A 72,089-nucleotide genomic window follows, 5' to 3' on the forward strand; every position below is an offset into this window, starting at 1 on the left:
TTGGGTCATCGTGGTATCAGAGTATAACTGTAGTAAAGGGTCAGTACTTGATCACAATAGTTATGGGTTCCCTTGTGATACCTAGTTGAAGATCGCCCAAGATACATCTGCATAATAGAGATTGGGGGTTCGGGGACATTTACTAATACGGGGAGTGCCCAACATTAGCCCATGCGTCAGGCGAAAACATCATAACGAATAACAAGATAAGGGACATGTGTTATAACTACATTGCTAATTTGAGTGGATTTTAATGCACAAATAATTAACTAAACAAACCATCGAAAGATTAATTAAAAGTACCTAGCAAGATCCAATTGTACGAATAAATGGCAACATTTAACGTATCAAAAATCTTTATTGAAAGAAATGTTATGCAATGTTTTACACACCATATGCCCTAATTTGTTTGCTCTGCTTTTTTGGACTTAGTCCTCAACATTTCATAAGCTTTAAACATGTGTATTCACTGAAATCATCCACAAAGGTAAAAAAAATTCTAGTTCATTTGGAGGAAGTCTTAATCTATACTAGGTATACCATTGAAACGGTATACTAACATTCTGCATTTTTATTTAGTACCAAACCTCATAGTTTTGTACAAGAAAAGTAGTTGTATTTTCTCATGTGATACCAAACAACATAATTTGGTACCGTGGATTCATTTTTATTTGATTCAAAACAACGTAGTTTGGAACTCACAAGTCAAAAATAAATGTTATTTTTCGTGAGACAGACTCAATTTATTACATGAATTTACCATTTAACCCTTAATATGCCAACTAAAGTTACTATTTTACCCTTAGTATACCATTTTAATGGTATACCCAGTATAGATTCAGAAACCCTCGTTCGTTTGTTCCAACAAGTTTCAATTAGATCCAATGAATATATTCTTTTCCAATTATGTTTTATCAAGTCCAACAATTCTCAATTAGGTTCAATAAGGATTCAACAAGTGAAAACAAGTTAGATCATAAGGTTTTAGATAAGGAAAATTTGGTAATATTAATCCAACCTTTGACCGATTTTCTTTTATTAAGCCCACCTACGACATATTTTTTAATAATCCCACATTTATTACCCAACAACTTTTATTGGGCCCAACATGTCATAAAACTGTTGTAATCGGCATTATTTCTCTACATGGCAGTACTCTCTCTCGATATATTCAGTCATCATCATCAATTCATCACCATCTCGTTGACTTTTTCACCGATTACCGGCCACTTAAGCCCAATAAAAGTCGTCGGGTAGTAAAGGTGGGATTATTAAAAAATATGTCGTAGGTGGGATTAATAAAAGAAAATCGGCCAAAGGTTGGATTAATATTACCAAATTTTCCTTTAGATAAAGAAAACACACTTTTCCAATTTCTTCATTTTCAACAAATTGGTCTAGACTTTTCCTAACCTCACAATTCATACCTTCAACATTAATCTTTCTCTCTCCCCTCCCTCATTCTTGACCTGTTGCATCCCTCCTCTCTGCTCTATGTTATTACCTTCCCTCGTGGTCGTTGTACTTGTATCTCCCCCCTAGTTGCCATAATTTCTCTCTCCTCCCTAACCTTCTTCCTCACCACAGTTTATCTCTCCGCGCCTGCATTCAATTTATCCCTCCTCACTTGCGTTCAATTCTCTCTCTCCTCCCCTCCCCAGGTCTTTGTGGTTTCATTATAACTACATAATAACTTCGTAAACTAAAGTATTTGAAAGGCAATTAATATGGTTGCAAGTTACTTGGCCTTGTACTGAATTCATAATGGTATCAGTAAAAGTTGCTGACCAATTGACCATACATCTAACTTGTAAAAACGTACCAAGGGAAAAAAAAAATTATGATCAACCACAATTATACATCTTATTAGGAGGAAGATACAAAATAAATAAAACAATGGGTTTTCTGATGCATGTTGATACACGTTTGGGTTCCTATACGGCTATATGCACCTAATAATGCTACTGTGAACTAAATATTACAATTTCTTCCACTATAGAGGTCTTCTATTCTATAATGCGTATCATCTTGTTGTCCATTCTCTATGATTATGCCACATCACCTACAGGCTAAAGTAACCAATCAATAACATTAAATACCTGGGTTTAAGTTAGTGATGATGTTCCGAAACATAATCAGGACACGACACGAGACTTTAGTTGACAGTCGAGACTTGAGACATGATCTAAAACCATTCCGAGCTAGGTTGTGAACCCCTCAAATGAAGAAGAAAGAATTTTGAAGAGTCCGTCTGGGTTATCAGTATGTACCTATCAAAAATGATCCAGCGAACATGGGATTAGAGCACAAAGAAGTAAAATTACTAAATCAGAACAAGAAATTATTATATCAAAGATTTAAAATCTTCACAATAAAACATCAATGATGCTAGTAAATAACATCTTCAAAAGACACTGTTTAGCGAATAGTAGTAGCTTGCAAGGTATACAATTTACGTAGGTTTAGTCCTCAAATTGAATTTTAGGACAAAAGAAAAGATTAAGTCTTCAACTAGATGTCTGAAAAAAATTCAGGAACGAGAATAAAGCAAAGGACTGCTAGTAAGTAGAGTTACTAACTTACTAAAATTAGTCGACCAACCGACTGTCTATATGAATATGTTTAAAACTAGAGCTTGTGATATGTAGAACCTACCAAAATGGAGGTTGTTTTAAGCCTCACATAGATACTTCCTTTTGCATTAAAGAGTTCAGAACGACAAAGTTACATAATCTACTCGCAGGTCATTTGTGAAGGTGCTGCTAACTGGGGATAGTTTCAGCTCTAAAAGCTGAAAATCACTTAAAGGGTAAGGCATTGTCCTAAATAATCTGTAACCATCTTTGGTCACCACAGGTAAGATCACATACTAAAACAAAAAAAGCCAATTGACCACCACACAGTTTCCACTTTCAAAAAGTCTTTTTAACAAAATCTCTATACGGGTTATGCTACAAAATAAACATTTGTGTAGCAAGTTCCAGAAACTATCAAAACAGAAGCAACCCCCACTGTCCTATAATCAAAAGGCTAGTTGCCTCGTCTCCTCATCTTCGGATCAAACATTTGCCCTGCAGAGCAGATCAATCAAGCATTGAGGCTTTTGTAAAATGCAACTCTTAACTGACTCGGACATTTATATGACCTATATATCACCAGCACCACTCAGCTTAATGGAAGCTTGCAATTGTATGTAGCATAATAGTGTTGCAGAAGCTGCTATTGGTGTTATGGCAGTGAGAATCTGACTCTAGTGTAGAGTCACTAAGGTAAATGGGCACTGCTTCAATACTTCAATGTACTTGTACTTGAATAAAATTAGTCCAACATCCCATCAATATATGCACAAATCTAGCATAAACAGAAAACTGAATAATACCCAAGTTCCAATGACTTAATTGAATACATGAGTAAATCAAATTACTTCCTCCGTCCTAAATAATGCGGAATAGTGGTATTTTAAAATATTGAACTACCTTATGTATCCTTCTTTAGTAAGTTTTAACATCTTCACTATGTTGCAAGTAGTCTTCATTTTAGTTTCTTGTCAAAGGCATCATTAAGGATAGGTAACACGAGTAGGTTAAAAATTTAACTTACTAATGTCAAATTACGAAAAGTGACCAATTATTTTGGGATGACGTGTGACCTATTTATTTGGGAGAAAATATTAATTCACAGGTTATCCATTCAGTGACATGGTAATTTATGTAGCTGAATGACCTGTCGATGAAGAACCTCCACTATTCCTCTAACAGCAAGCTTCAACTGGATAAACATCCACTTTCCTGGAATAGAATTCGCAGAAAATAGATTGATGGGCAGCTTCACCCGACCAGAGTATGGAACTCAACAGAAGTTCAACCGTACTGAAGATAATTGTCTCCATACAACAGCGGACAAAATAAAGGGCACCTAGACAGAAAAATACCTAAAAGCTTTAGCAGTCACTATACACGTGATTTACGACTTACCTTCAGAGCAAAATATGAGATGTCCAGACTACTTCAAATTTACGTTACCTCAAAACTTTTATTAGCTAAAACGTACACTATCAAACTATATGATAATTTGATACATTATCCATGCTAGACCAGAACTGAGATTTTACTAGCAAAACTCTAGTTGGTCATTCCTAGACTGAAAGTCTGATCCTACAGATTCAGGATGTCAAATCACTAAATTAGTATCGAACTAACATTTTTAAGAAATTATCCTAAAATGCTGACTACTATCAGCCTTACAGCCAAAGCCCAACCAAAAGTCTACGTAGCACAGCAAGATAGACACTTAGATATCTGAAACACTCAACAGTTTGCAGGCAACCAAGTTCCACAATATTGACATAAAAAACTCACCCAATGTCCTGCATCTTCAAGGACATGCATTTGCACACCACCTCCCTCATCAACAGCAACCTCCTCAGCAGCATGAATTCGTCGAATATCCTCAAGAGCCCATCTATGCAAGCTCCTCTCTGCTTTTAAAAAATTTACATGCACACCTCGAGGAACATCCTCAACAATTTTCCTGTGTGAGGACCAGATCAATGAGCAAAATAAGTTATACTTATTAACATCCGACAGAAATTGAACTGAAAATAATGCATTGGTAGGCAAGTAGGTGCAATTCAGTGCTTGGGTTATATCATTAATGATCCAGAATCAGAAGGTTCTTATTCACTGTCAGTCAGTATGCAAATATTTGAGAAACGTTGCATGGGCAAAATGAAAAAGTGGAACTAGTAAGTAACCTCTACATATAAGAATATTTTGAAAAAAGGTTTCATTACCATAAGTTTGTTTCTTCAAAAGAGTGATACATTTCAGCAATTCCCTCAAGATCAAAAACCCATGAGAAGGATGATCCTGAGCTGAGTGACCCACTACGCCGGAGATTACTTGCAACCCACTAGACATAAACACAATTACAACATTAAAAAAATCTACTACGTACTTCACATTCTTCAAAAAACAAATATGATAAACGAAAACCTCCCAGCTAGGAAATGATTAAATAATATTCCTCTATCTCAATTTAATTGTCACGCCTAGGTTTTCAAGGAATTTTATGCGATAGGTTGTTATATGGTTATTTATTATATTTTAGTAGAAAGGTATAAGTGATGGGAGATAGTGGAGTACTTTTTTAATTAAATGTGAGAGGTGTGAGGTCATTATTTTTCTTAGTGCAAAGAGAGAGGTAATATAATATTACTGGGTCCATGCCACAAAAGGAAGTGTGGTAACTAAATTGGGACGGACATAAACAAAAACCATGGCGATTAAATTGAGATGGAGGGATGTAATGAACCCACCTAACCTGCCACGTGTTCCCTTGGTTTACAACAGGAGGCAACAGAAAAACACAACACACAACAACAGCATCAGTCAGTAAGCAAGAAACAGCAAGAGAGCTGTTGCCACCACTCGAGAACAAAAAGGAGCAGCAGGGGAATTTATCTGTACTTGCAGCAGCTCCAGCCAATAAGTAGTAGAGAGAGAGAGAGAGAGAGAGAGAGAGAAATCAGTAAGTAATTTGTGAGTCTTTGGAGAATAGTAACCTAAAGTTAATAGGAGATTATTGGCCTAAAGCTACTGAACTTGTAACTTCCACCCATTTTGGTGTTGTACGGTTGTGAACGAAAAGCCTCCTTCCTATTGTGTTTTGTATCTCTGATTGTTTGGCTAGAATAGCAAGGGCATTGCAAATGGTATCAGAGAAGCCACGAAGCTGAGAAAGAAGTGGTACTTTCTAATTCGCAGAGATAGAAGCCCGAAAGGGGACACACAGACGGAGGGGGCTGCGGATGAATTCTTTGGAGGAAAAAAAGCAGCAGCTATTGTCTGAAAGTATGGCAGCGTTACAAAAGAACCTTGCTGAGAATTTTGTGGCCAAAAGTGTCACCTTGACTCATGGTCATGGCAGAGTGGTTGACGATGGAGGCGACGCCACTAGAAGGTCCGGCAACCAGAAACAGGAGACACGTTTGGTGGTGCTGGAAGATAGAAGGGATGTGAAAATGAAAGAGGGTCAAACAATCATTACTGATTTTCAATCTTCATGTGAGAAAGAAACCGAGCGGGAGGAGCTTGAAGAGGAATACAATGAAGCGGTGGATGAAGCGGAGGAATCAAATATGAAGAAAAATGAAGGTTTCTTATGAGATGATTTTGGAGGAGGGGGTTCGAATGGTAGAAAATCTGGTTAATGTGGTGGTCTTGTTGATGATAATCTCTACTTCATGGGATGGAGCGTTGAAAAAGAACCACCGGGAGAAAGATTTGAGAAAGGTGGTGCCGGTGGTTGCGGATCAGGTGGTGGTCCAGGTTTTATTTATGGAGGTCAGTTGGGTTTCTTGTCTTACTGGTGGCCGAAGAGGGTCGGGTGAGTTGGCCAAAAGTCTTTTCAATGGTGGTAGAGGATATTTAACCGATAGATCTTGTGGAGCATCTGAGAGCACGTGTTGATGGTCAACCTTCACATTGAACCGGCGGTGAAAGAGAATGAAGATTCAGAGAAAAAGACGGATGATACTAATTTCGTGGTCTTTGGTGATTACAGTGGAGTATTCTATGGTGGTGCACTAGTGCTATAAATTTGAGTGTCGAAGATTGAGAAATGATACAGTCAATGTTCTCAATGAACCACCAAGAGGAATGTTTGAGAAAGGTGGTGTTAATGGCAGTGAATCCGGTGGTGGGCCAGAAAATGTAACAGGGATGAAGTAGGGGAGCAGTTTGCTGCTTGGGAGGAGATTCTAGAAGGTAATGACGGTAAGGTTAAAGTGGTAAATGAGCCCACTTTTAACCAAAACAAATTAAATAAGGACAAGGGAGTTGATGGTGGGACCATGCTTGCTCACCACTCATTGTTAGGGAAGCCTCCAGAGACCATGACTCCCTTTAAGGTGGTCTATGATCGTGACCCACCAAAGTTATTGCACATTAGCTTGGGCCAAACCCTAGAGGAAATGTTACAAGAACGGGACTGCATCCTAGATGAGTTCAGGTTTTATATGTTTAAAGCCCAACAAAACATGAAAAAGAATGTTGATTCCAAGATAAGGGATGAGAGTTTTTAGATAGGTGAAGGAGTTTTTCTGAAATTACAATCATATAAGCAGCGTTCATTGGCTAAGAAACCATACGAGAAGCTAGATGCTCGTTTCTATGGGCCTTATGAGATTACATAGAAAAATTGGGGAAGTAGCGTACAAGCTTAAATTGCCACACATGAAAATACACCCCGTTTTTCATGTGTCACAACTGAAAAGAGCTGAACTCGTGGTTGAGCCAGAGGAGCTGCTTGATGTGCGCACTACAAGGGGAGAACAAGGTGACTGAGGTGTTGATCAAATGGTGTGGGCTGCCACTTTTTGTAGCTACTTGGGAGGAAGTCTCCCTGGTCCAAGATCGATTCCCGGACTTCTACTTGAGGACAAGGTGATTCTTTGGGGGTGGGATAATGTAATGAACCCACCGAACCTGCCACGTGTTCCCTTGGTTTAAAGAAGGAGGCACAAACAGAAAAACACAACACAAAATACAACAACCGCAATCAGTACGCAAGAAATAGCAAGAGAGTCGTTGCCACCACTAGAGAACACAAAGGAGTAGCAGGGTCATTTAATGAAGTGTACTTGCAGCCTAGGTTGCACAGAAACGTGGACGGGGACAGAAAACGGCAAAATTAAAATTGCAAAAAACGGGTACGGCGTGGATTCGGCAAAAAAAAAAAAAATAAAAAAAAAAAAAATAAAAAATAAAAAAAACATCCATCATAAATAGTACTCCCTCCGTTTCTTTTTGTTGTATCCGTTTCCTTTTTAGTCGTTTCATAATGTTGTATCCACTTAGAATCTTTTCTATTTTTGGACATATATTTTTTCCTAAAATACCCTTACATTTCAATTTAATTACCATAATACCTAAAGATTCTACCCATATTCCCACCTAATTTTCCCCACCCATAATATTTAATCAATTTATTTTCCCAAAAATAATTATTTAATTCATATTACCTTCCCATCACTTTCACTCTCTCTCCTCCCTCATATTTTCACTCTCTCTCTCCCTCCTGATTTCACGTCCCTCCCTCCCCTCCCTCTTCTGATTTCATTTTCTCTCTCCTCCCTCAATCTCCGATTCTCCTCCCTCAATCTCCTCCCTCAATTTTTTCACTCTCTCTCCTACCTCAATCTCCTCCCTCAATTTTTTCACTATCTCTCCTCCCGAAACCTCTCCGCCTTCACCACCACCACCACACCTCCGCCGCCTTTGTGCCTCCACCACCATCTCCGGAAAAAAAAACTCTATATTAAAGCTTTAGATGGTGAAATTCGACCATAAAAATTCTAGATCTAGAGTTTTCATGGTCGAATTTGACCTCTAAATCTTCAAAATCTTGGATTCATGGTAAAATTGTTGATTTTTATTTTATTTTGTTGATTTTTTAGGTTCGAATTTGGGTTTGAGTTTTGGGTTTTTTGGGTTTGAATTTCTGGGTTTGAATTTCTGGGTTCGCGTTCTTGTTTTTTGGGTTCGAATTCTCGAATTTCTATGATCGAATTGTTGATTTTTTTTGTTCGATTTAGATTGGGTTTTTGTTGTTGATTTTCCGGGTTGATTTTTCGAATTTTCTGGGTTGAGTTTTCGAATTTTTCTGGGTTTTTGTTCTTGTATTTTCGATTTTTTCTGGTTTTTTGTTCTTGAGGTTTTGAATTTTCTGGGTTTTTGATATTTTGTTGATATTTATGTTCGAATTATTTCTGGGTTTTTGTTCTTGAGTTTTCGAATTTTCTGGGTTTTTGTTCTTGAGTTTTTGATTTTTTGTTGATATTTTTGTTCGAATTTCTGGGTTGAGTTATGTTGATTTTTCTGGATTGATTTTTCTTGATTTTCTGGGTTGATTTTTCTTGATTTTTGTTCGAATTGATTTTCTGGGTTGATTTTTCTTGATTTTCTGGGTTGATTTTTTGTTCATATTTTTTTGTTGTTGATTTTTGTTCGAAATTTCTTGATTTTTTTTTGTTGATTTTTGTTCGAAATTTCTGGGTCGATTTTTTGTTCATATTTTAGTTCGAATTTTCCGGTATATAAATCCTTTGAGTAAATCTGATTTGTTTTAGTAATAATAATAAATATCTCCATTGTTTTCTCTCTCCTTCTTTTATTCCAATCACTTACACACAATCATTTCTCTTACACCCAATCATTACACTTATATCCATACAAACCAAGATTCTATTTTTCTTAAAAACCCCCCAAGATTCCAAATGGATACAACATTTAGAAATGGAGGGAGTATAAAGTAAAAAAACAAAAAAAAAATTCTAAATAATACTTATCCCACGTTTCACGTACTTCAGGTAAATAAAAAGAAAACAACAATTGTACATGAATAAAGAAAATAAATAAAGAAATATAATATTTTGGATAAAGAAAATAAAAAGAAAACAACATGAATAAAAAATAATTATGAATAAAGAAAATAAATAAAGAAATATAATATTTTGAATAAGGACAAACCAATAGTACATTAAACAGCTGTACATAAAAGAATACAAAAGCACTCTACATAAACTCAAGAAAAGACAGCTGTACACCCAACACAATTAAAAAAAAAAGAAAAAAAAATTAAAGTCAATAAAAGAGAAAGCCTCAAAATCTCCGTCCTTCTTCATCCCCTTCTCAGTTCTCAGTTTCTCACCGCCATTATTAAAAAAAAAAGTCTTCTACTCTGCTGGTTCTTCGTCTTCTCCTCAATCCCACCGCCACTATTAAAAAAAACAACGTCTTCCTCCATCAGGTGAGACGACCGGTGGCGAGGGGCGAGAGAATTTGCCCCAATTTGGGGACTTTGAAAAATAAACCATAATTTATGAATTTGGGCTAACATAATACTCTGGGTACGTGATTTCAAGCCCGAATACGTACCCACCCGTCCCCAAAAACGAATCCAACCGTACCCATTTCCCACCCGCGTACCCACTATTTAGATTCGGCCCGGGGACGTATTGGGGGCGTACCCGTCCCGTACCCGTACCGTACCCGGTACAGGATTCGGCAACCGGGCAACGTACCCGTGCTTCATAGCTTGCAACAGCTCTAGCCTATAAGTAGTAGAGAGGAAGAGAGATAAAGCAGTGTGTAATTTGTGAGTTATGGAGAATAGTAACCTTAAGTTACTTACTAGGAGATTAGTGACCTAAAGCTACAGAACATGAAACTTAACTTCCACCAATTTTGGTGTTATGAATGAAAAGCTTCTTTCTTCCTATTCTGTTTTGTATCTCTGGTTGTTTGGTTGTGACAAGAATAGCAAGAGCATAGGAAAAATAAAGTTTCATAACCAACTTTTTCAATCATGTCATACATGGGTCCACATACTTGCAATTTCCTAGAAGGCATGGCCTCATCAGACTATCGGATTGTTGTCTATATAGCATAGCAATGCCATGTATTACCTTAGTGCGTTACACTTGTCATTTTTGGTTGAGTAGCCAATCAGATATAGTGTTTGCGACATAACAAAACCTAAAGCTACATATATCAAATTCTCTGACTTTACTCTAGAGAAAACCTTATTCACTAGGTTATAATTGTTGCTCAATAATCAGGAAGTAAGGCCTTGTCGGACTATCAGAGTGTTGTTTATATAGCACAGAAATAACTGCATGATGTCACATCAACAACAACCAAGCCTTATTCCAAAAATGATTGAAGATACATATATCCAAAAAAAATTAATTTATGCACTTTAGTCTATGTTAGTATTCATGTGTAGAGAGGAGCAAATTCAAGTGGAAGCTTGGAGTGCTAGCATTAGCATAGAGCTTTTAATGGGAGTGATTCCGCACCCGTGTAAGAAGGCAGCCGTGCCTGCACTACATTGAAGAGCATAATCTTGGAGCTTTAAGTTCCACACTCTTATGTTTTTAATTTATGAAAAACTTTTATGAAAGATAAGTTGAAAATATGGAATAAAGAGATATTTGGAGATGTGTGGCAAAAAAAAAGGGTTCTCTTTTACGAGAGATTGCTTCGATCGATTAACGACTTTGCAATGGAGAGACAAAGTAAACACGCAAGAGTGTGGAACTTACCACTAGAGGAGGTAATTTTGCGCGAAAAACAAAGACAATTTCAGAAGATGACGGTGAAGTGGGCAAGAAAAAGGGATGCGCGTTCAAGGATTTTCTTCAAAGTAAAGAATGGGAAAAGGATGAAGAATATCATAAAGGAGATAGAGAGTGACGGAGAAGTTTTCCAAATATTACAAAATATTGGGAGCGAAGACCGAAAATTAAGGATTTAGACACGGACCCCCTTCCTTCTCAAGTGGGATTTTGGCTAGAAAGACCTTTTGAAGTGGATGAGGTTAAAAAAGCGGTGTTTGCAATAGAGAGGGATAAGGCGGACAACATGGCTTCACAACGGCGTTTTTCGGATGTGGTCAAGGATTACCTACTTGCTTTTCTGCGGAGATTCAAGATTCTGGAATCAACGGAAAGAGTATATATTCCAATTTTGTTGCCCTAGTACGTAATAAACACCGGTCGGTCAAAGTAAGAATTTTCGTCCAATTAGTCTCCTTAACAGTGTTTACAAGATTGTGACAAAGGTGTTGGAAAAAGGGAGAGGTATTGTCTTACACCGTCTCCCAATCTAAATGTGCTTTTATGGAGGAAAGGAATATTTTATACACGGGGCTAATGAACCGATAACGAGGCTCCTTGAAGTTTAGTTAAAAGGGTTGTTTCTAAGTTGGATTTTGGGAAGGTATAGGGTGAGTTGGGATTTTCTTGATTTTGTTCTTTAAAACAAACGGTTTGATGATCAATGGAGGCGTTGGATTCGCGGATGTTTTACTAACGAACATTTTTCAGTTAGGGTAAACGGCAAACGGTGCCCTCAAGGAGTGGTTGATATTCTTGGGAGAATGTTGGAGAGCGGGTGGTAAAGGGTGAGATTGAAGGTTTAAGGTGGTTAGAGAGGTGTTGCAAGTCTAATATGTACAATGAGAGATGACTTAGAAAATATCAAGAAGATTCTAACTCTCCTATAGATTTTATGAAGTGGTTTCACGCTTGAAAATCGACCTTTCTAATTGTTATTTGGCAGGAAATAATCTTGATTCTTCTCCTTAATTGTGCAACTATGGTAGGGTGTCCCAAGTTGAGAAAGGTAGCCACTCCTTTCGTTCTCTTCTTTCTCTCTCTTCTCTTTCATCTTCTAGGGTTTTAATTTTCATGGTCGTTTAGGCTAAAAATAGTGTAATTTTCTTTGTTTTCTTTCAAATTTTGGGTTTTTTCGTTGGTTTTTTTCTCAATTTTTTTCTTGTTCTTTCCTACACATTTCTAGGTTGTTAATTCTTATCCATGGATGAGAGTTTGATTTTTAGGATTTTAATATTAGTAGGTAGTCTGGATTCTTATGAGAGTTTAGGGTTTGTTATCAACTCGTCGACAGTGTTCGCGACCGGACCGGAAAGGAGGGGGACAGCGAACCTCCTGCCAAGAGGCAAAGGAACTCTTGTTGATTCAGAACTTTGTTCGCGAAGGAACCGGACTTTTGACGGGCCAGTTCTTTTTTACGCGCCGCTTTACCCTGAAAGGAAAATGAGCTTTGCTCTTCTGGGCGCTAGGCGCTCTCGTGGTTCGCGGGAAGGAAAAAGGACTCATCCTTTGTTGCATCTGGCACGAGATGATAAAGAGAGAGCTTCGTCTATCGATGAACAGCGGATTGACGGAGCTCTTGGCATTGCTTTCTTTTTCTTTCCTTTAGCAACTTGTGCGCAGACTTAGAAAGGCTCTCCTTGGAAAGATGCAAAAACATCAAAAATCAATGTTTGGGTCAAGGCATCATGCTAGAAGGGTGGAGTACGAGCTATGCTTTAGGAGGTAGAATTGTAATTCTTTTAGTGGTAAGAGTTATGTATTTTCTCTAAATATGTGGTATATAAATTTTTTTTATCAATGTAGATGTTCTACTTTTCTCTAGGTGGGAGGATTACTTTGATCAAATCATGTTTGTCTAATATCCCTCTCTAGTATCTCTCCCTCGTAAGAGAATGACGAGGAGCATTTTGTGGTCAGGGTCTAGCAATGTGAGGAAAGATGATTTTTCGGCCAAAGGAAAAAGAGGGATCTATGTTTTGGGAAAGCGGCGTCATAGAATATTGCTTTGCACGTGGTTGTGGCATTTTCTTCATAATTCCAAATCTTTGTGGCATCGATTCATAAAAAGAAAATATTGCTCGCAAACAAATGGGTGGGATGCTCAAAGTGTTGTTAGATACATGATTGTCCTTTGAAGTTCATCTCCCAGATTTTCAATGTTTTCTTTCGTTTAGTGATGTTCAAGGTAGGAAATGGTTGTTGTGCTGGGTTCTCATGTTCATTTCGGGAAGATGTTTGGAGCCATGATAGTGTGATACCTTGAACATGGTACGTTGCCTCAAACCTCGAACCCAGTTCGTTTGTTCCCGGTTCATTGTGGTAAGTGACCTATCCGGAGGCGACGAACCCGAATTGAAAACCCTAGACCTGCGATTGAAGCACTTCCATATAGTTATGAAGCTCAAAAGCTAAATTAGTATTATACTCCATATGACAAAACTCTTTCACTTAATCTAGTACTCATTATTGTATTAGACTCTATATGACAAAACTCTTTTTCTTAATTAACACTAGTGAGATGCTCCAAACGCTAGTGAGCCATGTTCACATGTTTTCTTGCATTGTGAAATGGCTGGATACCTTTGGAAGAGAATGTTTGCACTCCATGAGGAAACTTGGGTTTTCCCTTGAAAGATATTAGTTTGGTTGCAAATTTTCTTTAGGGGGTGTAGTAAGGGTAGGGAGAAGAAATTGTTACCTTAGCGCAAAGCGTTCATGACAATTTTGTGGTGTTTGGTTCGAGAGAAACTGAAACATATTTCGACAAGTTTCATTACCTTGTGAGTTATTGTGGAACAAATTCGCATTTTAAGCATCTTTATGGGCCAAGGCAGGGGCCTTCAAGAGATAAGTAAAGAGAAACTGGGGCAATCTGTAATTTTGATTTCTAAATCAGAGGACATCTTGTTTTCTCCGTTTACTCTTTATTTTTTCTTACTGATAATATGATATAATCTTTTTTCTTCTAAAAAATGTTAGAGCTCTTGCACCGTGCCCACTGTGGCTCATACGCACGCGGTGGCTTGTATACCGCGTTTTTCGCAGCTTGAAACCCTGAGTAACACAGCGCAAGCGGTAGGTGGGTTTGACAACCTTGGTTCTTCATTGTATGTGATGTGTTTTTCAGCCTTGTTTCATTGAGAAGCTTAGACTGTTTGATTAGCTTGACTCATAAACGATATATACTCTGTAGGGGTGAGAAAAAAGTCAGGGTACCTGAATCGGAACCGAAATCTGTTGAAATAAGGTTCCCGTTCCGGGTAACAAAATTAGAACCTGTTGAAACGGGTTCCGATTCCAGTTCTCAATTTTTTGGAACAGGTACACGTTCCTGTACACACCAATCCTAATAATGCTTCATATGCCCAAAATATAAAACAATTCAAGCTAATTTTTGAAAAATATAATGTAAGATTACAATTTAAGCAAAAACTATAAAGTTAATCTTTTTCTATAAATTAGCAATAATTTATTTAAATTTTTAAAATGACAGCGTTCCCATTTTAAGAACTTGTTGCAACAGCATCCGGTTCCGGTTCCCATTTTCCAGAACCTGTAGCAACAACATCCGGTTCCGGTTCCCACTGAAACTTTGGCGGGTACCCTTTTATGCTCACCCCAAATACTATGTATTCTCCTCTATGAGAGGGTATTTACAAAATCGAACACTTAGAGCTAGGGTTCTTGAGTGAGTTTGGTTTGAGCATTGAATTCTAAGCAATATGCTATTGTAATCTTCATTCATCATTAATACTACTCTATAGTGCATAGGGTGAGGTTAACATCGTATATTTGTCCTTTTTTAAGTCGTCCTATTTAGTTGTTTTCTTTGTTCTTGCTTGCTTCGTTGATTGCAAATAGATTTCTTACTAAATCGTATCCCTCGGTAATCGGTAGCTTTGCATACTAATGGGTCAAAGGAACAAATTGAGAGATCGAAAAGAACGGTTTTCAAGATGATGTCAACGATAAACATAATAAACAAATGGAACATAAAAGGTGCAAATAACTGCAATAAGTTAGTACATAATAATAAAATTATACCTGTGCTACATCCTTAGAGAACCCTTCTTGCACAAGAGCATCCATGACATATTGCTTTGATGGAACCTACCTCGGCAAAAGAGTAACGTTCACATAATAATAATGTTGCTTAACACACCATTAAGATATAAATAACTCATAATATGTTTAAAAAACCAATTAAGACAGAAGTACATGCATATAACGGATACAAGAGCACTAAGGAAACTTTATGGGTCATTTGAACTCAAGCCTTCTCTGTGTAATGAATTAAATGATATGTTGGTCCTTTTCCCTTTGATTCGTACTTTGGCTCATTTACCTAGGCAGCACGTAGTACTATTTTAGTCATGTCTACTTACAAGCAGCAAAAAAGTAGAAGTCACAAGGGAATTGAACCAGCTCTTTGTTTTTAGCCTTTAAGTGGATTTTGTTAGTGTACTGGACCAGCAGCTAGGTGTCTCAATATTGCAAGGTTGCTTCATAATAAATTTTAGATGTCCTAGTTTTAATTTAGACGACAATTACACTCCCTCCGTTCCTTAATTTTCTACTCACTTAATTGTAGACTCTTGGTTTTAGGAAAATTTGAAAAAGGTGGGCGGGTGTAAAAAGGTGGATAAAGTAAGAGATATGGACTACCTCTGTTTTTAAATAGTTACACCATTTTGAGTTTCAAACACTATTCACTCATCTTACTTTGAGCATAATTTCCTACTAATAAGCAAAAACAAATGTTCTTATACAAAATGTTATTGGTTTGTCCCTCCGTTCTTGAAAGTTAGTCTCATTTCCTTATTGAGTTGTTCTTTTATATTAGTCCCTTTTATAATCTTTTCTTATTTGTTTAACAATTATCCCATTTATACCCCTATAAGTATCCAAAAGGGCCGCTTGTTTACTCTCACGTAACATTTTATCCCCACTAAACCCCTCAATTATTTCTCTCTCCTACCCACATGGGTTATATTCGATTGAAATTAATGTGACAATTGTACTTTTGTTGGATGACTTAGATTCTAAAAGGGACTAATATTCAAGTACGAGGGAATACATAATTATAAATATTAATTGTCAAAGTTATGCGTTAGCAAACATAAAAGTCAAAATGGTGCAACTATTTCGAAACAAGTGGAGTAATAAAAAGGTGGGTGGTGGGTGTAAGAAAAATGTGGATAAAGTAAGAGAAAACGTGAAGAAAGGTGTAAATATGGTGAGAAAAGGGGCGTTAAGATGGTAAAAAGTGTGTCAAAAGTAGAAGTGAGTAGAACATTATGTAACCTTAGTTTAAAAAAGCGCGCCCAAGGCGCGCCTAGGCGCAAGGCTCAGTCAGGCGCAACCCTCAACGCCTAGAGCAGCCAAGGCACAGCGCGGTCCACCAGGCGCGCGCCTAACTGTTAGAGCTTCTAGTCAGAAGGCGCCATCAGGGTTTAAATGCCCTGTTGTTGTTTTTTTAAATGAAAAACCTTGGCCCACGTGACATCCAACGGTCAGATTTCTACCCAAGGAGAGAGTTTGAGACTTACTCACCTACTCAAGGAGAGAGAAAACAAATCTCCAAAGAGACGTTGTTCCTCTCCTCTGTTCCTCTCTTTGTTCTCCTTTGTCCTCTCTTCGTTCTTCTCGGCAGTCGGCCTCCTCCACTTCCACCGCTCCTCCGACACCGGCTTCTCCTCCACCGCCTGCGAGTCTGCGACACCTTCGTCTCCTCCACAACTCTGCTCCACAGCTCCAGGTATGTCTTCTGTCCTCTTCTTCTTTTTTTTATTTTTCTTCTTCTTTCTTCTTTCTTCTTTCTTCCTTTTTTTGAATTTATTTTTGTTCTTCCTTCTTTCTTCTTTCGATTTTTTTGAATTTATTTTTGTTCTTCCTTCCTTCTTTTCGTGTTTATCTTCTCCTCTTCCTTTTTGGTATTTTCCTGTTAATTTGAGGGGATTTATTTTTGAAATTTTTGAATTTATTTTTTTATTGTTTTTCCGTTTTTCTCTTCTTCTCTGTTTTTTTCTGCGTGTCAGTGTCTTTGTTTGTTCCTGTTTTAATTTTCTTTTTTCTGTTTTAAACTTTTAATATTAATTTCTGTTTTAATTATTAGTTTTAATTATTTTTTGTAGTTGCATAGTCATGGAATGAGTCAGGAAGTTTTTTTTGGGTAGCTTAGAGTAGGCAGTAGCATAATATAAGCTTATTTTCCTATTTTCAGCTTGTTAATTTACTATGGAAGGTTCTAATACCGGCACTCCATCAACGGGATCATCCGGTGTTCAAGAACCGGCCAAAAATATGGAAAACCGGATACTAATAATAAGAATAATTGGACATGTATCTTTTGTGGTAAAGTAACAAAAGGAGGGGTCTATCGCTTAAAACAACACTTGGTTGGAGGATTTAGAAATGCATTGAAATGTCCTAGTTGTCCCGAACATGTAAGGCACAAGATAAGGCAAATAGTCAAATGATGCCAAACATACCTCAATTTGATGATGGTGTTGATGATGATGATGGGGAAGGGGAAGAGGAAGATTGTGAGATAGTGGGCACTAGTAGCGGTAAAAGAAGTGGAAAGACTAGCAATCTTCCTAAAAAACCAAGGCACGTAGGCCCCTTGGACATGTTTATCACTTCTACTCCCAAAGAAAGGAAAGGAAAGGTATTTTTTTGGAGTTTGTGACAAAGAGTTAAGGGAAAAGACTTGTAGGCATATTGCTAGGTGGTTTTATGATGCGGGAATTGCTTTCAATGCGGTTAATTATGAGAGCTTTGGAGTGATGATTGAAGCAATTGGACAATATGGTCCCGGCTTGAAGCCACCAAGTATGTATGAGCTTAGAGTTCCTTTGCTTAAGAAAGAAGTGGAGGACACTAACAAGCAAATGGAGGAGCATAAGAAAGAGTGGGCAACAAAAGGGTCCTCTATTTTATCCGATGGATGGCGTGATTCGGTTGCACAAAAAGATATTGTGAACTTTCTTGTTAAGTCTCCAAGGGGTTCCGTTATCATAAAATCCATGGATGTTTCGGAAGTAGTGAAAGATGCAACTTTGTTGTTTCAAATGCTAGATGACATGGTTGAAGAAGTTGGAGAGGTAAATGTTATTCAAGTGGTGACGGATAACACATCTAACTATGTTAAGGCCGGTAAGAAATAATCATTCTCCCTTTACTTTTTAGTTGAATTTAAGTCCTAGATTTACTTTGTCTCTAACTTGTCAATGGTTATATTTGGTTTTGTTATTTGTAGGTAAACTACTTATGGCACAAAGACCTCATCTTTATTGGACTCCATGTGCCGCACATTGCGTTGATTTAATGTTGGAAGACATTGGAAAACTTCCAAAGGACAAAGAATGCACTCAAGAAGTGTATGTTCATGGATGGTTATATTTATAGCCATATCCCTCTTGTGAACATGATGAGGAAGTTCACACATGAAAGAAATTTGCATAGGCCGGCGGTTACTAGATTTGCAACATCTTTCATCACTCTTGCTCAATTTCATAAACAAAAGGCCAACTTGAGGAAGATGGTTACTTCTCATGAGTGGAGTGCTTCTAAGTGGTCAAATGAATTGGGTGGAAAGAAAATAGCATCCTTTCTCTTGCAAGAAAACTTTTGGAAGAATGTTGTTCATGCTCTTAAGTTGGCAAGTCCTCTTGTGAAGATGCTTAGGAGGGTTGATGGAGAGAAAAAGCCTCCAATGGGCTACATTTATGAAGCCATGAATAGGGCCAAGGAAGCTATTTCTAACGCTTTTTCAATGAAGGTTGAACACTATCAAAAGGCTTTTTGAGTTCATTGATAAAAGGTGGGATGTTCAACGTCATCGACCTTTGCATGCGGCCGGATTTTATTTAAATCCGGAAATCCATTATGATAAACCCGATCAAGTTGCTAATGAGGAAGTTGTGAAGGGTTTGTATGATTGCATTGCAAGGATAGTTCCGGATGTGGAAACTCAAGACAAGATACTTAATGAATTGGATTCATTTAGGAATGCCACCGGACTCTTTTCCCATAACATGGCAATTAGGCAAAGGAAGACCAAATCACCAGGTAACCACTCTTACAAGTATTGATCTACATAGATTAAATATCAAGTTTTAAGTTTTATGACTTTTAACACATGTTTCTACTTCTTTACAATAGCGGATTGGTGGTCTTCGTATGGAAATTCAACTCCCAATCTCATGCATTTTGCCATAAAGGTTCTTAGCCTCACTTGTAGTGCTACCGGTTGTGAGAGGAATTGGGGTGTTTTTCAACTTGTAAGTAACTTTGTGTTAGTAAATTTACATAATAATATGCTATTATTTAATAAGATACTGTGAGCATTTACTTATAAGTTATAATCTTTATTTCTTACAGCTCCATACTAAGAAGAGGAACCAATTGGCTCAAAGTCGATTAAATGACATGGTATATGTAAAATACAATCGAACTTTGATTCGCCGGTACACGAGGAAAGACACCATTGATCTCATTCTCTTAACTGAGATTGATGAAAGTAATGAGTGGCTACTTGGGAGGATGGATGATAATGAGGAGAATGAGAATGGTGATGATTTTGTATTTGATGGTGAGGATTTGACATGGGGTGCGGTTGATAGAGCCTCCGGAGCTAATGATCCTATCTATGCCACTAGAGCATCATCATCAAGAGTTGATAAAGGAAAAGGGGTTGCTAGTAGCTCCACTCCTAGAGTTGTGTTGTTGGATGATGATGATGATGAGATGGAAGAGGACATAATTGGAGACTCGGGAGATGAGGATTATCAAGTAGAGGATGATGTGTATGACGATGATGACATAGAGTACTAGCATTTTAGGATGCTTACTATCAAGCTTGAAGAACTAATGTGTTTGCTTTTCTTTCTACTTATTTATTTTATGTTGATTGTGTGGTTTGTGTGGAACTTTAAGTTACTTTCTACTAAGTACTTTGTCGTTTAGCAGTATGTTCGCAACTAATTGTGCTTCTTTTCGTCCATTTATGCATTACTAATATGATTACCATGTTGTTTTGAGTATAAAATATGTTAGTTTTGTTCTACATTGAATTTCAAGCTTTTTTAGAATTTTTGTGCGCCTTGTATCCGAAAGGCGCGCGCCTGCGCCTTGCGCTTAGGCTCCAGGGCCCTTGTGCGCCTTACGCCTTGCGCCTTTTTAAACCAAGTATGTAACACCTAAAACGGAAAGTAAATTGAACAGTAAAAATGGGAGGGAGTATGTTGATTTGTTGACTACTCTATTCTACAAAGTTTTTGCAAGGTTAACCAACTTGGCTTTCTCGTGAAAGCGGATAGGAGTTGGATTACGAAGTCTAACTGTTAGGATTGTGTCTTTAAATGTTAGTCTAACCCACGATTTTAAGGGCCGTAAAATCCATCCTTCAATAAATTTCTTATTCAAATATTTGGTTTATGAAATTTAATAATTTACACCTAAGATTTGTAGGGGTGATATATATTTTTTGATTTGGATGAGCGAAGTGCATACCCAAACCCTTGTAGCTAAACTGAAACCTAATTCGAGTGCACTAAATCATGTTATAAAGTCTTTCAAAAAAAATCAAGTTAACTTTAGACCTCGGTGAGTGCAGCCTATAAAACCCTTAGAAAATACAATTGATATTTTTGTCATCATTATCATTACCCCGTTGCCTTCAAAGAGGCCCACGCAAGGGAGGTCGGATGTATACAACCTTACCGCAGGAGGTTGTTTCCATGTAACAGATATTTCTGTCTCTCAAATAAATTCGATTCATATCAACAAAACATATATGCACATAATTGTTTAAAGCAAGGATATAGATTATGCATCCTTTTTGGCAGGCAGGGCTTCTTCCATCGAGAAATAATATGCAAGGAACTCAAACAGACCTCTCATTAAGTTCACCTATGCACGCAAGAGAGGAAAAAATAAGCCAAATAATTAGTTAAATAATTCAAGAAGGAAGGGTACTTTTGTATTTTCTTTATTATCTGACAAGTTTGTTAGGGTTTATTATACCAGTATATTTCTTTTATAGCTTTTTGTATGAGTTTATCTATAGAAGGGGGGAAAAATGGAATAATAGAATAATCAGGCATCTAGAAATTTATAGTGAGAAGTTTATTCTCTGCAGAGCTTCCTTCCTCTCGAAAGAAGGTGAGTAGTATTGTTGATTACTCTAATCATTAATACATCATATCCGGTTAGTAATTGCCCCTTACCTTGTTATTTTCTCTGTTAATTCCACTTCATAGCAAATTGGTGTCAGAGCAATCACGATCCAGTGACGGGAAATGGCGATCCAGTGACGGGAAATGGCACCAGCAAGTACAGAGGCTTGACCTAATAGAATCGGAGCTTTTTGGGCTCGATTCCAGAATTGCGCAAGTTGTTACCCAAGCCATAGCAGCACTGGAACAACGGCTCCCAGATCAGCTCAGTCAGCTCAGTCGGGGGCTAGAACAAACCACCGAGCAGTTACGTGCTGAGATAACGAAGCGCAAGGATGGGGTGACAGAGGTGACGCCACCAAACTTTTGGTACTCCGATGACAATGAAGAAGTTGGACTTGCCGATGTTCGGAGGAGTGAATCCTGATGTTCGGGCTGAGCGGTTTTTTTCATTTTTACCGACTCGGCGATGAGGATAAGCCGGAGGCGACTATGGTGGCCTTAGATGGTGATGCACTGTTGGTGTTTCAGTGGGAGTACCGTCGTCGGCCGCTAGTGGGGTGGGAAGAACCGAAGGAGTTGCTTCTCCGATATTTTCGCCCTAATGGCTCGGGTTCACTGCAATGGCTCGCCAGTTCATCGAACTGGCAGCTCCCTTAGAAGGAGTACTAGAGGCGATCGCGAAAAGCCAATATATAAATGGCCTTAAAGATGACATCAAAGCTCTTGGGCCTGGACTCTGCGACGGAATAGTCTCGCAAGGTAGAAGAGAAATTCAGATCTGGGTTTGGTAAGAAAAATGAGCCCAAATACCCAACAAACCCTAACCCAAAAAACTCCAGGAAAATCGGTCTCGTCCGGGTTTGGACCGATGAACACCCCTACTCCCTATGTCATTTACTCTTAAGAGCCAAAGATTCATTTGTTCTTTTGGCAGTAAGATGTAATGGACTAAATCAAAATGGCTCTTAAAACCTCTTTACTTCCTTTCCATGAAGTAGAACATGGTCGTCCTGTTGTCGTCTTGTTATCGCTTTTGGGTCAATTGGAAACAACCTCTCTACAATTGCAGCGGTAAGTTTGCGTACATCCGATCCCCCTTACCCCGCTTCTTGTGGGAGCCTCTTTGAGGCAATGGGGTATTGATAATAATGATATATAGTACTCCCTCTATTTCTTTTTTACTTGCGTCATTTTCCTTTTATGGAAGTTGCATATTAGTTGCACCTTTTTCTTTTATGGTATGTTTTCATATGCTTATTGGTGTATTCACACGCTAAATATCCACTTTACCCTTACCCACATTTCACTTACCATTGTTACCTACATTTTCCCTCTCTTTTGTTGGTTATCATATGGTCAATTTTGATATTTAATCTTTGTTCCCCACCGATATGGTGAAAGTAAAAAAAAAAAAAAAAAAAAAAAGGAAGTATACACATTTTCAATCAATAAAAAAACCTAACCTAATTTCTAATACTATAATCTTGAATGATAGTTATTCCAAAATGGAGCGAGTAGTGATTTATTACTTAGGTTTCAAACCAGGCACTACTTAGAATGAGTGATGGAGATATTTAATACAACTATAATTACGGTCTTCAAAAAAGACAATTCATATAATCAATTATGAGATGTCCCTCTATGAGACAATAATATTTGGACAAATAATAGAACAATGGAAAGAAATCCTCAAAAATTCTCAAAGGATGTAAATTTCATAGGAAATATTAAATGAACAATTGAGCATCAAATTTCATCTACAATTTAACGTCTCTGAAGGCAAAAGGTGGAATAGGACCCCCCCAATCCTCTCTCCCCAAAAAGGGATGAAAAAAAGATAATTGAGAGGGAGAACGGTGAGTTGAAATAAAGGGAAACCAACTTCTATTTTGTGATATTTCCTAGGAGTCTAGGACTAGGTAATTTCAACATTTATTTCAATGGATCTAGTCCTCTAGTTAACCATAACCAAAGTAAACACATACTCCTTCAATTCCAAATTCATCTTTATACATCACATTTTGGGGTGTCTCAAAATCTTCTTAACACTTCCTTTTTTACACTTACCGGTCAAGCTTCTTCTCTCTATTTCCCGACACTTCCTCTTTATTTGTTCCTCCTACCCCCCTTTCAAATTCCGTGCCATTCTCAATTGTAAATAAGATTAGGACTTAGAAAGTATCTATCTCGCTGCCAGCACACTGGCATACATGACTCGTGGAAGAGAACAGAAACAGCAAAGCATTTCACATCAGTATATCACATAATGTAAAAACCTTTTCTGGCATTTTCCGTAGAAAAGAAATCAGTTCTGCTGGATGATCCTCCCCGTGGCCACCACATCTTACTTTTCCTGGAGTAGCGTCCAGTACCCAAACCTATGATAGAGCAAGGGAAGATAAACAATTTAAAAAGCAAAGTGAAAATCAAATTAAAAATCTAAATGATTCATGTCCTCCTGAAGTTTCAGAGTTTCCATTCAGACTCAGATTCAAAACAAATGATTCAAATTGTCTAATTTAAAACTTTCTCCCAAATGTTCACTGTCTAGAAAATTTTAGAACTAGAAAATGGGGAAAGGCCGAATTAACAGCCAAGGACAAAATATATGACATGTTTCTGAATCACAATTTTGACCAACCACAAGCAGCAAGCTTTTGGACATCCAAATAGTTCTATCCTTACCCTCACAGGTCGTGCAAGAGGTTTTGCAGCTTGCTCCACCATGCTCAAGACAACTGCATATTTCCCAGAAATATTGATCACGTACTCAGATCCAAATATTATAACATGAAACATCACTTTATCAAGATGCAGTTGAATGTATTACGTACCTTTTCCTCCAAAGCTATGACCGACTAAAACTCGAGGTATAATTCGAAGATGACCAACCTATAAAAGGAAAAATAAGGTTGGGTTTTATTTGGGATGCTGATTAAAAAAGGAAATAAAGAAAGTTAAGGAAAAAGAGGTAAAATGCATTCTTATTAAAGCTGACATGACACAAACAAATGGAAGGTGAGAAGGCTAGCAGAGTCATCAAACAATTATACTGCTGAAAAGCAATTCAGCTGAATAAAAGAATAGCGACATTTCCTTGAAACTTTAACAGGTCAACAACAACAACAACAAAGCCTTAGTCCCAAAATGATTTGGGGTCGGCTAACATGAATCGTCGTAGGAGATCGTCATTGTCACCAATCAAACCAGAAATGAGCAGGAAGTAAAAAGAAAAAAACAAGGAAGAGAAAGTGTAATTAATGAACATAAGATAAGAGAAAAATGTATATATATTATAGAAAAAATATTGTAAGAGATAATGAAGAATAAGTAAAGTTTAAAAAAAAAAATAAGTAAAATAAGTACATTTCAAAATAGCATGTAAAATTAAAAAAATTAAAAAGAATCTTAAAAATAAAATAAAAATAAATAAAAATAAAAAATAAAAAGAAACAGAAAAATGGAAGTTGTATAAGTCAAATAAAGTCATCAATGTATATTCTCTCCCTCCATTCTGTCCTATCCAACGCCATATTTTCCTCAATCCCAAGAAAGCTCATATCGTGCTCAATCACCTTCCTCCAAGTTTTCTTAGGTCTTCCCCTACCCCTTTCAATTCTATCACTTTGCCACCCTTCTATCCTCCTAACCGGGACATCACTTGATCTTCTTCTTACATGTCCAAACCAGGGTTACCTGGTTCGTGGTTCGCTTCGGTACGGGGTACAGGTTCGGGTTCGCGGTTCGCGGGTAGCTGATTTTCGGTTCGCGAGAGGGATAATATGCGATAAAAGAAATAATAATTTTAAAGTACGAGGTGTAATATGCACTACAAAATAATCATTTTATAGAGACAAGGAATTTCGTCTCTATATAGTCCAAATCCGTCTCAAAATGATGCTTAGAGACGGATTTGAGACATAAATAGGGCGTCTCTATAGAGGGCGTCTCAAAAAAATTTGAGACGGAATTTTTGCGAATCCATTACAAACTTGAGACGGAATGTTTGAAACACTATGTACAATTTCATCTCAATTTTAATTTAGAGACCAAGTTTTAGTAACTCGTCTCAAGTTAGAGACGTTTATTGTATCCGTCTCAAAATCCATCTCTAATTGATGCATAATTTTGTAGTGATGCGATAAAAGAAATAATAATGGTATTAAAGTTGATAATAATAGTATTAAAGTTGATAAAGAAATAAGCAAAAATAATGATAAGAATACTACTCCGTATTAGACTATTAGTATATACGAAGTACTCCGTAGTTGCTTGCCTGCTTACCCATTTGTTTGTTAGCAAAGTCAATGCAAAAAATAAACAAAAAGTACAATGGGGCCATATTTAATAAGATAGTGGCTCATGTACAAACAAAAAGCACAATAATAAAACAAAAAGTACAAATTAAGTAAAAAATGATTAAAAAAAAAATAAACAAACATCATCTTCATTCTTCAGCAGTTCCGTTCTTTCACCATCGAGCTTCCATGGCGTTTATTTTCAGCAAGAAGAAATAACAACAAAAACATAAATTAAGGCTCGGAATCAACACGTAAGTCCTTCTCAAACAAAAGCCCCAACATATTCTATCTTCTTTCGCCTTCCAGGACATTCAATCGTTAAAACTAGGGTTTTTGTTCGGTTCGTGAAACATCGCGATTTGGATCGCCGGCGAACCGCGAATCGGTACAGGCGAACCGGTTTGCGGTTCGCGGGGGTTAGGGGCGAACCAGGTAACACTGGTCCAAACAATGTTAAACGATTTTCCATCATCTTAAACTCAATCGGTGCAACCCCTACTTTCTTCCTAATAATCTCATTCCTCAAACAATCCTTTTTTGTATGCCCACACATCCAACGTAACATGCGCATCTCCGCCACATTCATCTTGTGCACGTGACAATGTTTCACTGCCAAACATTCCGTGCCATAAAAGCCGGTCGAATTGTCGTTCGGTAAAATTTGCCCTTCAATCTTTGGGGCATGCCTGAATCAAATAGGAACCCCGTGGCACCTTTGCACTTCAACCAACCTGCTTTTATTCTATGGGCCAGATCGCCATCCAATGCTCCATTCTTTTGGATAATAGATCCTAAATAACGGAACATTTCAGAGCCTTGGACAATTTTCCCATCTAAGGTAATCGCCCCTGTCTCTCTATCTTGGACTCCACAAAACTTAAACTCCATATATTCCGTCTTGTTTCTACTCAGCCTAAAACCCCAAGATTCCAAAGTTTGTCTCCATAACTCCAATTTACTTTCCACTCCTTTTGTTTCATCAATCAACACAATATCATCTGCAAACATCATGCAACAAACATCATGCACCAGGGTATAACATCTTAGATTGACCTCGTCAATTCGTCCATGACTATAGCAAAAAGAAACAGGCTAAGTGCGGAACCTTGATGCACTTCAATCGTAATGAAGAATTCTTCGGCCTTACCAACACTAGCTCTCACACTCGTGCTAACTCCCTCATACATGTCCTTAATGATATCAATGTACTTTCTCGGAATTCCTTTCCTACTTAATGCCCACCAAAGAATTTCCCTTGGTACCTTATCATACGCCTTCTCCAAATCAATGAAAGCCATATGTAAATCCTTCTTCCTATCCCGATAATTCCGCATTAGTTGTCTTATAAGATGAATGGCCTCCATAGTAGATCTACCAGGCATAAATCCAAACCGATTCTACGAAATTTTCACAGTTCTCCTCAATCTTTGCTCAATAATCTGCTCCTAAAGTTTTATAGTATGACTCATTAGTTTGATTTCTCGATAGTTGGCACAATCCTCGACAACACCCTTATTCTTAAACCTACGTAACAGTCGTGGCCTAAGAAATGGAACACTAATCAAAATGGATGTGCCAAAATCCACCATGCACTAAAACAAATGCAAAAAATTAATGACTGAAACAAGAAAAGTACAATAATAGACAATCAAAAAACAATAATCTCATGCTATCCAAATTTAACGTACAAGGGAAATGCACAAAGAAAACCTCAAATGCATAGTTAAGTTGGCTAATCCACTATGAGTTATGACACTGAACGACAATCGTAGATATACAAACTCACCAAGTTCAAGACATCACGACCAGCAGCAGCAACAGTATTTGGCAGTCCTTTTGTAATTGATGCTGACTCACCATGACATCTCAAATCTACAATTAGAAACTGTACCAACAAAAGAAAAGCAATTAGTATTATGAACCAGAAATGAAAACCCACAAAGTTTGTCATACAGCCTTTTAAGTCTTAATTTTGTGAGCTTAAACAACAGTTTGGTCTAGAGAACCAAAACTACCTAGCAAATTAAACATCTCTAACTTAAGGAATACAATTATGCAAATGGGCTTGCTCTTGGAGTTTTGGCCCTTAAGATGTAAATCAACACTTATTCTGTCCAAAAAGGTATTACCCTCTTAAGTCAAAGATAGAGGTTACCTGCCACATTGGGAAACTCTTAGCCAACCTGCGAGCAAAAGAACCTAATACACAAAAACAACAATGAGAAAATCAATGTATAACTGTCACCAACAAGCCTGACAACACCAATCCTCGGATTGAATATCAATATTTCCACAATTTTATTTTCTAATTTCCAAACAAGAACCAGCTAAATCAAATAAACAATAGATAAGTTACTGTTATTTCATCGAAAGGGTATGTCCTAAATTAACAATAGCTTACACCTTATTAACTACAAAGACCGAAATCACAGGATAAATACCCCAATTCTTTCGACACCCTAGAATGCCATGGATAAGAACTGCAGTTGGTGGTTCAGGTACTGTCTTATCCATAAGAGAGCTCCATTTGACCTGGGAATTAGTCATCGTAAATACTTATATCAACAATGAGCCCAGTACAAACTTCATAATTAATGAAAGAAAATGATCAGCTATTTTGGGTTATAAAAGAATGAGTATACACATCATTAGCAGTGGGGTGAGCACAACAAGGGACCTGTCAAAATTTCAGGAACCGGAACCAGAACCCGTTGCAACAGGATCTTGAATATGGGAACTGGAACCAGAACCTGTTGCAACAGGTTCCTAAAAATGAGAATCGGAACCAGAACCGGAACCTGTTGGAACAGGTTCCGATTCAGGGTACCCTGTCATTTTAAAAATATAAATAAATTATTGTTAATCTATTGAGAAAAAAAATCTACTTTATAGTTTGGGCTTTGATTGTTTTATAGCTTGGGCTTAAATTACAAGTTCATATTTATATTTTCCAAAAAGTAGCTTGGATTGTTTTATATTTTAGGCATAGGAAGCATTTTTATAAGGCTCGAACCCTTATTTTGGGTAATTCATATTAGAATTAATGTGTACAGGGTACCCAACACGGTATCCGTTCCGAAAAATTGAGAACCGGAACCTGTTTGAACAGGTTTACAATTTTGTTACCCGAAACCGGAACCTGCACAACTGGTTCCGATTCAGAAACCACAGGCTCCTAACAGGTTCCGGTTCCAATTCAGGGTACCCTAACTTTTTGCTCACCCCTATTTAGCACCAACAAGGTTGCTTACTGGAAAATAATGCAAACATTACATAGAGAATAACAAATTGTCTTAAAGCATCTTCAAAGTTTCAAGCCCCAGCACATTCTGAAAGACTCAAACTAAATATAAGAAGTACCACCAGATGGTGAGAACCACCTTTGCCAATAGGAAAATCTCTACGACTCAAGTTCAATGGTCACAAATGCAGCCGTAGACTCTACAGAAACAAGTAAAGAGCTACACAAAAGATCTAACCTGATCCGTAAAACTAGCGATAAGAAAACTTGTTAATTGTTGTTTTCAGAACAACCTAATTTTATTGCAGTCTACCACTTTTACTTGTCAATATCTTGAATAAGCTAATGCACATTACTTCAATTTCTAAATTCCAACCTTTTTCAACTATTTCTCTCCAATAGTTGGAAATATATAACTCAAGTACTCAACAAAACACTAGCAATATAGAAATGAATATAAGTTTTGGCAGCTGGTTTGTGACTGATAAGTTTTGGCAGCTGGTTTGTGACAAAATGGTCAATAATGAACCACATAATCAAATTCCCTGCAAAATGTTGTGATTCAGTATTATCTAGAAGAAAGCAGTTGAAGTCCTAGTTAGTCCAATAGTATCCATATTTCAGGAGTCCCGCCAAATCAAATTATAAGAAAGGTCTCAACACTCTCAAATAAAAGCATGACCTTATAGTAAAGAAATAGAAAAATATCTCAACAGTTGAAATCGGTGCAATGGCTGAAAATCAATGAACCTTACATCCCTGCTTATGCAAATAACACAGCCACCCCCGCCACCCCCCTCCTATCCTTGTACCTTTCCCCTCCAATACGACTATATAATAAGTAAGATGTCATAATGTCCAAGCACCTGAAAACTGCACCCCTAAGTCCTAACAGTTCAAAGCTAATTTAAAGTTTGAAACCAAACTCTCTTCTCTCATTTTTACACTCAAACCAAATACCCTCGTGTATATACTCTTATCCCTGCCTCTTAGCAACACACAGTAGTCACTGGAGAATTTGAGATATAGGGTTTTGGTGGGAGAAAACAGAACAAATGAAAACACGCTAGGTTGTCCAGAGGAATAGTGATAGAATTTTTCGTCTCAACCCATCAATATGATTTATGGTCAATAACTAATTTAACGGACACACGCTCTCAATTGTAAGAACTATGAGTACAAGAAATGCGAGAAAGCTCCCCTTAGTGTGACAAGTCATAGATACAATGAACTCTCTCTGCTAATATACTATGACTACACTGCAAGAAAAATATATCCATCTATCTCCTACAGCTAATATACGCTCCTGTGTCACACAGCGATTGTCCTAATTGTGTATTTACAATTTCTAAAGCTAAAATTAGTTAATAAGACCTAACTAATAGTGAGTTAGCACGACGGGAATGATGAAAGATGATTGACAGATTGAGTGATAAAATCCCACCAAGAAAAGCTAATATAGCTCTCTAAGCTTTAGCCCATCCAGCTTCAAATCATATCCGCAGTGTTCAACCCTCATTCCAAAACCACATCCCACCTCCTTCATCCTCTCCCTAGTTTGCTTGCAAACTTTTTTGGTCGCACAGTCACTCTTAGCACTAAACCCAAACACTAACGCTAACCATTATGATTGTTCTTTCCTCTCCTCTATTGTCTCTAGAATATCTAATTTTGAGTTAAAGGTGGGTAATCAGGGGGGAAGCATCTACAATAGTTTATTGGAAAGCCCTTTAAGCTGGTTCTACCAAAAGAATCAAACAATCCATGAAATTGACACCATCAACAATGAAGCAGTTCCAAAGATAAATCCATCAATGGCAAATTATCATATTAAAAGATTTCGTTTCTGATAAACCATCACCGACCATCGTCATATCGGTATTTTTCCTTATTTTATCATAAAGTTACAATATATACAAAAGTAGATTAGGTCCCGTGCCCGCAAGGATATTCGAAAATTATTACTTGATCATATTTTTTATAAAATACTTAACTGAAATATTTATCCCATAAAGCTAATGCATAATTAATAAATCTTGAACGTACTAATTTAATCATCTAATATGAAATTTTCTCCCTACTACGTATTATATATTTTATATGTTGTACATGATAATTTGACCACAATATTTGATATGCGTAATATATTCATTTGACCAAAATATTGACTAAATATATTGTAATTGATATGTCGATTTGACTAAAATATTGCCAAAATCATCTAATACTATAATACTCTATAATCTTTTACGAAGTATATTTTTTCCATGCTTAGATAGCTCTTTTTCCATGCTTAGATAGCTCTTTTAGGAAAGAGTTTTTTGGCGGAAAAATTTGCACCAGGAATGACGTGTCATTCCCTGGTGTCTGTTTTAGTATAATGTAATAGACTAGCCATTTGATATCAGCTGATATGCACCAGTTATTCACGTCCCAAACTGATACTATCCAAATCGCAATAGACCATTGTATATCAACAGGTAAAATTAATATAGAGCTAACACGGGACAATAAAGATCCAAACCAACAGATAAAACCAATATGAAAATCATTTCATGTCATGTGTAGTGCTTTACGCAACCCTACATAAAATTATATTCTACAAGGGCTAGTGCTCGAAATCACAATCATAATTTCATAATTTAAAATTTTGTTGTAAATAAAAAACCTTAATGGATAACTAAAGAAAATGTCTCCCACTCCTCAATTTCCAGATATAGTTAGATTCCACGTGGAGCAAAAGACTAGGGGCTTCATTATGGAATGTATTAAGGGACACAATATTCTAAACCATAAAATATTTAAATGAATAGAGATTACTAATCACTTACAAGAGCTCCCTGCACGAGATCATATGCCTGCACATACAAGAGACCTATTTTGGTCAGGAGAAGTACACACAAATAAAGAAGAAAAAAAAAAAAAATTCATGTACACAATATAATGCATCAAAATCGTAAAAGCATCAGTAAATTTCAGACATTTGTAAGGAAGTGGACATAATACCAAGGTTCCAAACTGTTTGCCCACATATACATTACGCGCAAGACTTTGATCCACTAGTGCCATACGAAGAGTCAAACCATTACCAACGCGTGTCGATGAGCATGACATGCGACGTGGTTCACTCTACACCAAAAAACAAAGCAACAAATAAGATCAAACATAACCCATCAAGAGAAAAGAAGATGTTATCTTCTAAGGGAGATATTGCTTTGTTTTCCAAATGAACACCACTACATTGTCAATATTGAGATCCTACATTTACTTTAATAATGACAAATAGGATCGATTCTCACAAATGAATCGTAGTAAAATGTTTAATAAATTTGTTACTTAATTTTGTTAAGTGCGGTCATATTTGAAACAATACTTATTGGGTTCTGTACTTTACGCTTTGTTTGGTACTACCTCCGTTCCTTCTTTATATTCCCATATTGAGTCTTGTTTGATTCGTCTCAATATGCAATTTCAAAAAATCAAATTTTTATAACTATAATACGTAAATTAGATATAAATGCAAATGGAAATGTGGTATAGGCTATAACAGAGAGCTCATATTTATGAGACCTTATGAGACCTTTCAATTACAAAGCCTATTCTACTCCGTTTTAAATGTGTTGTAACTGATGCTTAATTTATGCCCAAGACTAATCTCTCCTTAAAATCTGTTAGCTTTCATGGTATATTTTTCTATTTTGATGTTTTAATTTGACAGATTTCTCTCCTAAAATCACTCTTCAGTTACGTTTTTCCTTTTTGGCTTCAAAAGAAGACTTTTGTTGTTCCTAAAAACACACAGAAATATCATTTTTTTTCTCTCTTCTTTTCTGATTTTCCTTATGCTTCTCTGAGCATTATTATGAGTTACTAATTTCCTTTATTTAAATGCACATTGGGGGGAATTGTTGTGTTAAATCTCAGGGGCAATGCCAGTTCTGATTGCACGGGGCGAATTTGGCTTCTAAGACAATATTCCTAACACGTCAGAGCTTCACAAATACATTAAAAAATTCGGCCTACATTGTTAACCATTTCATTCATATTTTTTTTCTCATTTTACAGTGATATTTCCTACCATGTATTCCAACATATTGACAATCAAAACATGCATTGAAAATGTTGCAATAAAGGTACCTGGAAACATCTTTAAGGAACATAGATAACACAATATTAGTAAAGGAAGAGAAAGGAAAGGAATAAGAAAGGAAGATAAGGTATTGGGATTCTTCTTGCTGCAGCATTCCACATGCTTCTTCCACACTTGGTAAGGGAGTTTGCATGAGGATTTGACTTCTTTGAGCAGCATAATCCTCATCCAGTCCATTCCATTCAGGAACTGAAACAGGTGTTGTTCTTCCTGATGTTTGTTCAAGGCTTGAACAAAGGCATTGATTTCAGGGGTCATTTCAGTGATAGGAGGGTAGAGGTTTAGGCTCTCAATCTCTCCCCACAGAGTTCCAATCCGAGTGTAGTACTCAGAGATGGGTTGGCCTCTTTGTTTAATCTCATACACCTCCCTATTCAGTCTGTATTTTCTAGCTCCACTTATCCGCAGATATCTCTTCCCCAGTTGCTTCCATATCTCACTAGCAGAGTTCAAGAACATCACACATCACAGATATCTTTACTTCAGGAGTCATGGAGGCAGTCAGCCATGCTATCACCATGCTATTGCAAGTTTCCCACTGCTCTTGCTTGACATTGTCAGTGGTATCCTTCTTAGTTATAAGTGACAAACCCCAATTTTCTCTTAGAAGCCAAGATTACCTCTATGGACCTGCACCATTCCCTGTAGTTGTTGGCTCCACTGAGTTTATCGACCACAGAATGTTGGCCATCAGATGGGTGCAAGTAAAGAGGATCTTGCATATCAGATAAAGTAATCTTCGACATTCAAGTAGGAATATTCCAAGATTCAAGCTTTAGTAGATTTAAAAGAAAGAGAAGAACAGAAGGGAAAAGTGTTTGGCTTAGAAGGGTTTAATCTTGCTCACAATATTTCTCAATCAGTGCTTGATTACACGCAACCTTGCTCTGATACCATGAGGAATCAGATGATTCTAAACACTACAATCAAGCATACACTAAATAAGAGAAGTTGGTGTTTAATAGCTTGTGCGGCTGATGTTCTTGCATTAAATGAAAAATTGATTGTTACAATGATGTACAAGGTATATATACTCACTAAAACCTAGGAATTGTTACCTAGACAGGTGATATTTACAATTAGCCTTCACCACAACAAGACAAAATTAGGTGAGTGAAAGCCACCAATGTACTGTTGTACTGTTGTCCTGCTGCAGTCTTTGAGGAACTTTTCCTCCATATTTCATCAACTAGTAAGAAAATATGGTCAAAGTTAAAGTATGAATAGTCAAAAGTAACATGTTGCAAATATCTCTATTATATAAATCAAGAGCTGAGGTTATTTTAGTAAATCCACTTTTGGTGTCCCCCTTGGATTACTAAAATACCCTCCCCACTTGTATAATAGAGAATATAATGACAACCTACCCAATAGGAAAGCCCAAAGAAGCATTTTAATCAATCTTGCCCCTTAAATAAATTTTTACCATTTTAATCAATCTGTTTATATGTGTTCGGTTCTATCTAACTTATTTGTTTCTTATATTCACACGCATCGCATTTGTATTATATTTTTTACATGTTATTTTAAGTTTAAATGTAATAACATAAATTTGTTTCTTATATTTATGGAACAAGGGAATAGTCAAAAACTACCAACCAATATCAGCATGAAAGTATAAAACACTAAAACCCATACAATTCAATAGTATAAGCAATAATAGACGGACGAACTATAATCTACAATAAACACTGAAAAATGCTGAAAAATGCTACGGAGTATAAGCAGCCTATAAAACAAGCTAAAGTAGCAATATTAAGTAATCCGTGTTAAAAAAAACCTACAAAGCACGGGTATTGCATTTTAGTGAGGTATCCGTACCGGGTACCTCAAGGGTACGTACCGGATTCGTATCCATAAAATGGGTACGGTCAACGTTAACGGGTACGGTCAACAAGTTTCATGGGTACGTATCAAGTACTTTTGTGCCAAAAATAAAGGTACCCATACTAAAAAGGGGCAAAATATTAGGTCAAGCACTGATATTCTCTCTCCTCTCGACCACCTACACTCGGGCGAAACCAGCGAGCACCAGCCACCACTGCACCAGCAACCAGACTCTGCTAGCCTGCTCCACCGGTGGCTCTACTCCGGCGAGGTCGACATCAAGAATGAGTTATGGTTATTAACTTGTTACTCCGGCGATTGATTTCGGTTAATTTTATTTTTAATAAGTTATGGCTGTTGGTTTAATTGGCGACTGATTTCAATAGGAAAATGGTCTGTTTTGTTTAGTTTCTTTTAGGGATTAATTGATTTTGGAATGAGTTATGGCAAAGTGAACCCAACAGCTAGCATACTTCTATTCAATAATATTTGCATTTCTTTGACTATTCAGTAATTAATCAAAAGGCGATGTGGAATGATAATGTAGGTGCTGAGTTATGGGTCATGACTGTTGGTTTAATTGATTTTCATTTCAATTCAAGAATCCTAGCAAGCAATTTATATCATATGAAGTACTTCGTAGTAAACAACAATCAACCAAACAATTTCCTGGTTCAGTAAATTAGTACTTAAACTACTTATAACACTCTTTAAGGATTTATGCATTGACTCCTCTCTTTTAATAATTAATTTTATTTTATTTTGGAATTTTTGCCATACCTAGCCGTACCCGTTTTTTGAAATTTTGATTTTGCCGTTTCCGTCCCCATCCCGGTTTTTGTCCCCATACCCGTTCCCGTGCTACATAGAAAAAAAAACCATGAATAACACTGATCAACACGTTATCTTGTACCTATGTTACGAATTTTGAAATTAATACTATTAGAATAAATGTAATTAAATTGATGAATAAACTCTGCCACCGTAAAATAGTCCAATTCGAAAACAGAAAATTGGCAAATATTACATAGCAACAAATCCATAAAACACTGAAAATTAAGCAACAATGTCTAAAATATAGTAGAAACCGCACCTTAATTGATTTCAAAGGCAAATTTGTTCCAAAACAATTGGACCGAAGCGTTGATTGTCTCTCTTGGGAAATCGCCGACGTCGAGCCGTATCGTAACCCGGCCGAAGTGCTCGAGATTGACGACATTATGGGTAGAATAGAATAGAGAGAAACGGTGAAGAGAGAAAGGGGGGGGGAGAAGTCGGCGGTGGGCGGAGATGCCGAAGCGTTTTTCTCTCTACACCTCTCTTTCAGTGTTGCGCGGTAATATTTTGTCGGGCATCGTCGCTTTTGACGCGGTTGCACCTTGCACTCACTTGATTATTTCTTTTTTAAGTAACTTTCTTTCTTTCTTTTTTTTTTTTTTTTACATAGGATAAAATTACAAGAAATAAAACAGGTAAAAATCAACCATCAGGCCTAACGCCAAATGTTGAGACAAAATGAAGTACATCTTTCGCAGCTCTTTTCGCCAGATCATGCGCCTGTTGAACTTGACCTCGATGCACCTTATTAACCATACAACATCTAAAACTCTTACCTATGTCAAGAATAGTTGTCACTGTTCAAGTGAGATGTATATCAGGCACAACTTGTCTCTGCAAGTAAGAAACCAAGGTAGCAGCAGTATACAAAACAATGACATCCAATTAAGGAGGAATCCTTTGCCTATTGAAGAGCCCGCAGACAAGCCATTGCTTCAACATGTAGCGCCGAATGCCCTAGACCATAGTCGCAACCTCCAAAAATTTCATTTCCTTATGTAACTGGTTGTTGGAGAATCCAACCCATTCCAGCTCTTGAAGTGACCTTGTTCCACGCTCCATCTATTTGAATAATCGTACTAGGCATAGGCAAAATTTCTACCCCAATATGAGCAAATTAAGAAAAAACCCGGAGGGTAGGTGGAAGCATACCCAGGGGGATGAAGGTTAAATTTCCCTTATCTTTCCCGATGAAGGTAGTGGATTGCTCCATAGCTAGTCTGAGGTGAACATGAACTGTCTGAATACCCCCAGATTCGGAACGAAAAACTCTTGCATTCCGTGTAACCCATAAGGCCCATAATGACTTGAGGGTAAATTGTCTGAGAATAGTGAGAGATTGAGAGCCTCACAGCGTGAAATGTTGTGGGGTTTTCCCGATCAGCGGATGGTAATGAGGTATCCGATCCGACACGGCACGATCTCTGGTCCGATCTGTAAAGCAAGATTATTCCTCTCGGGATATTCTCTCTGATACCTAAGGTCATGTTCTTTAGAGCTGAAGTGAACTAAAATGAACTGAACTGAACTGAACTGAACAGAACTGAATGCTCCTAAACTGAACTTAACTTAACTTAACTTAACAGAATATTATCGAAATAAATAATAAATAATATATGATAAATAATAAATAATAAATAGTAAATAGTAAATAATAAATAAATAATAACTAGTTAGTTACAATATAATAATAAAAAAATTAATTAATAACTATATAATAAATAATAATAATTTGTAATTGATTACTAAATATATAATAAATGATAAATATTAATATTAGTAATAATAATTCATAACTAATAACTAATAACTAAATAATTAATAACTAATAATAATAAAAATAATAATAAATTATAAATAATAAATTATATTAATTAATAATAAACAATTAGTTATAAATAATAATAATAATAATAATAATAATATAAATATAAATATAAATAATAAGTAATATAATAATATAAATATAAATAATAAGTAATATAATAATATAAATATAAATAATAAGTAATATAATAATATAAATATAAATAATAAGTGTTGTGGGAGTTTTTCCTTTATATGATGACGAGGAGGTATCAGGTTCCACGTAGTGTCGAGTCCAGTCCACGTCGGCGGCGTACCTACAAAACAAGAATATTCCCGAAGGAATATTCCCTCCGATGCTTAAGACACGGGTTTTAAGGAAGATGTAATTAATAAACAGAAAGCATTAAAGTAAGTAGTAGAATGTTTCTCTATCTAGAATTGTGTGTCCATTTCTTGGGAAATGGGAATATTTATAGTCCCCCCCTTTTGGGGGAAACCCTAAGGTGAGCTCATATGATTGGTTGGTGTGTAAGATGGTGACATGTGTCACCATCATAAGACTCCCTATGGGCCATGGGCCTTAAAGTGGTTGGCATAATTAGGCCAGTCACTCATGAGCACATGGTGACTCCTAAGTGGCAGCCAAATAGGCGGCCAGCCGGTCAGGGAGTGCCACGTGTCTTGCGGCAATTGGGCCACGTAAGCGAGGGTATTTTTACCCACATCATTTGCCCCTCAAGAAGGGTATTAAGGTAAGAAGGTTGGCGTGATGCCCTTCCTTGACCCCTGATCTCCTGATTGGGCTTTTTGAACCGAGGAGAGTGCGCCACGTGGCGACCTTTCCCATTCTGCCCTCCCTATATATATGTGAAGGGGGTAAAATTTTCATTTTTCACTTTCACCTCTGTGCTTTTCTAGAGAGAGATTTTACAGAGATTCTTGGTGCTTTCTTCGATTCGACCCATTCTCTTAAGACGAAGGAAAGACCGGACAAGCCTTTCGTCTTCTTTTCGTGACGCTCACCTGTGACGCCATCATCTCCGTTATTTTTGAGGTAAGGGCCTGATTTCAATAAGTTATTTTTTGTATTTTTGTTATTTGTCAATCTTGGCGTCGTCTATTTTTCTTTTTGGAACAATGGCCTATGTTTCTCGAGCCGTTACGGTTGGAGCTCCTGGATTTGGCGGTCTGATCTACGCCGCACCAATATCCCTCATTGTTTCCTTTTAAGCCCGTCGTTAAGTTCGGCCTCCCATTGCGTCTTTATGCAGGACACGATGGCGAGGACAAAAAAGACGGCAAACATTGCTGACTTGCGGCTTAGAGGTCAGCAGATGGACCCTTCTTTCTCAGGAGGGAGATCCATCAAGGTGCCGGCGGGGGAAATAAGCTGGACTCCCCCAGGTGAGACTAGTAGTGCTCGTCAAGGAGGTACTTACTTTGACGAGTTTTGGATGGAAGAGATGGAAGCTGGTCCATCGGAACAGCCCGCCGCCTCGTTCGATGAGTCGGAGCCAGATGAGAGCGGCGACGAGGCTGTGGGTGAAGAAGCTGAAGAGGAGGTGGCTGGAGTGCCTCAGGTTGTTGCTGGGGGCGTCCAGGGTGAGAATGCTCAAATCGATGCGGGTCATATTGGGGCTGACCCGAAGTGGCTTAAATGGCTGGAGAGGCATAAAGAAAATTATGCCGCTGGTATGAATACCGGCCCGGGCTATGAAATGAGATTTCCTGAAAGTGAGGCGTCCACTATTTTTGACGTGGGCCCAGGCGAGTTCCCTGTATATGCTGGAGCCTTTAAAAGTGGATTACGCTTTCCAGTCCATCCTTTTGTGGAGGAGGTTTTGGATGGGTTCGGCATTGGCATCTGCCAATTGTCCCCCAACTCTTGGACGAACGTACTTGGGTACGTCGCCAAATGTGAGCTGTTGGGCCTGAAGCCGTCTTTCAATGCATTTCTTAGACTGGTGCGTTTTCAGAAAGTGAAGGGAGCCGAAGGTTGGTTCCAGTTGGCTAACAAAGGGGAGTATGCCACCACTTTTGACAAGCCGTCAAAACATCACTTCTGGAGAATGAGGTGGGTGGTGATGTGGACCGCCGACGAGGAGGCGGAGCTGAAGTTTAGCCGTTGGCAGCTAAATCCTCGCTTTGCAGGAGGGAACGAGGAGTTGTCGGCCTTAACGGCACAGGAATGGGATCAGATCACGGTCCATTTCCAGGCTGAGGCCGTGACGGCCCAGGCCAAGAACTTGAACATTCCCCTATCCTGGCTTCCGTCGTGCTCTCAGCTCAGGGACTCCGTGTTTCTGGCAGCGGCTGGTCTGGACCATGGGTTGGACCAAGGTATCTTGGCATTACTGCCTTTTGTATTGGATGTTACTTGCTTACTGACTTCTATAAAATCTCCTTTTGCAGCCGTCGCCATACCCAAGCTTCCGCCGCAAGAGAAGGGGGTTATTAACACCAAGGAGTGGTTAACCCAGATGGTTGACCAGAAGCTAAGAGGACTCGGCGGAGGTGCCCCGGCGAAAGTAAGTTAGTTCACTTTTATTGATGTTGGTATGTTGGTTCGGCATTTTCTTTATGGTGTCTGTTTCTGTTTTTGCAGAAGGGTGAGAAGGGTCCGGCCGGCTCAAAGCGCAAGGCCGAAGAGGGGGATGCTTCCGCAGCGGGGAAGCGTCCTAAAGTCAAGGTGGGGATTAGGCGTCCCAAAAAGGAGGACGTGCCGGAGAAGTCTGTGGATTCTCCTGTGGAGGTTGTCCCCATGGTTGTAACTCCGTTACGGCAACACCCTCCCCCTGAGGGTTCGGCCAGGCGGGGGGACGCAAAAGGCGGAGCCGGCCCCAGCAAGAGAGCTGCGTCTCCTACGCCGGTGGAGATCCTTGATGGTGAGGATGATCATCCATCGGCTCAGGCGGCTCGGACTCCTGAGGCGCCTCGTCCTCCTCCCCGCGGCAGAGATGATCCAGGTATGCTCAGGATTCTTTTAGACTTAGTTGTTTTTGGGTTAAGGACTTGCATAATCTCTTGCTTTTTCTTTGTATAGCTTCTGGTCGGCAGGCGGCATTGGACGATGAGGTCCGCAATATTCCTCCGTCTCGGCACTTCTCTTCCCGGGATAAGGCTAAGATCATCTCTTATGTGATCAAGGCCGTGCCGAAGGAATATGTGGACCAATTCCCTCCGGCAGCGGATGCGCAGTTTGGGGCTATGCAGGCGGTCCTTTTGGATGTAAGCGTCCAACTTTTTGTTTCACCTTTTGACTTAATAATTTTATCCCCTCTTACTTGTATTTTTCCACAGTTGCTCATTAAGGCTGAAGGCTTTAAACGCTGGCGAGCTGACGTCACCAGTCAGCTTCAGCGGCAGGTTCATAAGGCTACCGATGCCGGCGACTATGCCATGGCGACGGTAGAGAAGGTTCGGCTGGAGATGCAGGAGACCATTGAAGCTCAGAGTAAGGAGCTGGCCGTCCTGAGGAGTGATAAGAGGCAGTGCTTGATCAAGATTAATGAACAAGTTCTTGCTATCGAAACTCTAAATGCCGAAGCCCTTTCTACCCAGTCGTTCCTCCAGGAGGCCGAGGCCAAGGTGAAGGAAGCTGCGAGCTTGCGCCAGCAAGTGGCCAGTCTCGAAGAGATGGTCTCGGCTTCTCAGGCCGAGGTTTCTCAGGTCAAGGCCGAGGCCAAGTTAGCTGCGGAGGAGGTGAGAGAGAGAACTCGCCGAGCCTGGGACGCCTGCATGGAGGACTTCTCATTCGCCTGGTTTGAGCAGCAAATTCAAAAGCAGGGTGCAATTATTGAGGCCGAGCAACAAGGTCTTCCTCCTCCCGTTTTTGAGGATTCCGACGCCGAAAGTGAGGAGGTGAACTCACCGGCTCAGGAGGAGGGGACTTCAGCTCAGCCAACCTCAACGCCTGCTGTCGACGGTCCAGATGGTGTGGGCACGTCGACCTCCGCTCATTCTGCCGCTGCTCGTCCTGCTGGGTCCTAACTCCACTTCCCCTTATCAAAATCAAAATCAGTTTTTATGGCGCCTAGAGCGTCTGTAATGAATAATTTTTATTTCTGTTTTAACGCCTAGGGCGTTTGTTTGAATAATTTTTAATTTTCTGTTGAATTTGGCGCCGTTTTGAGCGCAGACCAGTGGTGATTCGTCACCTTTTTATATTATCTTTTTTAGTTTGAGACTTTTAAACGCCTTCTCTGTTATTTATGTCGTGTATGATTGGCCGTCCATTTTATGCCCAGAGCAGGTGTTTGCAAGTCTCTGGACCAGACTCCCATGCCCAAGTTTATTTTAGTTGATTGATTGACGCAAGTCAATCAATCAATATGATTGCCGCTGAACTTGGGTATGGGGATTATTGTATGGCTTTTTGTAGTTGGATTACTGTTTATTTCGGCATGTAGGAGTAATCCTATTTGCCTTAGAAAATATTCGTTGTTAGGAAAACGACAATTTGTATGGGGGTTTGCCCCTGTCGTAAATGTGAAGCGGCATGTTTGATGCCGCGGCATATAGGAATGAACCTATTTTCCTTAGAAAAATATTCGTTTTCAAGAAAACGACAAATTGTATGGGGGTTTGCCCCCGTCGTAAATTGGGCGCGGCATGTTTGATGCCGCGGCGTATGAAACATTTAGGGGGATTTGCCCCAGTTGTTAATGTGAAGCGGCATGTTTAATGCCGCGGCATATAGGAATGAACCTATTTGCCTTAGAAAAATATTCGTTTTCAAGAAAACGACAAATTGTATGGGGGTTTGCCCCCGTCGTAAATTGGGCGCGGCATGTTTGATGCCGCGGCGTATGAAATATTTGGGGGATTTGCCCCAGTTGTTAATGTGAAGCGGCACGTTTAATGCCGCGGCATATAGGAATGAACCTATCTGCCTTAGAAAAATACTCGTTTTCAAGAAAACGACAAGTTGTATGGGGTTTGCCCCCGTCGCAAATTGGGCGCGGCATGTTTGATGCCGCGGCGTATGAAATATTTGGGGGATTTGCCCCAGTTGTTAATGTGAAGCGGCATGTTTAATGCCGCGGCATATAGGAATGAACCTATTTGCCTTAGAAAAATATTCGTTTTCAAGAAAACGACAAATTGTATGGGGGTTTGCCCCCATCGTAAATTGGGCGCGGCATGTTTGATGCCGCGGCGTATGACTTATGTGGGGGTTTGCCCCCGTCGTCAATGTGAAGCGGCATGTTTGTTGCCGCGACATATAGGAATGAACCTATTTGCCTTAGATAAATAGTCGTTCGTGTTTTCGGGAACGGTTTTTACAATTTAATAGGTGATCAGCCTATGTTTATGCTAATCTGGGCCACTTCTTAGGCTTCAAACAATTAGGCTTGTAAATGTTGTGCTAATCTGGGGCCACTTCTTAGGCCTTTATTCGATTAGGCTTTTTGCATGCATATGTTGAAGGAAATAATGCCCTTGGTCCAAGTATGCATTCTATGTTAAGTCTAATAAATGCGGTTCAGTATTAATTAACAAGTTAATAATTCAGTGAGATCAAGTGAGCTGAATGCCTAGCTAGAGGCCGCTTCAGTTCAAGTGGAATTAATGATATTAATCCACAGCTTACTCTTGACTGAACCCGTAGGGTCACACAAATAGTACGTAAACGGATCAAGTATTTAATGGCATTAAATACTCCATCTATGAATATTCGGAACCGACGGATCTTGGTTTCAGTGGGAGCTAAGATCGTCACAGGCAAGAAATGAATACTCCGGAAACGATGATATTGCCGGAAACGGAAATATGGATCGTATCGGAAATATAAATATTATCCAAGTCGTAGATGTTGCCGGAAACGGAAACATGGTACGTATCGGAAAATATTATCGGAAATGGAAATATTGCCAGAATCGGAAATATTGCCGGAAACGGAAATATTGTCAGAATCGGAAATATTACCGGAATCGGAAAATAATTCCGGAAACGGAAATATTAAATATTTGTTCGAAACGGAAATTAATTCCGGAATCGGAAATATTAAATATTGTTCGTATCGGAAATGAATTCCGGAATCGGAAAATTTAATCGGAAGCGCATCGTACGAATAAGCATCGGACGAGGCCTGCCGGACGAGGCCTGCCGGACGAGGCCCAGCACGAAGCCAGGCCATCACCCAGCAAGCCAAGCGCGCCGCACAAACAGCCACGCCAGGCCCAGCGCAAGGCCAGGCCCAGCAGGCTGCGCAGCGCGCACAGCGCGCACAGCACGCGCAGCGCGCAGCGCGCGCGGGCGCTGCGTGGGCTGCTGCTCGCGCGCATGCATGGGGGCCCATCGTGGCTGCCGTGCGTGTGTGTGCAAGTGTTTGTGTTCGTGCACGTTTCCTAAAACATGCAGAGTTCGGTTAATGATTAAATTCCTAATTCTATTTGATAAATTAATTAAATTAGAGTTCTTGTAGGATTCTAGGTTTAATTAATTTGTATCTGAATAGGATTTCGATTCCCTTTCCATGCCCCTATAAATATGAGGCTAGGGCTCACAATTTATAACAAGTTTCAAAGTATTCAAAAGTGAGTTTTTGAGAGAAAACTAAAACACACATCTTGCTCATAAAAGTGCCGAAATTTTCTAGTACCTTAAGGGCGATTCTAGTTGGTCAATCTTAAGGCGGATCCGGACGTGCTGTGGACTATCTACGGAGGGACGACACTTGGAGTCCTAAAGACTTGTTCTTGTTCGGTTCGGGCGCAGCTAGGGAGGGCACGCAACAAAGAGTATGCATCTAAATTATGCTATATGATTATGTGTAAATAATATGTTGTCCTGGGTTAATGGTTGTTTCCGCATGATCTATGTAATGTCATATGTATCATAACCCAACAGTGGTATCACGAGCCCCTTATTATTTTCATAATCTAAATTGCATGAACATGGTTAAATATTACAAATTTGCAAGAATTAAAAGGGGTGATTAATTTTCGTAATTGTTAATTAATTGCAAATTGCGTTTATTTAATTATACGTACGCAGTTTTTCGGCAGTTTCTTCGTTACTCATCCGAATTGAGTGATTTTTGTGTCAATTCCGCATGTAAAAGGCATTCTAAAATTTTGACAAAAATAAATTTTTTCTGCCGAACCCAGAATTCTCAAATTCGAAGCCTAACTATGACTTTTTGAAGGTTTTAGTTTTTCGAATGCAAAATTTCGTAAATTTAAGATGTTAAATTAAATATTTGCGATTCTTGTTGATAAATCTTGAATTTTTGATTGACCTACTGCATATGTTTAACAAGTTTGAATGCCTAGTCTTGTTAATTATGCAATCTAATTTGTAATTATGATTAATTTGTTGAAAATTAGAATAATTTAGAATTAATTTGATTTTCATAATTAATTGTAATTTAATTAGAAACCTATGATTAAAAACCACCATAAAAATTGTAAATTTATGATAAATTTTAAATTTTTATGACCTAGACTTGAATCCATAACAATCGGAAATCAATTGGATAATAAATTTTCGATTTTTTCGCCCTAAAATTATGAAATTAATATTATTTATTAATTTGTCATTAATTTTAAATATAAATTTTAAATTTTTATGCGATTCGTTCATAAAACTTGCACGCACGAAGCAATGGACGCTTAGTGTTACCCTTAAGGGGTGTTGTATAATGCGGGCATGCGACAACGAGCAAGGGAGCTCGTCGCCCGTGCGGCACGAATGCAATGAGCAAGGGCGTAGTGCACGAGCACAAGGCAACAGCCCTGCCTTGTGTCGTGTGCCACGAGCAATGGACGAATGGGCATGGGCGAAGGGCGAGCCAAGGCAGTCGCGTGTGGGCAGCAAGCGAGCTGCGCCACAACGCGCGCTGCCTGGCACAAGAGCGCGCAGCCTCGCGCGCAGCGAGCGCAAGCTCGCGTGCCACGAGCGCTGCGCCCAGCATTGCTCGCGCGCACAACGAGCGAGGACTCGCGCGCGCACAGCCAGCATTGCTCGCGCGCACAGCGAGCGATGTCGCCCGCCCAGCGAGCGATGGCTCGCGCGCCCAGCGAGCGATGTCGCGCGCGCACTGCGAGCGATAGCTCGCGTGCGATGAGCGCTGGCGCGCGCAGCGAGCACCAATGCGTGCGGAGGCTTGCGATGGGGATGCAGCAGCTATGCGACGAGCGCATGGGCTGCGCGCACATGGCCAGCAATGGCTGTGTGCGTGCGGCCCATGGGCGTGCAACGCGTAGGGTGTTTGCGTTACGATTAAAGATCGTTTTGAATGTTTAATTTGAAAATTTCAGTTCACGTAATTTTAATTAATTTTAAAATTAATAATTTAAATTATTTTCTTGGATTTTAATTTTGAATATTGTAATTATAATAAATTTTATTTATTCTAATTATTTTACTAAAATTAAAATCATGAATTAATTTAAATACGACTGAAATTAAATTAAACTTTTTGGATTCAATTATAAATTTATATGAGCTTTAAATTTTAATTAAATTTGTATGTTTCCGGTTAGACTAGAAATACATTTTTATGTTTAAAATTAGTAAAGCATATAAATTTATTGGTTTAAGTGGGAGCGCTTTTTAGTCATAAACTCTTGATTAGGTCTACAAATCCTTAAGGTTAAAACAACTTGATTAGAATTAATAAGGACTGAATAATTGGTAGATTATTGGTGCCCTTGATTAATTGCTGCAAATGTTTACGTGATGCATAATGTGTTTTACTAACCAGCTATGTGGGCCATTCATGATAATGAATGGGTGAATGGTATATATTGTATATGTACTGTTTTGCAGGTTATGAAGTGACTAGTATGGCCCAAATAGGATAGAAAATATGGTCTGCGTACCATTAATTTGAATGTAATTGGTCTAAAGTACCAAAGTTATTTTTCAATTCAAATATGGTCTGCGTACCATCAAATAGTTGTAATTAGTTATAACTTATCCTATTTGAAGAAAATGGTGCCTCCCACGGAGATTTTCAAGACGGACTTTGAAGTCAAAGCTTCAAGATGAAGTCGGGCCATACTAGATCACATTTATCTTATGCATGCTTTAAGTTATTTATTGTTTTAAATATGTCTTAAAATGCATGAGATCAAAAGCTTGATTATGTTGCATGATTAAGGATTTTAGTTCACTTAAAATCTAACCAACATAGTAAGAGCCTTAAGTTCCAAACTTAAAAATTGAGTTAAAAGGTGCCATGCCAAAATATACACTTGCTTGGATATCCTTTACATCAATCTAGTAATAGTTTTCGCTCAGCGAGGTGTTACTTATTGGTCCTAAAGGGGCAAGGTACACAAATAATTGTGAGTACATGTTAGTTTTGGTGAAACTCAACGATATAAGTAAGGAGTCCTTTTATGTCGTGGCAAAATCGATAGGTTTACCTAATAAAGTTCTTAGACGTACCTATCAACCAAGAATAGTTTCTAGACTATTAGCAAAAGGCTTTTGCTTACCTAAGATGTTCTAGGATTAAGTCGACAAACTGTGCTTAGTTCTTCAATGATTTTAGGATCTTGGAATCATTTTATTCACACCTGCCGGAACACATAACTTGAATAAAATGCTTAATAAACATTGAATTATGCATGTATGCTAGAATTTAAGTTTATTAAGAGAAACTGTGAATGGTTATTTATTTGTTTATTCTTTTCGATTGTAGTTTTTAATATGGCAAACAACAATTCATTCAACATTCGATCAATTCTCGAAAAGGAGAAGTTGAACGGGAAAAACTTCCTTGACTGGCAAAGGAACTTGCAAATAGTTCTTATGCAGGAAGAAAAAGGAGTATGTCCTGGATGAGGCGATGCCCGAAGCTGCAGGCGACGGGGTCACTCAGGCAGCCCTCAATCGTTGGATTGATGCCAACAAGGATGTGAAATGTCTAATGCTCGCCACCATGAGTGCGGATCTGCAGAAAACGTTCATCAACTCAGATGCTTTCACAATCATCAGTGAGTTGAAGAACATGTTCCAAGATCTGGCTCGAGTCGAAAGATTCGAGACTCATAGGCAAATTCTTGAGACCAAGCTTAAGAAAGGCGAGCCCGTAAGTCCACATGTTCTCAAAATGATTGGACTCATTGAGAATATGAGTCGGCTGGATCAGCAATTTTCTCAGGAAATGGCTATAGACACCATCCTCCATTCTCTTCATAGCGGGTATGATCAGTTCAAACTGAACTACAGTATGAATAGTCTGGACAAAACGCTCACTGAGCTTCACGGTATGCTGAAGACCGCTGAAAAGACGCTCAAAAGTGATAAGCAGGATGTGCTTATGGTGCGTGGGGGCAAGTTCAAGAAATCTGGAAAGAAGAGGAATGCTAAGAAAGGTGGCAACAAGGCCAGCCCAACTAAGCAAACTGGCGCCAAATCTGCAAAGAGGAAGGTCAGTCAACCCACTTCTGAATCCGAATGCTTCTACTGCAAGAAGAAGGGGCATTGGAAAAGAGATTGCTTGAAGCTAAAGGAAGATCAGAAGAACGGAACAGTCGTTCCATCTTCAGGTATTTTCGTTATAGACTGTATACTTGCTAATTCAACTTCTTGGGTATTAGATACAGGTTGTGGCTCACACTTATGTTCCAATCCACATGGACTAAGAAGAAGTAGAAAGTTAAGCAAGGGTGAAGTCGACCTACGAGTGGGAAATGGAGCACGGATTGCTGCATTAGCCGTAGGAACTTACTATTTGTCGTTGCCCTCCGGGCTAGTTTTGGAACTGGAAGAATGTTTCCATGTTCCAAGTCTTACTAAAAACATCATTTCAGTTTCTTGCTTAGATGCTAAGGGATTTTCCTTTTTAATAAAAGACAATAGTTGTTCGTTTTATTTTAAAGAGATGTTTTATGGATCTGCTAGATTAGTCAATGGACTTTATTTATTAGATCACGACAAACAAGTATATAACATAAATACCAAAAAGGCCAAAAAGGATGATTCAGATCTCACCTATCTGTGGCATTGTCGATTAGGCCATATAAACTTGAAACGCTTAGAAAGACTTCAAAGGGAAGGAATTCTAGAACCATTTGACTTAGAGGATTATGGTAAATGCGAATCATGTTTACTTGGCAAAATGACAAAGCAACCTTTCTCTAAAGTTGGAGAAAGAGCAAATGAACTATTGGGTTTAATCCATACAGATGTATGTGGACCAATGAGTACAAATGCTAGAGGTGGTTTCAGCTACTTTATCACTTTCACTGATGACTTCAGTAGGTATGGTTATGTCTACCTAATGAAGCATAAGTCTGAATCCTTTGACAAATTCAAGGAATTTCAGAGTGAAGTAGAGAATCAATTAGGCAAGAAGATTAAGGCACTGCGGTCTGATAGAGGCGGTGAATATCTGAGCTATGAATTTGATGACCATCTGAAAGAATGTGGAATTCTATCAGAATTGAGTCCTCCTTGAACACCACAATGGAACGGTGTGTCGGAACGGAGGAACAGAACCTTGCTAGACATGGTCAGGTCAATGATGGGTCAGGCCGAACTTCCATTAGAATTTTGGGGACATGCACTAAATACAGCTGCACTCACTATAAATAGAGCTCCGTCTAAAGCTGTCGAAAAGACTCCATACGAATTATGGTTTGGAAAGCCTCCAAATGTGTCTTTTCTTAAGATTTGGGGATGTGAAGTATACGTCAAATGATTAATTTCAGACAAACTTCATCCAAAATCTGACAAATGTATCCTTGTGGGCTATCCAAAGGAAACAAAGGGGTATTACTTCTACAATACATCTGAGAACAAAGTGTTTGTTGCTCGAGATGGTGTCTTTTTGGAGAAGGATCACATTTCCAAAATGACAAGTGGGAGAAAAGTAGACCTCGAAGAAATTCGAGTCGAACAACAAACTCTAGAGAATGCTCAAGATGACATTCAGGATGAAACTCAGAGATCTTTAGAAGAATCTGGTGAGAATCATGGTCAATCTAGAAATGTTACCCCGCGTAGATCGCAAAGATATAGATATCAACCGGAAAGGTACTTAGGTATTTTGACGAACGAGAGCTATGACGTTCTATTACTTGAAAGTGATGAACCTGCGACTTACAAGCAAGCTATGACGAGCCCTAGCTCCAAGCAGTGGCAAGAAGCCATGCAATCTGAATTAGACTCCATGTCTGAAAACCAAGTATGGGATTTGGTCGATTTGCCAGATGGCTACCAAGCCATTGGAAGCAAATGGGTTTTCAAACTAAAAAAGGACAAGGATGGGAAACTTGAAGTTTTCAAAGCTAGATTGGTTGCAAAAGGTTACAGGCAAGTCCACGGTGTGGATTACGATGAAACCTTTTCACCAGTTGCAATGCTAAAGTCTATTCGAATAATGTTAGCAATCGCTGCATATTACGATTACGAAATATGGCAGATGGATGTCAAAACTGCTTTCTTAAACGGCGTTTTAACAGAAACTGTGTTTATGACACAGCCTGAAGGTTTTGAGGATCCAAAGAATGCTAAAAAGGTATGCAAGCTAAAGAAGTCAATCTACGGATTGAAGCAGGCATCCAGGAGCTGGAATATACGTTTTGATGAAGCAGTCAGTGACTTTGGTTTCATCAAGAACGCGGACGAATCTTGTGTATACAAGAAGGTCAGTGGGAGCAAAATTGCTTTCCTAGTATTATATGTCGACGACATATTGCTTATCGGAAATGACATTCCTATGTTGAACTCTGTCAAGATTTGGCTTGGGAAATGTTTTTCGATGAAGGATCTAGGAGAAGCACAGTACATATTGGGCATCAAGATTTACAGAGATAGATCTAAAAGGATGATTGGACTTAGTCAAAGCACTTATATCAATAAGGTGCTTGATAGGTTCAAGATGGCGGACTCCAAGCGAGGCTACCTACCCATGTCTCATGGAATGACTCTAAGCAAGACTCAGTGCCCAAAAACACCTGATGAGCGTAGACGAATGAATGGGATTCCATATACATCATTGATTGGTTCAGTAATGTATGCTATGATATGTACACGCCCGGATGTTGCGTACGCACTCAGTGCTACGAGCAGATACCAGTCAGACCCAGGAGAGGCGCATTGGACTGCTGCCAAGAATATTCTGAAGTACCTGAAAAGGCACAAAGATGACTTCCTGGTCTATGGTGGAGATGATGAATTAATTGTTAAAGGCTATACGGACGCAAGTTTCCAAACCGACAAAGATGATTTTAGATCACAGTCTGGGTTTGTCTTCTGCCTCAACGGAGGAGCAGTAAGCTGGAAAAGTGCTAAGCAAAGCACCATTGCGGATTCTACAACTGAAGCGGAGTACATTGCTGCACATGAAGCAGCAAAGGAAGCTATATGGCTAAGGAAGTTCATAGGAGAACTTGGTGTAGTCCCCTCCATTAAAGGACCAATAGCCCTGTATTGTGATAATAACGGAGCTATTGCACAGGCAAAAGAGCCTAGACACCACCAGAGAGTCAAGCATGTACTTCGTAGATTTCACCTTCTACGAGAGTTCGTTGAAAGAAAAGAAGTCGAGATAAGCAAAATTGGAACTGATGACAACATATCAGATCCATTAACTAAACCTCTGCCGCAGGCGAAGCACAACTCGCACACTGCAGCTATGGGAATCAAGCATATTGGAGAATGGCTTTGATGTCTCTGTTTAATGTTTTAAAGTTTTAGAGTTTAAATCTTTGTAAAACATTATTGGTTAATCATTCACAATAAATGAAATGAATTCATTTTTCCATTTAATTTGTGGTTTATTAAATGATGAGTCCCTTCAATTTGACGATATATTCAAGATAGACTGTCAGGACCAGTCCTGTGACTAAGAAATGTCTATCAAGTGAACTTGAATGTCAAAGGTTGAAAATGGTCCCTAATCGGAGTTTTCTATAAAATTGGACGCATAGAAAACGTTAGACGATTAGAATGCAAGATGACTAGTAGTTCTGTTTCTTGAACTATGTGGACATGGCAATGTCATAATCATTTGCATAGATACTTACTTTGGGAAGACTAGTATCGGACAAGACCTATGAAACTTTACTGTAAGAGATGAAAGTCTGTCATAAGTAAATTTCATTAAATTATTAGACACTAAATCCTCAATACCTGAGTGATTTGAGATTACTTGTTTGAGAACTGGTTGCTTTGACGTTGACCAACCGTCGCACCGTAAAAGGAGGCTATAAAGGCAACGCTCAGGTAATCACCTATCAAACGAAGTCTAATCTCAAGATCGCAAGATTGGGATTGTCCTCCCATAAATCGGGATGAGATGCTTAAAAGTTGTACAAGGCCACTCGGAGAGCTAGAAACTGTGAAATGCATGGCCGTGCTCGGATGAATCATAGGCTATGATTATCTGTTTATTTGATCAGTTGAACTCTGAAACCGAGGAACACCTCTGGACATAATAAGGATGACAACTCTTACCTTATGTTCAAGAGCAAGCATCGAGCGACAAAGGAATTAGGAAATGCACACTTGTCCCTAAGGACAAGTGGGACACTGAAGGAAATAATGCCCTTGGTCCAAGTATGCATTCTATGTTAAGTCTAATAAATGCGGTTCAGTATTAATTAACAAGTTAATAATTCAGTGAGATCAAGTGAGCTGAATGCCTAGCTAGAGGCCGCTTCAGTTCAAGTGGAATTAATGATATTAATCCACAGCTTACTCTTGACTGAACCCGTAGGGTCACACAAATAGTACGTAAACGGATCAAGTATTTAATGGCATTAAATACTCCATCTATGAATATTCGGAACCGACGGATCTTGGTTTCAGTGGGAGCTAAGATCGTCACAGGCAAGAAATGAATACTCCGGAAACGATGATATTGCCGGAAACGGAAATATGGATCGTATCGGAAATATAAATATTATCCAAGTCGTAGATGTTGCCGGAAACGGAAACATGGTACGTATCGGAAAATATTATCGGAAATGGAAATATTGCCAGAATCGGAAATATTGCAGGAAACGGAAATATTGTCAGAATCGGAAATATTACCGGAATCGGAAAATAATTCCGGAAACGGAAATATTAAATATTTGTTCGAAACGGAAATTAATTCCGGAATCGGAAATATTAAATATTGTTCGTATCGGAAATGAATTCCGGAATCGAAAAATTTAATCGGAAGCGCATCGTACGAATAAGCATCGGACGAGGCCTGCCGGACGAGGCCCAGCACGAAGCCAGGCCATCGCCCAGCAAGCCAAGCGCGCCGCACAAACAGCCACGCCAGGCCCAGCGCAAGGCCAGGCCCAGCAGGCTGCGCAGCGCGCACAGCGCGCACAGCACGCGCAGCGCGCAGCGCGCGCGGGCGCTGCGTGGGCTGCTGCTCGCGCGCACGCATGGGGGCCCATCGTGGCTGCCGTGCGTGTGTGTGCAAGTGTTTGTGTTCGTGCACGTTTCCTAAAACATGCAGAGTTCGGTTAATGATTAAATTCCTAATTCTATTTGATAAATTAATTAAATTAGAGTTCTTGTAGGATTCTAGGTTTAATTAATTTGTATCTGAATAGGATTTCGATTCCCTTTCCATACCCCTATAAATATGAGGCTAGGGCTCACAATTTATAACAAGTTTCAAAGTATTCAAAAGTGAGTTTTTGAGAGAAAACTAAAACACACATCTTGCTCATAAAAGTGCCGAAATTTTCTAGTACCTTAAGGGCGATTCTAGTTGGTCAATCTTAAGGCGGATCCGGACGTGCTGTCGACTATCTACGGAGGGACGACACTTGGAGTCCTAAAGACTTGTTCTTGTTCGGTTCGGGCGCAGCTAGGGAGGGCACGCAACAAAGAGTATGCATCTAAATTATGCTATATGATTATGTGTAAATAATATGTTGTCCTGGGTTAATGGTTGTTTCCGCATGATCTATGTAATGTCATATGTATCATAACCCAACATATGTTAGATAAGTTAGTAAAGAGTAATAAATAGGACGAAACAAGAGTAGTATTATTTATACTTTGTAAGGCGAATTTAGCCGGTTACAAGGGAGACTACTACTCCATTAGGACCATTAGCGGCCGTTGTCTAAACCACAGATTCTTTCATAAAAGATAGTCAGAATACACCTTAGAAAAAGTATTTTTTGAGATTGTCTACATTCCAGGTGCGTAAAATTGGTCGGCCCTGCATGTCCTGAATGCGATAGGTTCCATCTCTGACCTCGTCATAGATCTCATAGGGTCCCTCCCAAGTGGGCGTCAGTTTACCCTGTTCGTTGGCTCGTCCCACAGATTCCATTTTTCGGAGAACAAATTCTCCTACTTTGAGCACTCTTTTGGAGACTTTCTTGTTGTACTCCCTCGCCATCCTTATCTTGTACAGTTGTTGCCTCAATGCTGCATTTCCTCTTACTTCAGGTAAAAAGTCAAGGGCCAACTTCATCATTTCCCAGTTGGCATTCTCGTCATATAACATGACCCTTAGTGTAGGTTCACACATTTCTATGGGCAATACGGCCTCAGCTCCATAGGCTAACAGGAATGGGGTTTCGCCGGTTGAGTTCTTAGCCGTGGTGCGGATGGACCATAAGACGTTTGGTAGCTCATCGGCCCATAGACCCTTGGCTTCATCTAGTTTCTTCTTGATCCCCTCGGAGATGATTTTGTTAAAAGCTTTGACTTGGCCATTGGCTTGAGGTCGTCCCACAGAGGCAAAGCAGTTGTGTATGCCGTGGTCTGCTAACCACTCCTTCAGCTTAGGCGTCTCAAACTGAGGCCCATTATCAAAGACGATAGCTTGAGGTATTCCAAAGCGAGTCATGATATTTTTCCAGATAAACTCCCTCACATCACTTGTCTTTATGTTCTTGAGAGCCTCTTCTTCAACCCACTTGGTGAAGTAATCAACAGCCACTATCACATAGCGCCGGCCTCCAGGGGCCGCTGTATATGGCCCTAACAGGTCCATTCCCCACTTGGCAAACGGAATGGGACTCATAGTAGGAGTGAGAGGGTGGGCCGGCCTGTGGATGAGATGAGCAAACCGTTGGCACTTGTCACTTTTTGCACCAAGGCTAGGGCGTCTTCTCTCAAAGTGGGCCAGTAATAAACAGTTCGCAAGGCTTTCTATGCCAAGGCTCGTCCTCCAATGTGGGAGCTACATAATCCTTGGTGCAAATCATCTAGAATTTCTTTCCCTTTCTTAGGAGTGACACACCGCAGGAGGGGTCTAGAAAATGACTTCTTGTACAAAACTCCATTCCACCATTCAAACCAAGAACTCTTCTTTTGTATTTTGGCGGCCAGACTTGAATCGTCCGGAAGCGTACCGTCCACTTTGTAAGCAATGATAGGGTCCATCCAGGTTGACGACCGATCCATAATAGCTACCATAGGAGCGCACAATTCCTGCTCAATACTTCGCTTATCCTTTACTTCCCAAAACACGTGACGCGGTGTATCACAGGAAGCCGAGCTAGCTAGTTTTGACAGGGCATCGGCCTGATTGTTCTCCGTTCTGGGAATCTGCTTAGCTTCAAAGCTCTTTAGATGTTCTATTTCTTGATGCACAGCTTGCATATATTTGATCATGTTAGGGTCCCTTGCCTCATAGTCCCCATTTACTTGACTCACAATGAGCTGAGAGTCAGAGAAGGCAAGTATCTCTTGAGCTCCAGCAGCTTTGCACATTTTTTTGCCGGCTAATAAAGCTTCGTATTCTGCCTCGTTGTTGGATGTTTGGAAATTGAATCTCATGGCATACTCATACTTGTCTCCTTCAGGAGACTGACATATTATGCCGGCTCCACACCCGTTCTGGGTTGACGAGCCATCTACATAGACTGTCCAGCGAGTCGCCACATTCTTTTCAAAAGTCGGCCTCGTCATTTCTGCAATGAAATCAGCAAATTCTTGTCCCTTGATAGCTTTTCGAGGCTCATATGAGATATCAAATGCATTCAGCTCAATTGCCCATTTCAGCATTCGTCCAGCAGCGTCTACCTTAGTAAGAGGTTGTTTCAAAGGTTGGTCTGTGTATACCACTAGTTTGTGTGCCAGAAAATAAGGGCGCAGCTTCTTGCTGGCCATAAACAGCGCAAGTGCAAACTTCTCAATTGGAGAATATCTTAATTCAGCATTTTGCAGGACATGGCTCACAAAATAGACGGGGAGTTGCACTCCCTCCCTTTCAGTTAGCAAGACAGCACTCAAGGACCACTCAGAAATGGCCAAATACACATACAAAGTTTCCCCCTGAAGAGGACTGACAAGCCGAGGTAAGGTGTGGAGCTGTTCCTTTAATCGGACGAAGGCAGTTTCTGCCGCCTCAGTCCATTCAAATTTGCTCTTTTTCTTGATTGTGCCGAAGAAGTAATGACACTTGTCACCTGCCCTTGATAAGAACCGCCCCAGGGCCGCTAGACATCCCGTCAGGCGTTGGACTTCCTTGACTGATTTTGGCGACGTCATATCTATTACTGCCTGTACTTTATCAGGATTGGCCTCGATTCCTCTTTCATCAATAAGGAATCCCAAGAACTTCCCAGCCGTTACCCCAAAAACACACTTCTTTGGATTCAACCTCATCTGATATTTTCGGAGCGTCTCAAAAGTTTCTCTTAAGTCAGCCAAGTGTTCTTCGCGTTGCTTGCTTTTTACTATCATATCATCAATGTAAGCTTCGATGTTTTGTCCTAACTGACAAGAGAAGACAGTGTTGACTAGACGTTGAAATGTGGCTGGCGCATTCTTTAAACCGAACGGCATCACTTTGTAACAGTATAGGCCTTGCTCAGTAACAAATGACGTCTTTTCCCTGATCGTCTGGCCACAAAGGAATTTGGTGAAAGCCCGAGTATGCGTCCATGAAAGACATCAAAGCATGGCCAGCCGTTGAATCTACCAACCGGTCTATCTTGGGTAGAGGGAAGCTGTCTTTTGGGCAAGCCTTGATTAGATCTGTATAGTCCACACACATTCTCCAGGATTTGTTAGGCTTCGGCACCAACACTACATTTGCCACCCAATTTGGATATTGACTTGGCCGAATGAACCCAGCCTCCAACAACTTCTGCACTTCTTCAGCTGCAGCTTTGTTTCTTGCTTCCCCATGATTTCTCTTCTTCTGACGAACAGGTTTTAAAGACTCATCTACATTGAGCTTGTGCACAGCTATGCTTGGATCAATGCCCGACATCTCCTCCACAGCAAAAGCAAAAATTTCCTGGAATTCCCTCAGGAGAGTGACTAAATGTGCCCCAAGCTGGTCGTCAGGAGAGACCCCTACTGGCACCGTCCTATGTGGACGTGCTTCATCAAGGATGATTTCATAATTTCCACCAACCGGCTCAGGCAGCCTAGTTTCCATGTTAGCCGTGGCAATGGTAAAGGTCTCCTTCTTGACTTTCTCCTCCATCTCATCTAGTTTTCTTTTTGAGCTTGCTCTGGCTTCGTCAGTTTTCCCCCCAAGCCTCGGGACTTAGCGTAGTGAGGTAACAATCTCTTGCTAGCTGTTGATCACCATGAATTGTGCCGACCTGACCTTTATCACAGACATACTTCATGAGCATAAGATGAGTGACGACCACTGCCTTGGCCTGATTCAAAGTTGGACGACCCAGTATAATATTGTAAGCAGTGAGGTCCTTTACAATTAGAAAGCGGACGTTCAAGTTCTTGCTTTGATGCCGGCCTCCAACTCGTAGGGGCAGAGTGATTATCCCCTGGGGGTGGATTATGCCGCTTCCTAATCCAATGATAGGATAATGTATTTTTTCAATTGTCTTTGGATCATGCTCAAGACGACTTAGACAAGCTGTGCTGATAATGTCTGACGAACTCCCCGTATCTACTAAAATACGCCTTACCTTGAGGTTTGCCACCTTCAATTCAATGACCAAGGGGTCGTCATGTGGAGTGACGATCTTGCCTCTGTCAGATTCACAAATCTCCACTTTAGGGAAATGGTCAATTGGGGCTTTTCCAGACAGCATGACCTGTCCCAACCGGCTTGCATAGTCTTTTTGACCTCTCATTGTTGGTCCCCAGCGGCTAAACCTCCTGAGATGACGGCTACAATCTCTGGATCAGTGTCATTGTCATCACGTCGGTATAACGGTGACTTGCTTTTCTTGTAGAACTTTTTACCACTTCCTCCTACGCTCAAGCTGAGATACGATTTCAAGAATCCCTTGGCGGCTAACCCATCAAGGGCCCTACGCAAACTCTTGCAATCTTTAGTTTCATGTCCCACATCACGGTGGAATTTACTGTAGAGAGAGCTGTCCCGCGTTTCCACCGGCGACTTCATTGGGAACGGACGATCAATCTCATATCTATCACTGACATCCAGCAATATTGTGTATAAGTCAGTGTTATACTCAAACCTCTCTTTGTCGTAGGGGCGTCCCCTCTTCTGTCCTTGGGAGGCGTTTTCTTGATATCCTTTCTTTTCAATGGCCCACGTCCCATTCGGACGGTTGGATTTTTTCTCCGATTTGTCCTTCCGCTGGGAGTGGTCTGCAATCTCTTCTCCCTTAGACTCCTTGGGGACCGAACAGATTTCAGTGGCATGAATAAAGGATTCGGCCTCGTCCAAAGCATCAACCATTGTACTCACGCTCTTCTTCACCAGATCGAACTTAAAGGACCCCTTCTTAAGTCCCCTAAAGAAATTATCAAACGCCACCCCGTCAGGCAGGTCTGGAATTTGTCCTGATTCCAAATTGAAACGTCGAACATAGCTTCACAAAGATTCGTCTTTTCCTTGCTGTATTTGACCCAAATGCATGCTCGTCTTTTTCTCTTCTTTATAAGCCATAAATCTTGCTGAAAATAACATCTCCAATTCGGCATATGTGTTGATCGTTCCCGCAGGCAACTTCTCGAACCATTTGGAGGCAACTCCTTTCAGAGTGGACGGGAAGTATTTGCACCATGTTGCATCAGTAGTCCCCTGGACATACATATGATGCCGATAGGCCAAGAGGTGTACATCAGGATCAGACGTGCCATCATAGGCATCAATAGCAGGTGGTTTTACTTTAGGCTCCTTGGGAGCATTCATGATATCAGCACAGAATGGGGTAGTGTAATCGAGGATAATGCCGGCTACCCCTTGTTGAATATGGCATATTGGATCATGCCTTCTATTCTGGGATGTTCTACGCCGCTCGCTGTCCGCGCGGCTGACATGAGTCCTGGTGAGACGGCGCGAAGGGGCAGCGAGGGGTGAATCTTGCATGACAGGAGTGGAACCTGTATCTGACAGCTCAGTTTCTTGGGGCCTATCTAGCTGAATGATCGGTACTCTTCGGGGCGGTCCAGGTTCAGGCCGAGAAGTTGGCAGGATCCGACGCGGAGCTATGGGCTGGAAGGAAGTTCTTGTTCTGTCAAAGCGTCTGTCATGATTGTCATTTCGTGCTTGGTCTTGCCGCCAGACATTAGACCGAGTGAGTCCATTAAAGAATGGAATTCCCGTCCCCTGAGACTGAGAACGGATAATCTTGATCTCATCTTGTAGGGTGTCCATCTGTGCTTTGAATCCAGCTAGGATATCTTTAAGCTGCCCAGTAGACACCGGCAAGTCTGGGTTCTCTTCCATAACCGTGTCGGCATCAGCCCTCAAGTGGCCGCCTGGAGGAAACAAAGGTTGACCCGTCTCATCTTCCACTTGAACCTGCTCGGGTTGCGACTCAGGAGGAGGTTCAGGACGACCGTCCTGCCCTACAGACTGGTGGCTTCTGTCGTCCCTCCCTCGAGGAGGACGATCACCATTGATTGCGGTTTCGTCATTTTCGTTTCGACTGATGGGAGCGTCTCCGAAGTGCTGGACGTCTACCATGTTACCTTACCTCCCCACAGGCGGCGCCAAATGTTGTGGGAGTTTTTCCTTTCTATGATGACGAGGAGGTATCAGGTTCCACGTAGTGTCGAGTCCAGTCCACATCGGCGGCGTACCTACAAAACAAGAATATTCCCGAAGGAATATTCCCTCCGATGCTTAAGTAAGACACGGGTTTTAAGGAAGATGTAATTAATAAACAGAAAGCATTAAAGTAAGTAGTAGAATGTTTCTCTATCTAGAATTGTGTGTCCATTTCTTGGGAAATGGGAATATTTATAGTCCCCCCCTTTTGGGGGAAACCCTAAGGTGAGCTCATATGATTGGTTGGTGTGTAAGATGGTGACATGTGTCACCATCATAAGACTCCCTATGGGCCATGGGCCTTAAAGTGGTTGGCATAATTAGGCCAGTCACTCATGAGCACATGGTGACTCCTAAGTGGCAGCCAAATAGGCGGTCAACCGGTCAGGGAGTGCCACGTGTCTTGCGGCAATTGGGCCACGTAAGCGAGGTTACTTTTACCCACATCAATAAGTAATATAATAATATAAATATAAATGATAATATAATAATATAAGTAATAATAATAATAATATTGTTATTATTATTTTCATTATTAAGTTAAATTGAATTGAATTAAACTGAACTGAACTGAACTGAATGCTCCTGAACTGAACTAAACTAAACTGAACTGAACTGAATGTTCTTGAACTGAATTGAACTGAATGCTCCTGAATTGAACTGAACTAAACTGAACTGCCAAATAAGTCCTGAAACTGAAATTAAGCAAAAAAGAACAGGCCTATGTAACTAAGGGTATTTAGAGTGAGAAAGTAGAGAGAAGTAGAGCATAATATTTCTAGGTGGTTGTTGTGTAATTGAATGTCCTTGTCCCTTGGGATTTGGAGCTTATATAGTACTAGGTTTTCCAAGGAGTGACATAGGATCTCTACAATATGATTGGATGAGCTTGGAGGGAGGACATGTGTCATTTTCTTTGTGCAACCATATTGATTCGTTGACATAAATGGGCTTTTGGGCCTTTGTGCATAACGGAAAGTTTTAGCAGACTGCCTTTGATTATGCTGACCTAAATTGAGTGAACCTACACTACAAAAATAATGTCAATATTTAGACCGAATAGCTTCGACTGTTTAAGAAAGGGTCGATGGACTTTTGGTTTCGCGAAATTTGATTTGCTAATTTCGACGCACCAAAGAGTCGAAATATATTTCGACTATAAAAAGCGTCGCTATTTGCAAATAAAAGCCACGTGGTACCCACGTTTCCCCTAAACACGCTTAGATAGAATATTTCGCCTAACATTTTATTTTGCCACTATCCCGCTCAAATCTGAAATCTCCCTCACCGCTTCCCACGATTACCTTCAATGAACTGAGTCAATAACCCACACTACTCGGCTCCTCGCTCCAAAATCAACTGCTCTCATCGGAAGTTTTCCCACAGAATCGTTGCTAAATCTCTGAGTCCCTCAATTTCGCTGCAATTACACTGCCTTCCTTTGCCGTTGCTCCCAAATTTCGTCTGCAATTCTCACCGCAATACTTTCACGAACCCTAGGTACAAATTTATACTTTCATTTTCCAATTCACTCATTTCTCCCATAATTTTTCAATTGATTTCCAACAAGTTTTAGTATCTATGAATGTTATAATTGTTTAGCAACCATGACATATTGGGATAGGCTTTATCTCTTATACAGATGCATAACATGGTGGCCGACGCACGATTGACATGAGACATTGCAGTTGACGCTGGAGCTTGTGCGAGTTCTCAAGATCCCTAATTTACCTCTCTCTCTTTTTCTCCTCAAAAACCTAATTCTTGTTCTTCACCATCAAAGTTCGTTCAAAATCCATGCCACGAATTTTTCGCAGGTTTGATTTTTCACTATGTTGCCTAAATTTGTATGATTTAACTTTGATTTTTACAAATTTATAATATTTTTGAGAGAATTCAACTGATTTTTATGTTTTTTTATTCAGGGTTAATTGTTAGTTTTTTGTTGTTTTATTATAATTGATCTGGGATTTATTTGTAGGTATTTTTTGTCGTATGTTGATCTGAGAAATGCAGCCTTTTTTCTTCAATTAGGGACCGTACTCGACCCCTTTTAGGATGATCATTCCGTATGTTTTTTGGTACCATTCATAGTTTCCCTCTTTTGGCTTTTGTTTTTCTGTGTACTGTCAAGTCGATTCTCGTTACCGCCAAGGTTTAGTGGTGGTGATGATTGCTAGATAAGAATTTGTTATTCACTTTTGGGCCACAAGGTTTTATTTAAGTGATTGTCAATCTTCATTTGATTTCATATGGTGTGTATACTTAATTTCTTTTCTTTTCATTGTGTTTCACATTTCAAGTTTAAGTTTATATCTCCTACAATTTAGTTGGTGGTTCACCAGATTCTTATGGCTTTGGCAAGACAGCTGGTTGATCCAGTTTTAGTGATCTCAAATTCTCTCCAGCATTCTCTGAATCACCTTCACATGTCACTATGTCTCTGTTGGTGTTGCTGATTGACCCAGAACTTCAGAAGGAGGTATGTGTTATGATTACACTTTTATGACTACCTTACAATGACATCAACATGACTTGGCCTTTTGAGTTTTCTGTTGATAGTGCTTTTCGTAGGACCAGTTGTTAGTTCAAACGCATTTGAGGCATTGTGCGGTCTAAGAAATGTGTATAAGCTGGTTGATAATTCAGATTCAGATTTTTCCTTGCTACTCAGTGCTCACACTTTCAAGAAAGCAAGGTGATGAATTGGTACGATTTCCTATAACGTCTCTTAATTGTTCCCTCCCCTATGGTGGATGTTTGTGGAGTATCATATAGCATTAAGTCATGTACATTTTATAAACCGCTGCTAGATTCTTCAGTTTGTTTGTTTTTTTGGGGGGGGGGGGGGGGGATGGGGGCTTTGGAGGGACAAAATGTTTATAGTATTAGATTTCATCAAGTCATATTCATTTTATAAACTGCTGCTGCTGGTTTCTACAGTTTGTTTGGAGGGGGAGGGGTTGGGGGCTTTGTAGGAACAAAATCATATCGCTCACATAATGTTAAACATATAGAGGTAGATTTTCTAACTGAAAGGTCTTCAACATGAACTTGTGCATCTGTTTAGGTTTACTTCCTGTAGACCACACTTCTATTATATATCTTGTAAGCAATTAAGCATTTCTACTCATTGCTAAGTACCCGGACTAGGTTTACTTTCTTTGCTAAGAACTTTCGTTCATCATAAATCCCATCAAGTTAAGAGTCTGTTAAACTAGTCGTCTTCTTGTTGGCTTATTCTTGGATCTTTTTGAGTTCAAGATGACGCGTTGCATGTTAAGAATTAGAAAGTGCCCACTGCCCCATTGTACTGTATTTTAGGTCCTTTTCCTGGTTTGCCGTATATCATGTATTACATTCTGTAATTGGTTATATCTTTGTCTTGTAATGCACTGGTCATGAACAACCATTTTGTGTTTCTCAATAGTCTCTAAAATATAAATCCATTATTGAGTAGAAAGCCGCGCTTACACTACAAGAAAACAAGGCATATATGGACAGAAATGTTTAGACGCTTTATTAGAGGGTCGCTGGGTTTATTTCTCATGAATTTTTTCCCCCAAATATGGACGCTTTTAGGCGTCTAAACATTTATCAGCTCCTAAAAGAGTCGAAATGTGTAAAAATAAACACGTATTACTTACGTGGTCATTTACTGCCCCCTACTTTGAAATTTTCAAAGACTAAAAGAATTCTTAATCCCGCTTCTCACACCCACGAAACCCTCAACCTCAACTGACTCACCTCACCTTTCCCCCCAGATCTATTCTTTAGCATGAATTATTCTTAATATCTCAACAAATTGATCCCTAAAAATAATTCTCTATCATCACGCTCTATAATATAAATGAGAAATCTGGAGATATATATAGTTCTCGTCTTCTCATTCCTCGTTGATAATTTCATCTTGATTATGTTGATTTGGGTTTTGCAGATTGAAGTTGATATGGTTTCATAATTTTTATGTCAAAGATTCGAACACAATTGCAACGCCATCAACACAGAAGACAAAGCGTACATTTCGGCGAACTAGCGTTGTGTACTGTAAGTTTTTTCAATACCTGCAACACATGTTATTTAGAGTAAATTATAAGCTTCTGTTAGTCAAATTAAAGGGAATTTATGCAATTGAGTTTTAATTATTACCCTGATTAGTTTGTTGAGGGATCAATTTGTTGTTTTATTTAAGCATTATGTTTTAGTGCTCTTAATTTTTGCAATTGGGTCTTAACGCATGTTAAATAGAGTTAAATGTATGCTTCTTTACCTCTTTCTGGAGTAATTGTAGTTGATTGTAATTACTAATTTTACATTTTCTGTATAAAGTATAAAGTTGTTGCTATGTGTTGAAATGTGTTGAAGTGAATTTTGCGTGTTGATGCAATCGAACTAGTTTGTCTATTTTGTAGTCGAATGTGAGAATTTCCTTTTGGGCCATTTGTGTTTGATAAGTCATTCAATTCAGTTTCTTAGAGTTTGATCGGGGCTTGATAATATGTACTAAAATCAGATTATATAATCTCAAGTATACACAATTCGAGTTTGTATCAGGCAATCCAGTATGGGACATGCCAGGTTTAATAAATCATATGTTTTTTGCACTTGACTGTTAAAGATTTGTTATTTTTCTGACTGGTGGATGATATCCGATTTTCTATAAATTTATGTGTTTGTATCTAGGAGAAGCAAGAAATCTGTCTATACTAGTGTTATGGCATCCCAATTGTTGTCGTTCTTTTCCTTTGCATCACATCAAGGAAGGATTTTTTTGGAGACTATTGAACATACATCAGCGGATTATTCAGATGAGAATAAGATCGAAAAAGGTGAATTTGGCATTGTTTATAAAGTAATGGTTCATCTTTCTAACTCTGAAGTTTGTCGATTATTTCTTAGTAAAGACTACATTGGTAAGGAGATAATTATGAGCTCTAATTGTGTTGTCTTAAATAAAACTTCACGATGTGTCTGTTGATTGGCGAGAGCTAGCAGTTAAAACACTGTCAATGAATTATGTGCACGGAGACTTACAAACAAAGTTTTGATATTTGTAATGTCTTTTACAGCCAGTAAGTTGCTAATACATTGTTCTTACTACTTGGCCATTAATCTATATTCGGGTGTTGTATTATTAGCTCAAATTATAGCTTTCTCTTCTCTGTCTACATATCTCACTTAAAATGGAAGGAACAAAATTTTAATATTGGTAGTGTCTATTACAGCCCATAAGTTTTTTTTAATTATTCTTACTATATTCTAGTGTTATATTGTTAGATCAAATTATAGATTTCCCTTCTCAGTCATGCATTTTGTTTATACCATCCATGTTAACTGAAAGCTCTTATACTTTGCTATGTGTATCCCAGTTTTATTTTTGTAGAAATACCCGGGTCTTTGTCCATATCAACTCCACCTCGCTAAGCCACTCTTTAGCCTGAATTTGGGTATTTTCTATAACCTGTAACAACTGTGGGATAATGTGAAAAGTCTCAAGTAATTGAGGTTAACATATGATTACTTATCATGGTATTAGCTATGTGAAATTGGCTGATCTGATAAATCAGGAAATGAGATAAGAATTTCTCAAAAATTGCCTCAAAAACTGCTAAAAATTAAAACAGTTGATGACCTTTAGGTGTGATGAGTTCATGGAATAACACAAAGTTCTCTGCAGCAATATATCATCGTGGAAGGCTGAATAACATGATATGCTTGATTGAGATAGTGGTTTTGAAGTAGCAGTCTCTTTTGGGTTACAATGTTGAGGGTGCCTGCAAATCGATTTTTATGAGTTCTTCAAGAAGTGTTATTCTGATATTGCTGACCCGGAGTAAGCTGCCAAGTATAATCCTTACTGGTTCAACATCAGCTGAAGTTATCGCAGATATTTCCCTTTGATTTATGAAGGCAGTAAAGGTAGGGTGCCTACCCGACCTGGTTTTTCTAGAGGATTCTCTGATGCGCTCGCCAATTTTATCAAGTTTGACGGAATTGCCAAAAAAAAAAAGTTAAACAGAATTGCCGGGTGCGTTTCTTGTTATTCTTTCCCATAATTGCCTCTTATTTTTGCAATTGGGTCTTAACGCATGTTAAATAGAGTTGATTGTATGCTTGTTTACCTTCTTTTAGGAGTTATTCTAGCTGATCTAATCTGTATTATTATTTCAATTAATTTGTTTCGCTGTTTGGTTTTTACAAGCTAAGGTGATTTGGTTTTTTTTTTTTTTTTTTTTTTTTATTTCAGTTCACTTATTCTTTATCATTTATCTCTCACCAACAGAAAGATAAGGAGTTAAAGGATCCTTACAGAGCTTCTGCTGGAATCAAGCACAAATATACCAGTGTTTACAAGGATTTCTGCACAAAGCCTCTTGATAATGTAAGGTGTCAATGCTGAGTACTATCCTGAAACTTTAACTATAGAGTTGTGCTTTGTGCTAAGGTTGTGTCACTTTCAGGGGTTCCTAGAGCACGGAATACCGAGAGTCCAGAAACGGCTGTCTTACTAATGCGCGAGGTGAGATTTCCCGATAATGTGTTATTGTGCTATGTATAACATGTTTTTCCACTCAACACAAGTGGTAGAGTTTCTAGATATTCAATTCAATTATTCGTACTTTCATACATAAACTTTAAACTAACTCAAAAATCTCTAGTGGGACAGATATACTGACAATAACCTTTAACATATTCTAGAAAATGGTATAGTATGGAGTTCTTTCAAAGCAATTGCGTTTGAGTAAATATAAAATTGTTTTCAACAGGAAACTATTACGGTTGGAGGCCAGAGAATGATTGCGATTGCAATCGAGCGCTTCTATTATTTGGAACAGGTAACCAGCATTATCTTTGTTTTTAACTTCAAAATATTGATTAATTGGGTGTTAGTAAATCAAGTATCTAAGGATGTCACTCTACTAACCTGGTTGCACCTTATCTTCTCGACAGGGTGGCAGAAAAGCTGCTAAGTGCGGGGACCTGAAAGCGAGCGAGATGTTTGGTTTGTAGTGCGTAGAACCATTTGTTACATTTGCGTTATGTTGTGGAAGTTGGTCATTTCCTTTGTGAGTTTTCCAACCTATTTAGGAATGGTTTGATGAAAATTATACTCTCTGAAATAACTATTCAAGGATGCTTAGACTGACCATTGTTCAATCCCATTTGCATAAAGTTTTAGCGCCCAACAAAGAAAATTATACTCCTTCCGTATAGCTCTGTGTTGGATTTGAGTAAAGCTCTTGTTTCCTCACTGTGGTTCTGTCTACTTTTAAACACAGGTGAGAGTGTGCCCAACGTCTCGAGTTGGAAGCGAGTTGGAAGTAGCAAAGAGAGAGTATATGCAGGCAGCAGTTGGAGTATCGAAGAATAACAAGCTGTTAATACCGAAGCTGATGTATTGGTATCAACTTGACTTTGCGAAGGATTTAGACTCGTTGGTTGATTTGGGTTTGTCTCCGGTTACGATGCAAATTAATGCATGAATGATGTATTTATTATCAAATGTTGTAAAGTATATATCTCCAATTATAAATTAGGAATTTTTTTAAGATAATGTAGTCCTTTAAAATTTAAATTTGTTTGTCATTTGTGCTTAACATATAGATAAAAAGAGTAGTACAATATAATCTTTGTTTACATATATGTTGTTTTATGATAAAGTTTTATTGTTCATTATATCTGATTTAATATATATTTTTGGAGATAAATGCAATAATGGTATTAGATTAATAACTATAAATGTTGTTATTATGCAAAGGCTGGAATGAAGAACAATGGTTTGAAATTGTGACGCTTAGAAGGGTCTAAATTTGTTTGGCGGTAAAAATACAATATCAAATTGTGACCCTCAGAAGGGTCTAGATTTGGTGGAACGAAAATGTAAACACAAGAAATGACAGAGTGAAGGGTCGAAATATGCATTGGTGTTGCGCGAAAGTGGAGTAAAAAGCGACCAAATAGAGAGTCGAAATATGTCGACCAAATGAAGCGTCGTTATATATAAAACAGCGACCCCTGAAAGCGTCAAAATTTGTGTAAATAGCGACGCTTTAAAGCGCCGAAAGATATCGACCATTAATATTTCGACTATTCTTTAAAGCGTCGATATACTTAATTTTGTCGCTTTAAAGCGTCGAAATATGACCAAAAAAGCGTCGAAAAATGCCGTGTTTTCCCGTAGTGCTAGGACCACGTGTATGGCCGAGATTTAGACATGTCATATTATTCCAGGCTTGATTAGCTGCAATGACATGTAGTAGGACCCACGTGGGTAGCTTACACGGCACAATTAGGCCACACGTCCCTTTTCGATTGGTACGAGTGGCAGGATAATTGATATATGCGTTTTATATAGAGTTTTTACCCTCGTCCCTTAGTACTTTTCTGTGTTAAATGAGCTCTAGGAGCCATTTTAAGTACTAATATGTGTTATTGAGTGTGCCTTGAGTTTCAGGTTCGTTTAATAGGAAATTGGCCTTTTTAGGCTTGTTTCATGATGATATGGGCCACTACACGGTCCCGAGGAGGTTCGGGGCGATTAGTGTCGACTCTTGGGAGACTAGGATGCTTACATTTGAGCCCCAAGGGTTAGACTTGGTGTTAACATTGATAGAGGATGCGTTTAGCCGGTCGCCCTACGACTGGAGGGCGAATGGAGACAAATCGGGCGAGCAAAAAGAATAATAACCATTGCAGCACGCGCCCGATCGGGCGGCTTTCGCCCGGTGCCCATCAGGCGCCCATCCTGCAGCCACTATGAAGCTTTTCCCATCCGCCCGATCGGGCGGATTTCTTCCCGATCGACTTGATTCCCAGCCAAAAACCCGATCGGGCGACGACAACCTCTGGGCGCGTTTTACTTAGTTTATTTACAGTTTTTCCTTCTAACTTTGGGAAAGACTATATATATTAAGCCCTTAGTTCATTGTAAGGGACCTTAATTTCTAGTATTGAATTCTTAGTTTTATTTTCTAGCACTTAGTTTATCTCTATAAAATTATCAAACACCTTTACTTTATTTTCAATTTAAAGTTCCAACTTTTGAGTTTCTTCCTTGTTCTTCATTTAGGTATTATTTCGGTTCTCAACCTTATTAATTAATTTCAATTGCTTTAATTGTTTTATTAATTGCTTAGAATTATGTTTCCATTAATATTAATTATTTGGTTTACGTTTAGCATGCGTGAGTAGTCTTTATTCTAGGGTTTTGGAAATCCATGAACTAATAAGAAGGGATGATTGAATGTTTTTGATTGTTGGTATTATCTGTTAATTCCTATTGATTGTTTCCATTTACTTTGCAATTATATTTGTGCAGGTCTAATTGTATTAGTCTAGCAATATTAAGTTAAAATTCGAGAGATTCAATTTGATGTTTAGGCTTGTTTCAATAGGTAGAATTGGGATTAATACATAGCGAGAGCCTGTTAATTTCAAGTCTATGATTAGTATCGATTCGAGAGAGCATGCTAGTCTAATTAACTGTTTTATTGATTATTAATATTGTTTATCATCCTGGATTGTTGTTCATGGGTGAACCTATACCCTAGATCTTTTAATATCTGAATTCCTTTCCTTTTTATTATTGCCGTAGTTTTAATATTTCACTCAAACCATATTCTTGTTTCCCAATAGTCTAAACCTTAAATTAGTTTTAGTAATAGAAAGAACGCATGTTTCCCTGTGGATTCGATCCCTACTTCCCTTGCTATTATGTTAGTGGATTTAGGTTTATCTTTGATTAAGTGATACGACTTTAGCCTGTCAGTAATTTTGCCCACAACATTTTCCCCTCAAGGAGGGTATTTTTGGAAACGATCTTTCAGATATCCCTTCTTGACCTTTGTCTTTCTTGAGATAATTTGAACCATTTCGGGAGATGGTGACAAGTGTCACAAATCTCAACTCTACCCCTCTTTATAGGGTAAACTCTTCATTTTTTCACTTTCACTTTCTTGTTTTACTGAGCCAAGAGATAGGAAAAAATTTCCGGCGAGGGAGAAACACCAGCAGACGATTTCCGGCAGCCGCGATACTCAACCTGTTCTTCGCGAAATGCATCATGTTCTTCGCGAAACTCAACCTGTTCTTCATCAAACTCATCCTCCTTTCTACTTCAGATCTTTGAGGTAAGCAACTTATCTCCTTTTAATGTTTTCTTTCTATTTCTGTAGCGATTCTTGTATGCATGGAATGTTTAGTAACTAGCCGACGAGAAGTGAGCGATAGGTGTAGTAGAGGTCAGGTAATAAAGTGTCGTGTTGGTTCATTTTTTGAGTGTATATGCGTCTGTCCTCCTTGTTTCATCTTTCCTAGTCCTCCTTAAGTCGTTTCTGTTATACTTTGCACACGACATTGCAAGAACCAACCAGGCGGCTGACCTGAAGGAAATGTGTCCTTCACCCAATGTGCATTAGTCTAATACCAAAGATTCAGATTAATTACGAACAATTAATTAAGTGAGATCAAGTGATCGGAACAGCTGGCTGGAGCAATGCTTCCGATCTGTGAGTTCTAATCCTAATTAGACTCACATCTTACTCTTGACTGAACCTATAAGGTCCCCCATTGGCATGTAACAAATCACCGGATTAAATGAATCGTAAATTCATTTAATAGATTTTCGGGAAATTAGTTCGGAAAACATAAATATACGATTCAAAATTGGATCGTGAAAACGTATATCGTCTTGCATATATTCGTAAGCTAGGCGAAACGAATAATCGTATCGTACGACAATGGATTGTCAAGTACGAAACGGTAAATTATCAAAGGATAAATTAATCGCAAACACGAAAGTAACCCACGAGCCAAGCGCACGAAGCGCAAGGCCCATGGGCGCAGCGCGCATGCACGCAGCGCTGGCCCATGGCCTTGGCTGCCTTGGCCGCGTGCGCAAGGAGCAGCAGCAGTAGCTACGACCCATGTCCCAACTGCTCGCTGCGCTGTGCTTCTATGGTTGTGGGCCTTGCTAGCCGATTGAGCTCTATTGTAATACCCCGTATTTTTCGTAATTTATAAATATATTTTATTGTATTTATAAAGTTTTTATGAATTTAATTACATTTAATGCGATTTAAATGTATTTTATTTTTAAATAATTTAATTATTAATTATTTACGAAAACCGGATTTTTATTAAATAAATTAAACGAATTTATTTATTCGGGAATTGTTGGGTCGTATTTCAAAAACTCCTCTTCTCTCTCTTTTCTTTCGGCTCTCTCTCTCTCTCTCTCTCTCTCTCTCTCTCTCTCTCTCTCTCTCTCTCCTCTTTCCCGTTTCCTTCGGCCGCAAGCAAGCACACTCCATGCCTTGCTCGGCGCTCTCCCTCGCCTTCATGCATGCAACTGAGCTCGCTGTTGCCTTCCTCTCGCTCCCCACACGTACCTCACCTCGCATCCCTCGCTCTCGCTCGCTCTTGCTCAACCTCGCACACGCATGACAAATCGATGTGCGTTGGCGCTGTTGTTGTGCCGAGCAGAGCCCAGTTCCCAGCGCCCTATCTGCTGCTGCGTGGTCGAGTGCTCGTTGCGAGCCCTGCGCCTGCGGCTGCTGCTTTGTGCTCGCTGGCCACACGCAACACAAGGTTGTGTGTTGTTGTTGCTTTTCCAAAACTTCGTGTACTTTTGACTCTTGTCTAAATTCTATTTTAAATTATTAAATTATTATTATTGTTTTGGATTATTTAAACTGCTAGGAACGGTTATGAACACCATATTTTAATGTTTTCGTATTTGAATTCATGGGATTTATTTTAATTATACGAAATATTATTTTCAGGTTTAATAAATGATTAAAGTGTCAATTTATTGTCAAAACATGGTTTTTATGATAACCTATTGTTAGGATTTTAATTCCAACTATTTAGGCAATTGATTTACATAACTAAATGATGATTTAAATTATAGGAATCAAACTTAATTTTCAGATTTAATATAAGGTCATAAAGTGTTGATTTTTAATGATTTTAAAGGCCAAAAGTCAATGTTTTTGTACTAGGACTTTAATTGACCAATTGAGACTATTAAATTGTTAAAGAACGATTATATTCTAATTAAAACAAAGGTTTTAAAATCTTTAATAGTTGCTGGAAATTTAGTAAACATGGATAATAATTAAGTTTCTCTATTGTATTTATAGGAGGTGATTTCTAGCTTTGAGTCCTGATTCGCACAGTGGCCCCCGTACTTAGGTATTCCAGGTACGTACTGACTAGGGTGACCACCTATTCGATGAGGATTATATGATGTGTGTTGATTGTGAATCATGTGAACTTAAAGTGTTGAGAATTCATGTTTGAAGTGTGAACAAGCATGTTGTGAATTATTATTGAATCTATGAATTCTATGTGAACAGTCATGTAATGGACTTTTATAATCGTTGAATTATGTCAAGAATGTTGTTCAAGTTTATATGCATGTATGAGTGTTTCGCATGCAAGTTATTATGATTATTCTATTGTACGGGATGTCTAGCATACTTTGAGCCTAGTGGATATGCCTCAGTGCATCATTTATTCTACCGCCGAGTAGAATACGTTTGGGAAGTTTATGTGAATTGAACTAAGGACTATTCGTGCTATGGGCACACTGTTAGGTTATGACAAATATAAAACATATATTTTATGCGAAAAAACCATAAAGCCATGATTCCAAATTAATTGCCACATAGTCAATTA

General features: G+C 39.0%; 2 protein-coding genes and 1 long non-coding RNA gene across 3 annotated transcripts; 1 reads left to right on the top strand and 2 right to left on the bottom strand.

Annotated features, from left to right (window-relative positions):
• Positions 1 to 989: 989 nt before the first annotated feature.
• On the bottom strand, positions 990 to 36,254 carry LOC110790067 (uncharacterized). The gene is made up of 13 exons (XM_021994801.2): positions 35,979 to 36,254; positions 31,915 to 32,037; positions 31,740 to 31,766; positions 28,109 to 28,199; positions 27,823 to 27,866; positions 27,454 to 27,552; positions 24,201 to 24,258; positions 24,052 to 24,104; positions 23,643 to 23,744; positions 15,227 to 15,292; positions 4,793 to 4,911; positions 4,359 to 4,530; positions 990 to 2,270 (listed from the first exon to the last, which is right to left on the bottom strand). The coding sequence occupies exons 1-13, from the start codon at positions 36,102 to 36,104 to the stop codon at positions 2,202 to 2,204; spliced, it is 1,149 nt and encodes a 382-aa protein (XP_021850493.1). The 5' UTR covers positions 36,105 to 36,254; the 3' UTR covers positions 990 to 2,201.
• Positions 36,255 to 56,934: 20,680 nt separating this feature from the next.
• Positions 56,935 to 57,516, bottom strand: LOC110790059 (uncharacterized). Its single transcript, XM_021994794.1, has one exon. The coding sequence runs from the start codon at positions 57,514 to 57,516 to the stop codon at positions 56,935 to 56,937; it is 582 nt and encodes a 193-aa protein (XP_021850486.1).
• Positions 57,517 to 64,020: 6,504 nt separating this feature from the next.
• Positions 64,021 to 65,974, top strand: LOC130471301 (uncharacterized). The gene is made up of 3 exons (XR_008931970.1): positions 64,021 to 64,237; positions 65,086 to 65,436; positions 65,692 to 65,974. It is a non-coding gene; the product is annotated as an uncharacterized lncRNA (long non-coding RNA).
• Positions 65,975 to 72,089: the final 6,115 nt, after the last annotated feature.

Source organism: Spinacia oleracea, chromosome 4 (genome assembly GCF_020520425.1).
Source record: "Spinacia oleracea cultivar Varoflay chromosome 4, BTI_SOV_V1, whole genome shotgun sequence".
In the NCBI taxonomy this organism is placed as follows: Eukaryota; Viridiplantae; Streptophyta; class Magnoliopsida; order Caryophyllales; family Amaranthaceae; genus Spinacia; species Spinacia oleracea.

Excerpts from the sequence above, each read along its gene's own strand:
- LOC110790067 (XM_021994801.2), bottom strand. The coding sequence starts at position 36,104 with ATGTCGTCAATCTCGAGCACTTCGGCCGGGTTACGATACGGCTCGACG. Across the intron at positions 28,200-31,739 it reads ATCTCGTGCAGGGAGCTCTT|GTCAAATGGAGCTCTCTTAT; the intron begins GTAAGTGATTAG and ends ACTAATTCCCAG. Across the intron at positions 4,912-15,226 it reads TCTCTAAGGATGTAGCACAG|TGGGTTGCAAGTAATCTCCG; the intron begins GTATAATTTTAT and ends GTTTATGTCTAG.
- LOC110790059 (XM_021994794.1), bottom strand. The coding sequence starts at position 57,516 with ATGAGAGGTCAAAAAGACTATGCAAGCCGGTTGGGACAGGTCATGCTG.